The 72,089-nt window shown below is 46.2% G+C and overlaps 2 long non-coding RNA genes across 4 annotated transcripts in view; one reads left to right on the forward strand and one right to left on the reverse strand.

Moving 5' to 3' along the window:
* The first annotated feature begins 19,750 nt into the window (after positions 1-19,750).
* LOC132346301 (uncharacterized) lies at positions 19,751-41,715 on the forward strand. Its single transcript, XR_009496092.1, has 3 exons — positions 19,751-20,079; positions 40,341-40,469; positions 41,465-41,715. It is a non-coding gene; the product is annotated as an uncharacterized lncRNA (long non-coding RNA).
* A 27,749-nt stretch (positions 41,716-69,464) lies between these two features.
* LOC112448550 (uncharacterized) overlaps positions 69,465-72,089 on the reverse strand; it is an 11,232-nt gene continuing 8,607 nt past the window's right edge. Inside the window, exons 4-6 of one of the 3 annotated variants that reach the window (XR_009496134.1) lie at positions 71,977-72,089; positions 70,547-70,660; positions 69,465-70,373 (exon numbers count right to left, since the gene is read on the reverse strand). The exon at positions 71,977-72,089 is cut by the window's right edge and continues 80 nt beyond it. This is a non-coding gene — a long non-coding RNA (uncharacterized lncRNA). The remainder of the gene's footprint in view (positions 70,374-70,546; positions 70,661-71,976) is intronic. The other 2 variants (XR_009496135.1, XR_003036952.2) reach the window with 2 other exon arrangements.

Below are 72,089 nucleotides of genomic sequence, written 5' to 3' on the forward strand. Positions count from 1 at the left end.
CCAGACGGCGGCTAAAACATTCTCTCTAGGTGTGTCTGTGAGGGTGTTTCTGGAAGGAATTAACATTGGAATCAGTAGTCTGAGTAAAGGTCACTGTCACCAGTGTGGGTGGCTACCGTCCAATCCATGGAGGGTCTGAACAGAGCCAAATGGGGAGGACGAACAGATTCACTCTCTCTACTTGAGCTAGGACATACATCTCCTCCTGCCCTTGGACATCAGTGCTCCTGGTTCTCAGGCCTTTGGACATGCACTGGGACTCACACCCTTGACTCCCCTTGTCTCAAAGTTGCCAGGCCTTGAAGTTTGGACTGGAGCTTACCACTGGCTTTCCTGGACTTCCAGCTTGCAGATGGCAGATCGTGGGGCTTCTCAGCCTCCATAGTAATGTGATCCGATCTCTTACAGTAAATCTCTTTCTATATACATCCTAGGGCTTCCAAGGTGACTCAGTGGTAAAGAATCCACCTGCCAATGCAGAAGACACAGGTTCAGTCCCTGGGTCAGGAGGATCCCCTGGATGGGGCATGGCAGCCCACTCCAGTATTCTTGCCTGGAGAACCCTATGGACAGAGGAACCTGCTGGACTACAGTCTATAGGGTTGCAAAAGAGGTGGATGTGACTTAGCAACTAAACAACAACAAATACATATCCTATTGGATCAGCTTCTGGAGAACCCTAATATACCATTCATGCTTACACACCTATGCCATTTCTAAGTTACTCTATTAGAAAGTTAGTGATGAATTCTGTCCTTTGGTAATTTCTGTGCTCTACACCCTCCAGAAGTTTCATCAGTCTTCTTTGAAATTGACCCTCAGAAATGTGATCCCTGGATCTGCTCATCTTTTGACTAAGCATTCCCAGTTTACCCACCATACCCCAGCGGATATAGTTTCTAGGCCCCTACGGTACCTCCCTCATGATTCCCTTTGCAATGCACTCTCTAATTCAGTTGTTCCAAACTCTAGAGCCCAAGCTTCTGGGAGCCTGATTTCAAAGCTTCTATGAATCTTTTGGTTCGGCATTCCTTAGGTTTAGATTCAACTGCATACAATGGGAAACCAGCAGCAGCTTAAAACAAGATCAGCATTTTTTACTCTCTCGTATAAAAGAAGTCTGAGGGGAGACAGTCTGGAGCTGAAGCAGAATTTCTATGATTATATGAGGAGCTAAAACTCCTATCTTTCTTCTTTGCCATCTTCAGAATGGTTTCTATCTTTATGGTCCAAGATGGCTGCTGAACTCCCAGCCATCAGCCCTCTCTTCCAAGCAGAAGGAAAAGAGGAAAGAAAGGTATATATCCTTCTCTTTGGAGGTGATTTTTCAGAAGTGCCACACAAAGCTTTCATTGGCAGAATTTGATCACATGGTCCACACCCAAGCTGCAAGGGAGGCTGAGAAACAGTCTTTTATCATGGCTGGAACATGTTTAGCCAAAGCTAGGGATTCTGTTAACTAAGGAAGATGGGGAGAATGGACGTGTGGTAATCAATTAAAAAATCTCTGCCATAAACTCCAAGTGTTTATTAACTTGGGGTCTTTATCACAGGGAAGTGGGAGAGAGGGAGGCAGGAACATCTCTTTATGTCATAAAGAGGCCTTCCCCACAAGGTTGAGAACCATGATGTCATGTTAAAATATTTCTCTTAAAGGGCATCACCCAGGGACTACCCTCATGGTCCAGTGGCTAAGATTCCATGTTCCCAATGCAGGGGGCTCGGGTTCGATCGCTCGTCAGGGAACTAGATTCTGCATGCCGCAACTAAAAGATCATGCCACAGTGAAGACGGAAGACCTCCAGTGCTTCAATTAAGACCTGGTGCAGCCAAGTAAATAAGTTTAAAAAGTAGGGGAGCATCACCCAGAGAAGAAAGAATAAACCTGGGGAGGTCTGATATCCTGGGAAGTGGACACTCCCGTTACCTCTGTCCAGCATCTTCCCCTTCTTCTGAGAATGCACCTTCCGTTGGTCCATTCAAGAGTTGGTAGATGGAGGACTGTATCAGAGGTCCTGCCCACCAGCCACAGGTGATTGGGCCAGAGCTGGGTGCCTAGATCCTTCTGATCCAATCAGAGACCTGGCCCTTTCCTTTCCTCCCCTTTCTCCCAGAAGGAGACAGTAATCCTGGGGAAGTGTGTCCCTCTGCAGATCCAGAATGGGGCTGGGAGGGTCAGCACTGAAGCCACATCCTCCAGCCTAGCTTCCATCAGTAATAAGGCTGACTGCTTGGAAGAGAGAGGGGAGTTATTTCTAGGTCCCTTCAACCCCCGACACTGTCAAGTAGCAAAGGCAAGTTGCAGAGTACTAGGTATTATGGAACTTTTACAATGACATGAAAGGAAACAAGAACAGCACTGGCTGCCCTGCCTGTGGAGCACTGTGCTAAGGTCCACAGATTGGCTGGTGAACCAGCTGGGAATACACGTGGGGAAGATGGCACTATAACATCACTCACAGCACAGGGGCAGGTGTTAGAACCCGAGGCACAGAGGACCACGGGAGCCCAGAGCAGGAGGTCTAGCCCCACCCTGGGAGGCCTTGCTGACAACGGGGTCCATTTTACCTAGGTAAAGGGGAGTGTGGCTGGGATAGGGAGAAGGGGAGGAAGAATTCTGGCAGGAGCAAGGGTCTGTGCTAACACTCGGGGTGAGGGTGCAGTGGGTTCAGAGTCATAAGGGAGACTCCCTAGGGTGCACCTGTCAAATGCAGAGGTCAGAGGTTGCACTGGTGTCAAGGCGTCATCACTGCTGGCCTGGAAAGTGTTGCTAAAGAGGGTGGACTTCATTCTGGAGTGGGAATAAAGTGGGGGATGCCACTGAAATTCTCAGTGGGGAAGTGGGATGCTCAGATCCATAATTTAGAAGGATCATTCTTGTGCTGCTTCGGACACCATATCTGGGGGAGCCTGGGGATGGTGGGCAGTGGGAGTCTGAGAAATGACGGTGACTCAGACCTAGGTGGTGGCTGAGGAGCCCAAGGTGGGTGGACAGGAGAGTTATTTAGGACCTGGAGATAGCAGTCCATGGCGATGGGTTGGAGCTGGTCAGAGGGAGGCGTCCAGGTGACTCCCAGATTGGACACCTAAGTCAGGGAGGTGTCATTGCTACCCTTTATCAGGTTACTTCTCCCTGGACATTCATTTCTATAAAACAGAGGATTTGGGTTTTCCAGGTCCTTCACATTACTTCCTGATGCCCCAAAGCCCCTAAAGTTGTAAAGGAAGGGCTCAGGTGAGCTAGAGGAGTCACAGAGAACTTTGGGAACAGGTCAGATATGAGCAGCACCCTGGGAATAAGGATTCAGATGGACAGATGCGACCAGGGAGAGAAGAAGAGTCAGGACCATAACACACACCCAGGTAGGGTAATGGCAGGATTTAAGACCAACCAGAAGACTCATTGAGCTTCCTACATAGCTCAGTGGTAAATAATTCACCTGCCAATACAGGAGATCCAGGTTTGATCCCTGGGTTGGGACGATCCCTTGGAGTAGGAAGTGGCAACCCACTCCAGTATTCTTGCCTGAAAAATACCACGGACAGAGGAGCCTGGAAGGCTACAGTCCGTGGAGTCACAAAGAGCCAGACATGACTTAGAGACTAAACAACTACAAATGAGACTGTGCAGGACGTGAGGGTCATGCCGAGGGCCGGATGCTAATCTCTCTAGGTCATGGGAGGTAGTGAGAGCTGCTCAAGAATTATATCTGACATGTCAGTGTTTGGAATAGTGCCCATGACTAGCCATCTCCCACACCTCGCTATCTTCTCTGTGCCCAGAGTACCCCTAACAGACTTCCATTGACACCCATCAGATTGTGTTATGGTTGTTCAACTACATGCTTGTGTCCCTATGAAGAAAGTTAATTGTCTGAGGACAGGGATATGTCACAGTCAGTTCAGTCGCTCAGTCATGTCCAGCTCTTTGCGATCCCATGGACTGCAGCATGCCAGGCTTCCCTGTCCATCACCAAATCCCAGAGCTTATTCAAATTTATATCCATCGAGTCGGTGATGCCATACAACCATTTCATCCTCTGTCATCGCCTTCTCCTCCTGCCTTCAATCTTTCCCAGCATCAGGGTCTATTCCAGTGAGTCACTTCTTTGCATCAGGTGGCCAAAGTATTCAAGTTTCAGCTTCAGCATCAGTCCTTCCAATGAATATTCAGGACTGATTTCCTTTAGGATTGACTGGTTTGATCTCCTTGCAGTCCGAGGGACTCTCAAGAGTCTTCTCCGACACCACAGTTCAAAAGCATCAATTCTTTGGTGCGCAGCTTTCTTTATGGTCCAACTCTCACATCCATACATGATTACTGAAAAAACCATAGCTTTGACTAGACAGACCTTTGTGGGCAAAGTAATGTCTCTGCTTTTCAATATGCTGTCTAGGTTGGTCACAGTTTTTCTTCCAAGGAGCAAGTGTCTTTTAATTTCATAACTGCAGTCATCATCTGCTCTGATTTTGGAGCCTAAAAAAAAGTCTCTCATTGCTTCCATTGTTTCCGCATCTATTTGCCATGAAGTGATGGGACCAGATGCCATGATCCTAGTTTTCTGAATGTTGAGCTTTAAGCCAACTTTTTTCACTCTCCTGTCACTTTCATCAAGAAGCTCTTTAGTTCTTCGCTTTCTGCCATAAAAGTGGTTATCATCTGCGTATCTGAGGTTATTGATATTTCTCCCAGCAATCTTGATTCCAGCTTGCGCTTCATCCAGCCTGGCATTTCACATGATGTACTCTGCATATAAGTTAAATAAGCAGGGTGACAATATACAGCTTTGATGTACTCTTTTCCCAATTTGGAACCAGTCTGTTGCTTCACATCCAGTTCTAACTCTTGCTTCTTGATCTGCATACAGATTTCTCAGGAGACAGGTCAGGTGGTCTAGTGTTCCCACCTCTTGAAGAATTTTCCACAGTTTGTTGTGATCCACACAGTCAAAGGCTTTGACATAGTCAATGAAGCAGAAGGAGATATTTTTCTGGAACTCTCTTGCTTTTTTGATGATCCAACGGCTGTTGATAATTTGATCTCTGGTTTCTCTTCCTTTTCTAAATCCAGCTTGAACATTAGGAAGTTCATGGTTCATGTACTGTTGAAGCCTGGCTTGGAGAATTTTGAGCATTACTTTGCTAGTGTGTGAGATGAATACAATTGTGTGGTAGTTTGGACATTCTTTGGCATTGCCTTTCTTTGGGATTGGAATGAAAACTGACCTTTTCCAGTCCTGTGGCCACTGCTGAGTTTTCCAAATTTGCTGGCATCTTGAGTGCAGCACTTTCACAGCATCATCTTTTAGAACTTGAAATAGTTCCTACTGGAATTCCATGACCTCCACTAGCTTTGTTCATAGTGATGCTTCCTAAGGCCCACTTGACTTCAAATTCCAGGATGTCTGGCTCTAGGTGAGTGAGCACACCATTGTGGTTATCTGGGTCATGAAGATCTTTTTTGTATAGTTCTTCTACATATTCTTGCCACCTCTTCTTAATATCTTCTGCCTCTTTTAGGTCCACACCATTTCTGTCCTTTATCGAGCCCATCTTTGCATGAAATGTTCCCTTGGTATCTCTGATTTTCATGACGAGATCTCTAGTCTTTCTCATTCTATTGCTTTCCTCTATTTCTTTGCATCAATCACCGAGGAAGGCTTTCTTATCTCTCCTTGCTAATCTTTGTAACTGCATTCAAATGGGTATATCTTTCCTTTTCTCCTTTGCCTTTTGCTTCTCTTCTTTTCTCAGATATTTGTAAGGCCTCCTCAGACAACCATTTTGCCTTTTTGCATTTCTTGTTCTTGGGGATGGTCTTGATCCCTGTCTCCTGTACAAGGTCACGAATAATGACACAATAATGTATGTCACAATAATGTCAATTTTAATAATAACTTAGCTGCCACTTAACTGAACACTTTCTAAGTGCCAGACACAGTCCTATGTATTTAGCAGGCGTTTTGTCTTTATAGATGTCCTGGGAGGCAGGTACCACTATTATCCCCACTTTAGGGATGAGAAAATCAAGGGCCAGAGAAATTACATAACAATGTGCCCAAGGTGACATACTGAAGCATGAGAAAATCTGTTGATTGTGTTCATCTCTGTGTCTTCAATGCCCAGTGCACACTTGGAATACAACAAGTTGCCATGGTCCAGTGGGTGAAGAGACACATGGACAAACACAGCCTGGAGTTCCCAGGCAAATGTGTCGGGGCTAGCCTGTGGATCGCTGTAAACATTTGTATCTTGGCTCACCCTTTGCTCAGAAATAGCCTCCCTTCCTAGACCTGGCCCCAGACAAAATGCCGCAATGGGACTTTTTTTATTTTTTGTTAAACACACAAACAAACATCCCATGGCTGCTGAAACAATCCATCACCAGTTTAGTTGAAGGGAGGACAATGGATGATTTCAGAGATAAAATGGTGCACAAACCATTTTTAAAGGAATGATAAGCAGAAGTAGCCAATGATCTGGCCCAAGAAGACCCAGCCAACCAACCAACAAGCCAACCAGACACATGCTATCTATCACTTAGAATCCAGACTTTTCCAAAATTTATGTTGAAAATTCAAGCTTTGAAAGTTGGAATGAAGCTCACTCAAATCCAATGTGTATAAAACAAATGTTGGGATTCGAGCCTCTCTCAGCCGGTCTCCAGGCCAAGCTGATCTTCAGATCCACAGCAGATGACGGCCTAGAGCATACCTGTTGGCATGTTGAGCTTTCCAAATCCTACTTATACTGGCAGGTCACACATATGCGCCCAAAACTTCTTGCTCCGCAGTCTTCATCATCTCAAGAAATGTCTGATTTCTCGCTCTTCCCCCTCCTGCGTCCAGTGTACAGTAACTCATGTGAACCCTCCTTTCAAGGTTCATGCAGACCCCACCCTCTTGCTCCCATCTCCTTCCCCCACCACAGTTCAAGCCACCATTTACCACTCACGTGGTCTCTTACATCAGCCTCCTCTTTGACCTTCCTGCTTCTACCTCTGTTCCCGTATCCTCACAGCAGCTAGAGCTGCTCAGGTCACTTTGCTCCCCAATGATTTTCTATCCCAGAACGAAACCTGTACTCCCCATCTTTGTCCTTAAAGCCCTCCAGGTCTGCATCTCTGTCTGGTTCTGGCAACCTCCCCATTGCTCACGTGGGTACAGCCTCGATGGTCTTTGTTATGGGCCTCAAGAGCTGAAGCTCCTTCTGTTCTCAGAAACTTTGTCCTTGTTGATGCCTCAGCCAGGAAAGCCATCTCTCAGGTCTCCGCATGGCTTCCTCCTTTCTGCCACTAACAGAGGCCTTCTTGGCTCACAGTTTAAGGAAGCCCCCTCTTTCCCAGTTGCTAATGTTATCACCTATTTTCACCCTGGTGTTAGCTATTTTTCTGAAACCAGAGCCTGAGTAAATTACATTGACTATTCATTTCCTAATTAGTCAGGTCTCTTTCTATTACAGAATTATTGGTCTTAATTTAAAGGATGAGGTGAGGATGGGATTTATTGGATGATAAAATTGGGAGGTTCAAGAAGCAAGTTCACTTTATGCCTGCTAAGTCACTTCAGTTGTGCCTGACTCTGCGACCCTATGGACTGTAGCCCACCAAGCTCCTCTGTCCGTGGGATTCTCTAAGCAAGAATACCAGAGTGGGTAGCCATACCCTCCTCCAGGGGATCGTCCCGACCCAGGGATCGAACCCACCTCTCTTACTTCTCCTGCATTGGCAGGTGGGTTCTTTACCACTAGCTCCACCTGGGAAGCCCCCCAGTAAGAAAACAGTCCCAGATGGACTCACCTGTGTTGTTGCTTGAGCGTGCTCAGTCAGGTCCGACTCCGCGACTCCATGGACTGTAACCCGCCAGGCTCCCGTCCACAGGCAAGAATAATGGAGTGGGTTGCCATTTCTTACTCTAGGGGATCTTCCCAGCCCAGAGATGGGATCCAGGCCTCTTGCTCTGGCAGGCAGATTCTTTACCACTGTGCCATCTGGGAAGATACCAAGTTCACTTCCAATACTGCTAAATCGCAGGTTCCATCAAGACACCAGGAACCAGGCTCTTTCCCTTGTCTCCTGACTCTACTTTTCTCTGTTGGTTTTGTTCTCAAGAAGGCCCTCCACATACTGGAAAAATCAGTCACCAACAGCCTTGATCATCATCATCACTGGCTATTCCTGAGAACAGAGGAGCTGCTTTTCCCAGAATCCCAGAAAAATCCTGAGAGGGCTCTGATTGGCCCAGTTGCCTAACTCGTTACTGGATAGAGAACTCTCATTGGCCAGGGCTGGTCACATGCCCTCTCAGGTGTGTCAATTGCCTGCCTGAACTACAGACAGAAGGAGGAGCCTGGTTTCCCCAAAGAGAGGGTAGGCAGACAAAACACGTCCCTCCCCACTGCCTGTGTTTCTCCTTCCTCCTGCCTTCCTTCCTCCCAAACACACATCACCAGAGGGAAGTGAAATGTGGGTTATCTCCTCATATCTTTCTCTTCCGAGGCTGGCTCCTATTCCAGACATTTCTTTTTTTTACCATTCTTTAATCCATCTGTATTCTATACTGAGCACCTCCAAGGCATCAACCCTTTTGCAGAGAACTGCAGGAGGTGATTGGCTACTAAACTATGGGCCTTGCCAGGAAGAGAAGGTGACCTACAACAATCTGTCATGAAAATAATTAACCACTTGGTTGTATGGTCAGAGAAAGGGAAGTCAAGGAGTTGCAGAAAGCTCTAGTGAGGGGTCAGAAGTCAGATTGGACACTTGGGTGCATTTGAAGGGGCAGAGAGGTCTGCTTCATGCCGTCAAGCCTTCTCTTTATACCAGTTGTGTCTACATGGTGTGTGTGGTAGTGGTAGGGGTGGGGATTGTGTCTTCACAAATGCAAGCAACCTGGCTCCACTGTGATATTCAAAGGAGAACTGTTCATCCCTTCCAGTGTAAACAAAACCCCTCAAGGTGCACATGGTTCTTGGTCATTTGAGGCCAAGCCTACTTTTTGTGAGTCTTTCCTCATGCTGCTGTTGTTGTTTGGTTGCTCCGTTGTGTCCGACTCTTTGAGACCCCACGGACTGCAGCACTCCAGTCTTCCTGTCCCTCACCATCTCCTGGAGTTTGCCCAAGTTCATGTCCATTGCATTGGTGATGCCATCCAGCCATCTCATCCTCTGACACCCTCTTCTCCTTCTGCCCTCAGTCTTTCCCAGCATCAGGGACTTTTCCAGCAAGTCGTCTGTTCACACCATGCCATCAAGCCTTTTCTCTGCCAGTTGTGTGTCTATGTCGTGTGTGTGGTAGTGGTGGGGGTGAGGACCAAAATACTAGAGTTTCAGCTTCAGCATCAGTCCTTCCAGTGAATATTCAAGGTTGATCTCCCTTAAGATTGACTGGTTTCATCTTGCTGTCCAAGGAACTTTCAGGAGTCTTCTCCAGCACCACAGTTCAAAGGCAGCTATTCTTTGGCATTCTGTCTTCTCTACAGTCCAGCTCTCACAACCTTACATGACCACTGGAAAGACCATAGACTTGACTATACAGGCCTTTGTCAGCACAGTCATGTCTCTGCTTTTCAACACACTGTCTAGGTTTGCCATAGCTTTCCTGCCAAGAAGCAATTGTCTTCTGATTTCATGGCTGTAGTCATTATCCGCAGTGATTTTAGAGCCCAAGAAGAGGAAATCTGTCACTACCTCCACATTTTCTCCTTCTATTTTCCATGCAGTAATGGGGCCAGATGCCATGATCTTAGTTTTTATTAATATTTAGTCTTAAGCTGGCTCTTTCACTCTCCTCCTTCACCCTCATCAAGAGGCTCTTTAGTTCCTCTTCACTTCCTGCCATTAGAGTGGTATCATCTGCATATCTGAGGTTGTTGATGTTTCTCCCACCTATCTTGATTCCAGCTTGCAACTCATCCAGCCCAGCATTTCTCATGATGTGCTCAGGGTATAGGTTAAACAGACAGGGTGACAGCAGACAGCCCTGTCGTACTCCTTTCTCAATCTCGAACCAGTCAGTTGTTCCATACAGGGTTCTAACTGCTGCTTCTTGATTCTCACTGATGTATTGCTTCATTTATCTCCAGTCTGCCTCCGTCTCTCCAACTCTGTACAAGTTGGCATCGTAAAATGCTGCTCCTCTTCATCTCTTTCAAGAACATCCCTGTCCCCCAGTGTGGAGACCCAGTAGCCCTTATAGCCCTTACCAGAAATAGTTGGCCCCACAGCTCGGGAACACTGCTGCCCTTCCGTTTCTACCACTCACTACAATTAGTTCTGTTAGAGCTGCAAGGCCAAGTAATATCTCAGGGGCACCACCCTCTGAATTTCAATCATTCATTCATTCAAGGGTACATAGGATTGCAAAGGGCACATGTCCCCATTTGAAGAAAACCAAGTATTCTCTAATAATTTGGTCCAAACCAAGCACTTCTGACTCCTCTCCTGCTGTGCAAATGCACAAAAACAGATGTGGTCACCCCAGGGGATTCTTACCTGTTGACTGAGCTCGTCACCAATTCTGCTTCAGCTCGTACTTAGACCTTAACTTCAGGGGCTGGCATTTCTCTCTCTGCTTAGAATCAAAGCCTTCCATTACTTCACTAACAGACCTCTGCTGAGAGCCAGACCCTGGCTTAGTCAGGGAATGAGTGAGAGAGATGAATGGGTAAAAATAAGAGAACAAATCCATCTGAAACAATGAGAGATGCTTTGAAACAAAAGTGAACTCTGGGGAAGGTTTTGGAAGGCATGGGGTGTGAGCTGGCCTTTGAGGATTAGTAGCCTGGATTGATGGTTGTCAAAATATAAAACTAAAAGGTCACTGATGGGGTCTGGGCCTATGAGTAGAGTCCTCCTCCTGGTGTCCAGATAGGGCTCAAATTTAGTCAGTCAATCAGCCAACAGTTAACATGACTTACTTTGCAAAAAGCCCAGGGAAAGTAAAAATACCCACAATTTTTCTCTCCAATATTTTGTGGGTGATGGTTCCTGCCCTGGATAAACTGACAATCCAGAGAGACTGATAGTAAGTGCTTCCAGAGTGTGAAGCAGGAGACAGCCCTCGGTTCTGTGCAGGGAAGGAACACTTCTGGAGAGGGTCAGGCATGGGTCTGAAGGATGGGAAGCCCCACCATTAGCCTGTCTTTCTTACAAGGGCATTGAAAGAGCAAAAAAAGAGATCTTTCCTTAAAACAATTTGCAGTAGAAACCCCACATACCTACCTACCTTTCTTTCTTTCTAATTTTTAATACTTATTTATTTGGGTCTCAGTTGCAGCACCAGGACCTTTTAGCTGTGAACTCCTAGTTGTGGCGTGTGGGATCTAGTTCCCTGACCAGGGATGGAAACTGGGCCTCCTGCATAGCGAGCATGGAGTCCCAGGGACTGGATCACCAGGAAGTCCCTTCCTTTCTTATTTTTGCAGAGAAGAAAGTTACGTCTGAGACAGGTTAAGTGACTTGCCTAAGATCACACAGGTAATAAATCATGGAGTACGACTCAATCCAGGTCTTTCTGGATTTGATCAATTTAGGAAACTTTTACTTCTTTTCTGGAAGAGGGAGCATATATATTATTGCCAGCCTTTTAGTGAAGGCTTAGTTTAAATTCATTTGCCAGATCAATATCAAGGACATGGGACACAGATAAGTTTTGCTGGTATTCAGAGGTGAGGAAGAGTCAAGAATATGAGCGCCCTCAGAAACGGAGCTACATCAGGGGAAACGGGAAACTGGCATGTGGGGAGCACACAGTAGATGCTCAGTGTGTTAACCTGACCCACAAACCATTGCAAACAGGAGGACACACACGCAAGTGCTTGTCTCCCCTTGGGTGAGCCGGGAGGGCCCCCTGTGACCCCACTGCTGTATCCAGTGGGCCCACGGTGGCTGGGCTGGGCCCCCGTCTTGAGTCACATCTCTTCACACAGTCAGCAGAGAGGTGGGGAGGCGCTTTTCTCAGAGCAGATGGAGAAGCAGCAACTTGCCTCTGCCTGCGTCCTTTCACTTGGGTAGGAGGAGTATTGGGGCATGTGTTTGTCCTCCAGGGAGTTCCCAAGCACCTGACAGGTGACGGATGGCCCAAGCTTAGTGCTCGGGACTGGGGAGTCTGGCAATCCCAGGGTGCCATTTGGCCTCTTCACTCTTCAGCCTGGTGACTTTTGACCTTCAACCTTCTAGAAGTCACTCAGTCTCCATGAGTGGCAAGTTCTTCTTCTTTTTAAAAATACTTTCTTTTTTTTTACAGTCTCATGTTATCTATTTTTTACAGTCTCACGTTATCCAGTTATTTGCTTTTCTATTTATGGGTTACTTCACTCAGTATAATCATCTCTAGGTCTGTCCACGTCTCTGCATATGGCACAACTTCATTCTTTTTTATGGCTGAGTAATATTCCATTGTATATACATACCACAGCTTCTTTATCTATTCGTCTGTTGATGGACATTTTGCATCCATGTGCTATTACAAATAGTGCTGTAAGGAACACTGGGCTGGATATATCTTTCTGAATTATGGTTTTCACGTGGCAATTTCTTTATCTGTATCCCAAAGACAGCAACTCCTCACAGGCTGAAGAGAACAAACTAAGGCATATGAAGCTCTAAGTTGGGCTGTGTGCAAGTTGGCTTCTCAGAACAGCTTACCTAAAATCACAGCATTTATTATGCTGCAACCTTGTGTGTGAAACTCGTCCTAATCGGGTCTTCGCTTCCTCTCTGTAAGGTAGGGATTCCTACTCTTCCTACTTTGCGGAGCTGTTGTGAGGGTCAATAAGGTGATGCCTAGTAAACTAAGCTTCAAGAAACATCACCCACTATCCAAACACAAGGTGCTCTTTAGTTTTGATGAAAGATCTAAAAACTGCATTTTCCAGCCCACTAGCAACAAACCATTTATTCACAGACCTCTACTCCCTGTTCACAGTAGGAAGCATTCACAACCCCAGGAATATTTACACTATTACCCAGCAGAAGTCATAAAACTGGGGGTGATAAAGTTTAAATCCACTCTGCTTGATGAAATACTATAGCTCTAAGTAAACCACCACCACGGAGAGGCACATGGATTTCTTTAAAAAAAAAAAAAGACCAGGAGACAATAAAACTTCCCCTCTCAAATATTTAGAATCAATAAATATGTTATGGAAATAATACATTAGCCATGCAAGGACTGCTTATCTGCCAAGACTCTTGATAGCTCAAAATTTGATAGCTTAAGATAGCGCAGTCAGAGATATAAAATCCTGAAACCTGGTTTTTGTGTCAACACCATCTCAATGTGACTACTGAACCTCTCAACCCCAGCTCCCACCAGCCCCCAGGAACCGTGGGTTCTCATGAAACAAATGGAAGAAAAGCTACTGGTGGGAAGAGCCTCTTGAAGTGGGGCACCCATCCTGACTCTATCACCAGCAAGCGGAGGGAAACTTTCATGGCCTCAGTCTCTCCACCTGCGAAATGGGTTGAATGAGAGCAGGATTTATTTCTCCTTGGTGTTGATTCACTTTACATATGGTTAAAAGCAAACTGGTAAAACACCAATATTAAACAACACAGAAAAGAAAACCAGAATTGCTCTGACCACCATTAAACGGGAGCCATGACTACCTGCCCACCCTGCCTCTTCCCTGGAACCCCAGGGCTCCAAACGATATGGTTCCAAACCCACTCTTCTGGTGACCTTTGGAGACCCTTGAACATGTGACTTTCTGTGGTTTTACAGTTCTCTGGGCGATTTTTGACTCTTCGAGCCCTCTTTGGTCCTCTAAGACACGTGGCCTCGCTTCCTGAGGCTGTGTGTGCCCAACAAGTTCTGTCTAGTCTGGAAAGCACCTCTTATGACACAGAGTCACACAAGTGGACATGCCTGGCATGGGGCCTGGTGTCCAGCAGGGGCCCTGGAAGAGCCTCCTCTCTTTCTGGCCCCCAGCCTTGCCAGAGGTGCCAACTCAGGCGACTGGGCTCCAGCGAGAGTCCAGATCAGCCCTTTCTGCGAAGACTGTAATAGCTGTGTGCTCCCCCTGTGGGGTGCGTGCGTGTGTGTGTGGGTGCCCATCCTCACCGCCACACTGGGGCCAGTCCCTGTAGGGCTGTCTGCATGCCCCGGCCTCTCCCACTAGGGCCTGAAGGGGCGTGTGTGCACAGTGTTTTCAAATAACCTGAATGATTTTTTTTAATAAAACTGTTTTTTTATTGCTGTTCCCAACCCACCTAGCACCAGCTGTGATGAGAATCACTTGTATGGTAAAGTGCTATTGATAAAATTGCTCCCACCGGAACTTAGCTATGCGCTCATGCGGCTCTATTGGCTCCTTCCCCGCTCTGCTCCTGCAGCCTGCTCATCCCCATCCCTCCCTGCTCCTTCCCAGCCGGTCTCATCCCCTGGCTGGTCCCTCCTCCCGCCTCCACTCCTCCTCCCTCCTCTCCTTCTGGCCCCTTCTCTCTCCCAACCCTTGCCTCTTTCCCTCCACTCTCTCTCATGCTGCTTTTCCCTCTAGCATCCTTTGCATGTCTCCCTTCTGCTCCCCTTTCCGACCTCTGCCTCTCTCCCTTTTCTCTCCCTCCTGCTCCCACCACCCTCCCTCCTCACTGTCTCCCAGTGTCTGCACATTTAGGGCCAGTTCAGCTCAATGAGACCCACTAGAAGATCCCAGGCTTCTCTTCAGAGAGTGGCAGAACCAAACCCAGACCTAAAAAGCCAGCTCTAGTTTAGGCAACTGCCTGTGCTTTGTGGATCCCGCCATCCCCAGATATGCCTCTGAGACATAGAAGGGGCAAGCAAAGGCAGGCAGATATTAAAACGTATGGGAGGTTCAGGGAACTGTGTAATCTGAAGGAGCCACATGACAAGTAGCTGCTGAAGGAGGTGATGAACCCACCTATTTTTGAGGAGGTGTGTAGGGAACTAATTACACATTGTGGAAGGCTTAAAAACTTGGTGAAGAAGTTTTGCCTTGATCTACGTTCCTTCCAGTCACTAGAGTGCTCAGAAGTGCTATAACACAAACTTAACTTACTTTATACTGAAGCACACGCTGAGGAGTTTTATCAGGGCTCCAGGCTCGATCATTTCTGGTGATTTTCTCAAACAGACAACACATCTGTCTACATGTCTGCTTGCTTATCATGGGTACAACAGGTCTGCAAACAGCAGTTAGGGCAAAGGACCTTCTTGTTCATCTCCCATAAGAGTGAGAGAACACAGGTTCCCATGGTTCTCTCCTGAGAACAAGAGGGGGCTTCCTGAGAAATGTCTAGTCTCATGTCTCATTGGCCAGAATTGGATCACACGCCTCTTCCTGAATCAATCACTGGCAAAGATGAAAGGAATCCCTTTACACCAAACAGGTGCTCCCTCTGGGCTGAGGGCAAGCTTCTCAAACACAGGCTGCTACTCAAGGAAACAGAGTGGATGAGATGCTGAAGAGTCAACCACAACATCCTCTGTAGCTTAAGGTCCCCCCAAGGGAATATGTGGATTGGGCAGAGGGTACATGAAACCCTGGGCCAGCAAGGAGCATCTTCCCAGAGTAGCAAAACATGTTACCTTAAAATGAACACAGATTTAGTAGTGACTAGGATGCAAAATGTACCTGCAGCTTTAAATTAAAGCATGAGTCTTTGAAGACATTTTCTGCTTAATCAAGCTGCAAGGAGGTCAGCTTATACTGGTTTGGATTATTACTGCATTTCTAACACATGGAAAGTGCACCAAAAAAAAAAAAATACTTATTGGATGAGTACTTGAATGAACGAGTGATTGAGCCAGGAAATTTCAGGCTCCTGCCAGCCCTGGGGGGATGATCCCCTCTCCTTTTCTACTGGGGTGCTTTGGCACAAATGTTTGAGAAACATTGTGATAAATAGAGGGGATGCCAAGGGAGCTGTTTTTCTTTTCTTTTGAGATATGATTGAGATATAATTCATATCTCAGCCTTATTGAGATTAATTCATAGACTATAAAACCTGCCCCTTTAAAGGGGAGTAGAATTCAGTGGTGTTTAGTATACTTAGAGTGTTGTGTAACCATGACCCGCTCCTGGGGAGTTTTAGAGCCAGGTATGGGGAGATTCACACTCATAAAGAGTGAGGGCTCAGGGCTGTGAGGGGCTGGGGGCAGATGGGGGCCTAAGTGAAGGAAAGTGTATCTGGTGAAAGCAGAGAGAGCCACTAGAAAGCTATAGAGATAATAAAGTGGAAGGGATGGAAACCTCAGTTTTGGGGTGATAATAGCAAGATAGGAGAAGCGAGGGCCATGTCAGAGAGATTGCAAAGTTTGAAAATAGAAGTTTAGGGTCCACCGTGGTAGGCAGAGTGACTCCAGGACAAAGATGACCCTCGTTTTCCAGCCATTGGCTGTCTATAGCTCGAGCCAGGCTGCACAGTTGCACGCAGGCTGCAGCCCAGAGCAGTGGTGTCTGTCCCTTTTTCCCGCCTGGATCAGTGATGCTGGGGACATGGGTCCCCAGTGCAGGCCACATGGAGACGCAGGGCTGGCATGACCTGCCCACATTGCTGGGAGTACAGCACCCGGTGCCACCCTTCTTGCCACAAGCTCCTGAGCTCAGCCTCTCATAAGCAACGTTTCAAGGATAAAGCTGATCCAGTCAAGAGAAAGCAAAATTGAATTTATGTTTTACCCTAGGCGTGGGGGTCTCCTCAAGAGCTCTAGAAATTCCTGTATCTGTGCCTGGGGGTGCGGGAGCGGATATCCAGCCCCATCTAGCGAGGCAGGCAAGGAGTCCAAGAGAGTGGCTTTCTGGAACCTCTCAGCAAAGTGGTCCCTGGCAAGGCCTGACTAAGCAGCGTTTTCAGTGCAAAGCAGGAAAGTGGTGTAAACACCTGGGCAAGAGAGCAGAGACCCAGCCCAGGACCCATCTCTGGCTCTCGTGAGCTGCCTGGACCTTAGATTATTCAGCTCTAAAGTGAATGGGTGAGACTAATTCAGAATTGCCCCGAATGGCTTTCTCTGAACACAAGGTCCTCTGGGTATCCCAGCGGGAAAAGTTAGGGGCATGCCGAACGCTCTGTTACCCTCCTAGAGATAGAAAGGCCCCGAGTTTTACAGTCAGGAAAACTGTTGACCTTTTCTCAGTTTGGAATTTCCCCAAGTATCTGATGGATGGACTTAAAAGTAGGGAACTTAAAGTATCACTTTCTAACTCCACTTAAAAGAACTCCTTTCTTCCAGGTGAACCCTACCTTCACGGGTTTGTTATGTCATTTGGTCTCTCAGTCTCCCATTAAAATACAAGTACTTTTTTTAAATTAAACTTTTTATTTTGTATTGAGTATAGCCAGTTAACAATGTTGTGATCGTTTCAGGAGGACAACAAAGGGACCCGGCCATACATATACATGTATCCATTCTCCCCACAAATCCGCTCCCCCCCAGGCTGCCACATAACGCTGAGCAGAGTTCCCTGTGCCATACGGTAGGGCCTTTCAGCATATTAATATTGCAGTGTACTTGTCCATGCCAAACTCCCTATCTCTTTTTCCCATCCTTCCCCGCTGACAACCATAGGTTCTTCTCTAAGTCTGTGAGTCTGCTTCTAAAACATGAGTACTTTTAGATGGAGTAACATTAAGCCATTATGAATTGACATTTTGGCCGGGACTGAGCCAAGAGTGGGCAGAGCACAAGCTAGGCCTAGGGGTGAAGGGCCGGATAGGGTGCCAAGGGATAGGAGATGGGTTCAAAGGGGTAGAGGAAACAGCAAACACCTGTATTTCTCATTTAGCAACTCAGAGTGTTTCTGGGGAGGGAGATTTCACATTGTATCATTCACGCTGCAGCCAAACTCTCTTTTGGAAGAAGTTGAGACTTTTACCCCCAGGTAAGACGTTTCAGATGAGGAAAAATCCCCACGACGTCCAGATAATGGCATGACTTGCCCCAGATCACACGGAGAGTAGCCAGCAGGGAGGACAGGCCCCCAGGATCCCAGGTCAGTGTTCTCTGGGAAGGGCCAAGCTAACCAGTGTCCGTGGCTGCCCTCCCCATATACACAATCCATGTCGATTCTGTTCCCAAGAAGGCTTTCTCTTGACAGAAAATGGAGCTGAAAGGGCAAGGGAATAGTTCCAAATGGTTGATCTGACAGCTGCAAATTTCATTTTGTGTTACGCGCTGACCTCTAATTGTTTCCCAAGTAGCCTGGGACTGAGAGATCAATAAATCCCAGAGATAGTTAATATCCCCTCTGGCATCCTCAGCTTTAGTTAGAAAACAGTCAAATTCATGGCTTTCTGCAAATTTCAGCTTTCTGCAGGACCCGATGAACTATAATTCAGCCAAGGATCAGATTGGGGTCTGAGAAATTTGTGGTGACCCAGAGGGCCAGGACCGAGAGGGAACTCAGAGTTGCTGACCCAATCTCTCCTTGTCCAGGTGGAAGGATCCAGGACAAGAGAGGTTCACGGTGGCCACCAAGAGGGCGAGAACTCCAATCCAGCCTCCTGGGCTCTTTCTACTCCTCCAAGCTTCCTCCATTAGTTTATTAATAGAACAAGGGAGTTGGGGTCATTTGGTTAACCTGTCCCCAGAGATCTTCTTAAAAGAAGGCTTGGATGTAGTAGAGGAAATAACAGATTTGCAATGATAGAAGCTATTTCCCTTCTTCCCCTTCCTCTGCCTCTTAACAGCCAGTCGACCTTGGTCATGGCACTTTCCCTGCTGAGCCTCAGCTTTCTCAGATGCACAATGGGGATGGTAATTGTCCCTGCCTACAAAGATTATTGTGAGGATTAAATGAATGGGTGAGTGGAAGTCCTCACCCTGAGCCTGCACAAAATCAGTGAGAACCTCCCTGAGTGTGAACAAGGTTCAGGACTGGTCAACTGAGACCAGTTCTGCTCAGACCTGGTCTGCTGAGACTGAGTCAGGAACGACTGGCTTACAGGTCAGCTGAAATTGACCACCCACAAGGACCATGCCCTGGCCAGGGTGTCAGACATATGTTGATTCCCTCATTTGATTGCAGGGTGGGGTTGGGGGGGTGGTTGCTGGTGGCATGGATGGGACTATAAACTCCCTGGGGTCCCCCAAGGGTGCTGAGCTACAAGCGGGTACCCGTAAACCTTGGCTGAAAGCACATGCATGAGGCAGTCTGGTTAACATGGCAAAGACAGCATTTGGGTCCACAAGATGCTGTTAAAAGAACAGCTGGGTATAGAACAGCCCAGCATGCACACATACACACACACATACACACATGCACACACACACACACGCACACACGCACACAATTGGCCAAGAAGCCAAGGTCAGTATTGGCCTCACAGTCTTCGTCCCATGGCCAACCAAATCTGAGCACCAAAAATTCTCTGACCCTCTTACATGTATGCAGTGTCAGGTGGGAATCCACTGAGAGACCAGGTCTTTCTCCCAACCCTATCCTGCCTCTTTTGCAGAGAGCTTCAGCAGACAGAACCCCCACCTAGAATGCTGTTTGATCTTAGCATCACACCAACTAGCTGTGTGAGTCTGTGAAACTTACTGCGCCTCTCTGGGCTTCCATTTAACCACCTATGAAAGGGAGAGATGGTGCTACCCATGTTTGTCTATCCGACAGGATCTCCGTGAGACAAACCACAGCCCACGGGAGATGGGAAAGGCATGGCAGATCATTGAGTCTAATGCCTTCAAATATTTATTTTAGCAGATGAAGCTTTTAGTTTGTTTGTTTGTTTTTTTTTAAATTCAGAACCCCAGTTTATAAGACAGAACTGCTCGGGCTGTGTTGAAGAGCAGGGCTGGCCTTTAGGCTTCCTCCTTCCTGGTGAAACATTGTTTGAAGAACACCTGCCTCGTTTTAAAGGTGAGGAAACTGAAGCCCAGAGAAGGCCCTTGATAAAGGTCACAGAACCCCAAATCTTTGGAAGGCTCTTAGCTCCCTGGGCGGGAGAAGAATCTCCAGTTTCATGGTGCGGCCCGAAGGGCCCATCCACCACCTGAGGCCCCTGAGAGCCTCCACGGTTACCAGGCAACCAGCACCGTTGCCCAGCGCTCCCATCAGCACCTCACAGCTGTCCTCGCGGCCAAAACTGGTGCAGAAAAGGCTGCCCGGCTGGCAGGTAGGGACAAAGGGATTAGGCCTCGTTTGACAGACAGTATCCCTCCCATTTGCATGTCATTAAACAGCCGGCCAGTGAGCAGAGAGGGGCACATAGCTTCAGATTCCCTGCCAAGCAGGGGCACAGAGGCGCTGGGCTCCATTTTCATGTGGGACACCTGCCCTGAGCCACAGGAGTAGGTTTGAAAGAAAGAGTTTTCTTGAAAGAGATTGGGGGGCTGGGTTCGAGCACCCACTTCGATGGTGACCCCAACTTGTCCCAGTCTCCCTCCAAAAACTGTGACAGCTGGGACAGACCTTTTTGGAAGGGATAGAGCTTTATTGCTCTAAGAGTTCAAACTTGGCAACAAACAACAACTTGGGAGAAGACAAGTAAATTCTAACAACCCCGGCTTATCTGGGTTTTTCCCAGCCAGCATCCCCATGCCACATAAACACACACCAGACTAGCGGGGAAAGAAAAAAAAAAAAAAAAAAGAGGGAAGAAAGCAACACAGGCCACATTTTCTCTGCACTCCTCTTCTTTGGCCTCCTGGGGTACTCCTGATCGACAGGATGCTAAATGCAAGAGGTTTCCTGTGATAGAGAAAGAGATTTTCTTGAAGCATTCAACTCCTGACCTTTAAGAGCTTGGGGAGCAAAATGATTTTCAGTCACTTAGGTCTGAGTGAAAGGTATGCGAATTGATCGACTGCAGGGCTCAGGCCTCCCGAGGTCTCAGTGTTATGTCATTAAAATCTTACAATCGAGTTATCCTAATGTATTCCAGCAGCCACCTTCTCAGAGACGACTGGTAAACAGACTCAAAGTTCCAGCTACAAAATGCTTTCTCCAAGGGCTGCTCCAGACCTGGGAAGGCCAGGGGGCCTGGGGCCAATCTAGCTTCAGTCATTTGGGGTTTTATTTTTTGATCCTCTGTTAGATTATGGTAATCATTGTTGTTACTTCCTTCATGTTTTTCCTCTGTCTCCCTTGGTCTTGTAAAGATGCTCACACATCTGATCACAGGTGGCTATGTATGTAGGCCTAACTAATCACCTTACCTTGTGTATGTTAGTAGCTCAGCCGTGTCCTACTCTTTGTGACCCCAAGGACTGTAGCCTGCCAGGCTCCTCTGTCCACGGGATTCTCAGGGCAAGAATACTGGGGTGGGTTGCCATTCCCTTCTCCAGGGGATCTTCCCAACCCAGGGATCAAACCTGGGTCTCTTGCACTGCAGACAGATGCTTTATCATCTGAGCCACCAGGGAAGCCCACCTTACCTTGCTCCTTGGAAACTGCAATGGATCTGTGGGAACACTTGACTCAGGCTGAGCCAATCAGAATCTTCCCTGGGATTGCTGTCCTTTTACAGAGAAGCTTGGGCAGAGAGAGTGGGAATGTGTGTTGATGGGGGCCACTTTTCCTGCCGTACATGGTCTGTCTGCAGAAAGTAGTTAGCACAATAAGCAGAAATGAGAGATGGACAGAGTGAGAAGTCTGATGCCCAAATCTCCTTCTTCAATTCTTTTGAGTTACACTCATTAGCTTTCCTAGTTCCGTGAGCCTTAAAACACCTCTTCTGCTTAAAATATAAGTTCATTTCTGTTGCTTGCAAGCAAATTCCTGTCCAGTAGTGGGAGCTGATATTCCCATAGTACAACTGTCTGGGCCTTGGGAAGGATTAACTTGATAGGGAATGGAACTAACTGTGACAATGCAGCCCGTCAGGGTCAGCCCACTAAAATATGAGCTGCATGAAGAGGACTTTGGTCTCTTCTCCAGCTTCTAGAGAAATGCCTGGCACCTAGCTCCTCTTAATACCTCTCTTGTGGGCTGCATTGTCTTGCCTCTCACACACTACATTTGCTGTCTCCTGACTTCCATCCCCTTTTTGATTCTCTGCTCCCTCTTAACTTCAGTTTGTACGTAGTCTCCATGGCCCAACTCTCCTTCACAGCCTTTACTGTTAACTGATTCTTTCTCTCCATGTTCCTTGGTACCCAGTCCAAGTGCAATTCCAGGGTCAAAGAAAAACAGAATGCCATTGGCTCAGCCAGCTTTTTGTGCCAGGCCACCTCCTAGGTAAGTCTGATGTCTTTGAGTCGGGTGTCCATGCCTGAGCCAATCAGCTGAGGCAATGGGGCAGGTAGTCTCATGGTATAAAACATGGCCAACTGGGCAGCAGAGGTCACAGGTCAACCAGTCCTCCCTGTCAGGGAGGCAGTATTTCTAGCATAGAATTTCTTGTTCAAACTAGGCTGGCGGAGGCCAAGGTCTATCTACACCTCCCCCTTCCCTGTTCCAGAAACTTCGTCTGAGGCACAGGATTTTTTGTTGGCAGTGGAACCCTTCCCCCATTCCAGGGAGCTGGCTCCCAGGTGCCTCTCTGCTGTGTTTCTTGCTTGAATTGCAAATGGAATCGCTGCATAAACCCTACATAACTCAGAGCCCCATGTTGGCAGTATCTTATTTTTCAATTTCTTTTTTTTTTAATTGAATGAACATATTTTATGCAAGCCGTTCTACCTTGGTGAAGGCTGTTCCCCTGTGATTCATCAGAGTAATAACTAGAAACACCATTATTTGGCTCCATCCTCCTGCTGAGAACATCACATAACTGAGAAATGTTGATGCGTCTCCCAGACTTGTGGGGAGAGGGAAAGGGAGGCAGTGAGAGGAGAAGGAGGAGGAGAGGGAAGGAGGAACAAACAAATGGTTGTGTGCACACATGCAGATGGGCAGGCGTCCGGAGCTGTGGGGGAAACACAGACCCACACGAGGTGGTCGATCACACACACACCCCTTGGAGGCACAGAAAGAACCACACACACTTCTCTGCTCAGGTATCTCACCCTCGAGGAAAAGAAAAGAAAAATAAATAAACTCACAGTATTTCAAAATGAGAAGGATGTTGGTGAGCTGCTGCAACTGCCTTATTGAACCTGCAAGAAAAATAAAACTCAGAAAGATAACCGATACCCCTACACCTCCCATTTACAGACACCCATGTTCCTGAGGGTTTGCCTAGAAATATATAAATCAACTCATCTGAGATGCAAAGCATATCTTTTAAAAAATTTGCTTTTGGCTACGCTGGGTCTTCTTGTGATGCGCGGACTTCCACTGCAGTGGCTTCTCTTGTGCAGAACGGTCTCTAGGCTCATGGGCTTTAGTAGGAACAGCACTCGGGTTCAGGAGTTGTGGCTCTCGGGCTCTAGCGCTCAGGCTCAGTTGTTGCGGTGCTTGACCTTAATTGGTCCATGGCATGTGGTATCTTCCTGGATGAGGGACTGAATCTGCGTCCCCTAAACTGACAGACAGATTCGTATACCCTGGACCACCAGGGAAGTCTCAAAGCATATCTTTATGTATGATAATTGAGCCCTTGCTCCTGAGTTAATGATTTTCAGACATTATCACTTTGATCAGAGGTGTGGCTGAAATAGTGTTGCTCATGTTTTTTTGTTTTATTTTTTAATTACCTTTTATTAGTTTGGCTGAGTAGCTGAAAGTGTTTTCAAAAGGTTCTCTTTAGGACAGAGAAGCCCCACAATTAATGTCTTACAAACTCTAGTGTGCACTCAGGGGCTATGTGATTAGAGGCTTTAAAGCTTAGACAAGTGAGGCTTCCAACTCAGGTTTCTGGGAACCTTCCTGTGCCTTCTCTAGTTGCATTGTGTGTGTGTGTTAAGTCATTTCAGTCAATTGGCACTTCCTTAATCCAGCCCTCCAGGACAGCTCCTTGCCCACTGCCTATTTCCAAACTCTCCCCTCCTCAAACCTCTCTTCCTCTCACCACTAGGTTAATTTTTCTAAACTATGACTCTTACTTGTGCTTCTTAGAATAACCTCCATCCACCTCTGCACTGGTCAGACATCTTCTGGCTGCAAAAGTGAAAATATCCAACTCAAACAACTTTATAAACCTGCAGGGAGGATGGAATACTTACAGGTTCATGTAACTGGATATTCAACGCATAAAGCCTGGATTTTAAGTTTTAATTGATGCCATTAGCAATGTTTCTTTTCTCTATGTCTCAACTCTGTTTTCTTTTGTAGCAGCTTTTTCTACCTTTTTGCTTTCAACTTTTCAGTGTCCTTAAGATTTTTGCATGTTGTTTAAATAATATAGAGATGAATTTTTTAAAAAAAATCCAATCTGAAACTCTCTGTATTTCAATCAGAAATTTAAATCCATTGAAAAATATTGTGATTATCAATCTGTTTGGATTCATTTATAGCATTTTCATTTTTGCATTCCTTTTACTCTGCCTTGTCTATGCTTCTTTTTCCTCCTCCTCTTTGATTGACTGATCTTTTTTTCTCTATTTTATTCTTTTCCTTTTACTGGTTTGTGGCTAACACATCATTTTAGTGGCTTCCTTAATTTTTTAATGTGAATAATTGACTTAATAAAGTCTGAAGTTAATAAAAATCCAAGTCACCCGACAATATAAGACCATAGAATACTTTAATAACTCTCAGTCCCTTCCCATCTTACATGTTATTCTTAGCCAGTACTTTAGTTTCACAGTGTTTTTTATCTCATAATTGTTTTATAGTTTCTCTATATTTTAGAAAGGAAATACATTATTTGATTCATTCACATTTTAACCATTTTCTTTCCTTACTAGTTCTTTTTGCATCTCAGTCTTTGCTTCCAGAGAGAATTTTCTTATTCTTTAAATAATCTTGCTGTAGATCTTTTGAGGAGGATCTATCTATAGGAGGGCTTCCCTTGTGGCTCAGCTGGTAAAGAATCCGCCTGCAATGCGGGAGACCTGGGTTCAATCCCTGGGTTGGGAAGATCCCCTGGCGAAGAGAAAGGCTACCCACTCCAGTATTCTGGCCTAGACAATTCCACGGACTGTATAGTCCATGGGGTCACAAAGAGCTGGACACGACTGAGCGACTTTCACTTCACTTCACCTCTTAATAGGACACCCTGTTAGTCTTTGTCTGAACTGTCTTTACTTTTTATACTGGCTCTTAAGTAGAATTCTAATTTGGCTGGGTTTTTTCCTCAACTCTTTAAAGACATTTCATTTCCTCCTTATCTCTACTTGTATTGAAAGTTGCTTACTGTCATGCCTTTACAATAATCTATCTTTTCTCTATCTCTCTTAAGACCCTTTTTTGGGGAGAGGGGGTCTTTGGTGCTCTATAGCTTCAGTACAATGTGCAGTATTCAAGGAATGGGTTTATTTTTATTTATCTTGATTGGGATTGTCTGTGATTTCCAAGATTCCCATTAGATTGTCTAATATTGCCTCTCCCTCCTTCTCTGTAACTCTCATTTGATGTACATGGGGCCTTCTTATCCCATCCCCCATATCTCTTAGCCACTCTTTCATATTTCTATCTTTTTAACACTCCATATTTCTATCTTTTTAACACTCCACATCCATATTTTCCTCAAATATACTTTCAAATTCATTAATCCTCTCTCCAATTGTGTTTAATCTGCTTTTTAACTAATCTGCTTTTTAAAATCTCAATGGCTATATTTTTTTCATTTCTAATAATTCTATCAGTTTCTTTTTGCAGTGTAAAAGTTATTTTCTCATATTCTCATGGTTTTTTCTATGTTATTAACTCCTCTTTTTACATATTCATTCACTTTAAGCACACTCATTTTTTTACAGATGAGTAGTTCTGCTACCTGGAACTTCTGTGGGTGGAGGATATTAAGATCTAATACTGCTCTTTGTTTAGTCACCTGAGTCTCATTCAATGTGGATAGATTCTTTGTGTATTTTGTTATATAGGACTATAAGGGTACTTTCTTCATTTTTTTAAAGGATACTTCCAATGGAGATTTATCTTTGGAGAATACTTTGGGCTGATGGCACATTGCCAAGAAATCTGAGTTTGCTTCTGAGCAATCCCCCAGGGTCTTCTCTATCTATCCTAGCATAATTTTTATGTTAATTTATAGATTGGGGGATTCTCATACCATGCAGGTAGTACCATGATATACCTCAAACCCTCATAAAATGTAGACTTGCATTGTAAATTATCGGGGGAGACGTTCCCTCTCTAGAGCTCAGGCCAAGACACACATTCGATATAAATAAATAAATAAAGTAATTTTTTAATACACACACAGCTTTCCTGTTGTCTCCCTGTGTAAGATCTTTTTCCAGTTTACCCTCTTGCTCTGAGCACAATACTTAAAAAATCCCACTTTTATGCAGGCTTCTCATTTCAAACTCAGCACAGGCTCAAAGCCTTATTTCCTGCTCCATTCAAGAATCCAACCACAAGTCCGAGGGCAGCTACAACCTCAATTTTTGCTCTGATTTTTGTCTTATCTTCATTTGGGACTCTGTGTGATTCCCCATATATTTTGTGAGTTCAGTTAGATGTTTTATAGATATCTTATACATAATCTTTATAGCAAAAATAACAAGTGTCAACCACAGCCAATTTAAAATGCACAAAGTGTTATCCCATGTAATCCTTACCCTTTAAAGTAAGATCTATAATCATCTCTTCAGTTCACAAGGTTACTAAGGGGGAGAACTGGCACTGGATTGTGGGTCACCTACCTCCAATCTCAGACATTTATGATCAAGGCTGAACACCTGGCCTAGCAGATAAGGCCTCACATTCCTCAGCCCTGCTTTATCTGTCTGGCTTCACTTCTCTCTGGTTCTCTACTTGCTCACCAGTTTCACCTCTGCGTTTCATTCAGGCCATCATCACAGGTATACACCTGTGATGGCCCCACTTAGTCTTCCAACCAAGCCAGGAAGAGGGCAGGACCTGGAGCAGGAGTGGCCCTTAGGTTTTCCTCCGCAGGTCAACTCTGATCATGGGCTACACGAGGTTCTGTGATAAGCCCATATCCAGGCTCTGTGGGTATCTTAGGTCTGATTCCTAGAAGCAGAACCTGAGGCAGGTATTCCCATGTACTTCATTTGTGAAGAGAGTGATCTCCAGAAAATCCTATAAAAAAGTGAGGGATACAGGAGAAGCAACTTCATGAAGAGGTAGTTTCAGTTGAAGCCTGATCTACAGGAAATGAACGGGGCCACAGAGCTGTCCCTCAGGGAGGCAAAGCTCTCACACCCCTGTGTCAATCAGTCACTGGCTGTGGGCTGGCCCTGAGTGTAGGTGGGAGGAGACTTCGACCTCCCAGGCATCTCCTGGCGAGGGGTCTCCTGTCTGCTGAGCAAGATGCTCCAGAGAAGCGTGCAGCTGTGAGCTTTCATCAGTGAACTCTCACAACAGCCCAGGGTTGGGAGCATGAGGATCTGGGCAGGGCACCAAGGGCATCTAGAGCAGTAGGAAAGATTGTCGTCATTGATTAATGACAACAATGAGTTATGAAAGCTGTGTCCTAAATACTTCACATCTGTCCTCTCATTTAATCTTGACAATGAGCATTTAAGCTGTGTGTCTATGCTCAGTCCTGTCCAACTCTTTGTGACCCTCTGGACTATCACCTGCCGGGCTCCTCTATCCATGGGATTTTTCAGGCAAGAATGCTGGAGTGTGTTACCACTTTCCTACTCCATGGGATGTTCCCAACCCAAGGATCGAACCCCATCGTCTATGTCACTGCATTGGCAGGAGGATTCTTTACCCGTCGAGCTATCAGGGAAGCCCGAACAGATAGCTAAGTACTATTATTTTCCAAGATTGTAGTTAAGGAAGCTGAGGGAGGAACAGAAAATCTGATTCCTTAAGGGCATATGGTAGACAGGGTTCACACTGCACCCCAGAACCTGAACATATCACTCTAATGAGTCCTAGTGTCAGTGTGAGAGGCAGGAATGTTCCACTTTGAAGATGTGAGACTGCTTTGTGCGGTAGTCTTCTCCCTTCAGATGCCTCTGGGCACTGTCCAGGCCACATGTAGAGGATGGTGTCTCCTTCCAGAAGCTTCCATTTGGTAACTGACCACCTAGAGTTCATTTGGTCTGGAACATCCGGTCAGGGTGGTAAGAGATTGGGGAAGCAGGATGTACTGAGAATGAGCTGGGGATGCTGAACCTAGAAGGACATCCTGAGAGGAGCTGCAGGGCCTTAGAGCAGGATAGGCTGCTGCGTTCACAAATTCAGATGGTTGAGGGTAGGCACCCTAGAGGCAACATGACTTGTCCCAGTTCAACTATCTGGTGGCTTTAACCCAAGGCCTCTGATTGAGTGGCATGCCAGTAAATGTTTAACAATCAGCTCTCTGGGAATACAGAGCCCTGATCTATAGTGTTTGCCGGTTTCTGTGGCATAACGCTCCCACTGTGGCCAATTTCAAGCTCCCTGTATGCCATCACCGAATGCAGGGCTGGGAGAGATGTGCACATTCAGCCAGTGTGAGTCGGTAGAAGCCAGATCCTGCATACCAGCAACTCCCAACACAGAGCTCGTTCTGCAGGTCCAGTAATTCTCCAACACTAATCCCTAAGACACCCACTAAAGGAGCATGCTAGGGTTACACAACTTCGAAAAACACAGCATTAGCTAAATCCTATTCTCAGAGCACGATTTGGTGCATTAGTTTATTAAAGTCCCCCAAAGTCCCATAGTAAAGAAACCTGGGCAAGTTCAATTAGCTCAGCATTCTCCAAACCTGTTTGACCACCCAACCATTTCATCACATACCTCTTAGCAGCATCCCTTGGAACCAGCGCTCGATGGGACACACTTTGGACAATGCCAAACAAAACACTGTCTTCATGCAAACAAAGGGCCATCGTCGAAGAGGAGGGTCAACTTGTTATTTGGTTTCAGGGAGTGGAAATTGGACCAAAGAGTAAAAATCAGCGAGGACAGAATTCAAATTAGTAAGAAGAGATCTTTTCTAATAATGAAGTAACCCACCAGTAGCATGAGGCTAGAGTTTGAAGGGAGAAGGTCACGCTTGGCCTAGAGAGTGGATAATTACAGGTCAAAGCATGCTGGAAAGTGGCTTCCTGCATCAGGAAGGCAGTTAGAGAAGATTCTCTCCAAGGACTATCATGTGAAGTCCCAGGATTCTATTAGTTTGACGTGCATAGACAATCCCCCTGCCCCGGGGCCTCAGAGTAAGGCCCATCAGATTGGGGAGCTTTCGGGGTGGTGGGGGACGTGCAAAGAGAGAATCCAACTCTTATTTGGATGTGTGATACAATTTTACAAGGACTAGAATGTCATTGGGCTTCCTAGATGGTGCAGTTGGTAAAGATTCCATCTGCCAATGCAGGAGACGATAGAAACGTGGGCTCAATCCTTGGGTGTGGAAGATCCCCTGAAGGAGGAAATGGCAGCCCACTCCAGTATCCTTGCCTAGAAAATTCCATAAACAGAGGAGCCTGGTGGGCTACAATCCATGGGGTCCCGAAGAGTTGGACACAACTGGGCGCACACTCACATGTGCACACACACACATGCACACACAGAATGTCATCACTTACCCAAAGACACTTCTTTAATGTCTAGTTTCTGTGTAATTCACTTTAGAGATTTATTTCTTTAGTTTAATGCTTTATTCTACGTCTACACACACATTGCCCTGGGAAAGGACTACCTTGATATAAGCTACTGTGGGCCGATTATATCCTTGCAGTTAGGTTCTCATTTCCTTCCCAGAGAGTGGGTATTGTTTGGAGAGGGAGGGTGGAGGAATGGGAGGAGGGGACAAGGGTCCTGGGTGTCTGGGCTGGAGGCTAGAGACACCACAGGACAGGAGGGAATCTGAGCGTCAAAGGCAGTCTTGACTGCCTGCATAAATGTGTTTTGGGCTGGGCCTGTCCTAGAGATATCCCAAAACTATTTCAGGAGGCAGCAAATTTAGCTGGTGATTGGTTTGCAAATCATCCAGATATGTTAGTATTTCTGTTGAGACAATCTGTCTCAGAGTAAGACATTTAAAGCCTTTACAACCAAAAGGGATTTGCCTTTTGGAACACTGTCATCCAAAAAGCACAACCACCTCAGCCTATTTCGCTGGCCGAATCCAGTGGTGGTTAAAATGTTTAGTGGCCTGTTTGGATGAGGCAATGGCACCCCACTCCAGTACTCCTGCCTGGAAAATCCCATGGGTGGAGGAGCCTGGTCGGCTGCAGTCCATGCGGTAGCACAGAGTCGGACACGACTGAAGCGACAGCAGCAGCAGCAGCATGTTAGCTTCACTTGTACAGAGTTTTTCAGGTGAAAACTTGCTTCCATATTTATTGTCTGGAGGAATTCTCAACACAGTCTGAGAAAGCAAGTGGTCTGGTTTTTATTTTATAAATGGGGAAACCAAGGCACTTACCCATGGTTCCCCAGGGAGTAGATGGCAGAGCTGAGACTTCAGCCTAAGTGTTTCAGATTTCAAATCTCATCAGGATTAAGTTTTTAAGTTGATTTGCATTTTAACAAGGTAATACATAAGTATTAATTTAAGTTATCAAATGATTCCATGAGGCTTTTATTGAAAAGCAGCAGTCCTCTGCCCAAAACTCTACCAACCCTGATTTCCCAAAACTTAGTAGCAAGCACTTGCTATTTTTTGGCTATTTCTTATATTTATAGTCATATTTCTAAGTAAAATGTTTAAACTTCCAGTTCTTGATTTTAAAACATTTAGATATATAGTAAGCCCTCTGTATCTATGGGTATGCATCTGTGGATTCAACCAACTGTGATAAAAAATATTCCAGAAAAAAAAATATTCCAGAAAGTTCCAAAAAGTAAAATCTAAATTTGTCACAGTGGCAACTATTTACATAGCATTTACATTGTATTTACAACTATTTACATAGCATTTACATTGTATTAGGTATCACAGTAATCTTGAGATGATTTAAAGTATATGGGAGGATGTACATAGATCATATGCAAATACCATGCTGTTATGTATAAGGGATTTACACATCCTTGGATTTTGCTATCCATGGGGGTTGAGGGGAGGGGCACTGCCCTGAAACCAATCTTCTGTGGATATTAAGAGATAACTGTAATCTAAAATTTTCCTTCTATGAAAGATGAGGGTTTGTTTTTTTTATGCCCCATTCATGTACACTCATACATACCCCTACACACACTTTACTTCCTCTGCACAGCACAATATCTTAACGTCACAGTTTTTATTTCTGCTATGATACATTTAATTTCCAAAGTCTTCTGACTGCTCCTTTTGAATAGCATCTTGGTTTTGTTGCATAGACAATATGTCTTTTCTTAGATCCCTGAGATTTTACTTTTTCATCTGAAGCTTTCATTTTCTCCCCACGATGTTTCTATTTCTCCGGAGTTCCTTTTTTGTTGGTTCCATGTTGACATCTGTCTTTCAAGTTAGAGATCATCTTCAAACATCTAATAATCCTTGTTTTTTTACATACACATTTATGCATAAGATGCTAAAAGGCATCAGACGCTCTCCGTGCCTGGGTGGGTGGTTTCACTGTAGGCTGATGAGTAGCAACCAGCCACTTCCTCGTGGTCCTCCCGTCTGCCAGTATCTGTCAGAATTATCTCTTGGACCTGCTGGTTTCCCCAGAAAACTCATCCAATCTGCTGTCACTGGGGAAGGAACAGGGAGAAGGAGACTCTAAGCTTGGCCTCCAGCACTCTGGAAGCCAAGTAGTAGAAAGTATCTCCACTTCACTTTCGAGACAGACACCCAACCTCATTTTCAGTGGCGCCTGCTTCCCTAGGCTGGGGCTCTCCTGTTTAGCCTCTCCAAGAGTGAAGCTTTTTTCTGCTGGCGGGGAGAGAAATAGTAGCCTGGTGGCACTGAGAGGGGAGGAAATCATGGTCAAATTTTCCTGTTCCTGGAAAACAGACTCTGAGTTTTGCCTGCAGGAAGTGTACTGGGGCCTGCCTCCAGGATGAGTGATGATGGGGGGTGTGAGAGGTCAGACAGAGGGAGCAGAAACGCTCAGCCAATGCCAGGGAGCCCACAGCTGAAGTGGTTCAGCAGGGCTGGCTTGCCCTGAGGCGAGAGGGCAGGGCCTTTCTACTCCCTCACTGACCAGTCATTGGAATTGGGCTCCTCCAGAGAGGGGGGCAAGAGGATTTTTTTTAACTAGGAGCGATTTGCTGGAGAGAGACAGGAACTGAGGGTCACTAATACCCCCAGCACACTGGAGAAATGAGTGCCTGAGGCCCAAGGGACCCTGGGCAGCACATCACCACAGGCACAGCAGCGACCTGCCTCCTCAGTGTGTTTGTCACTCAGCCGTGTCCGAGTCTGCAACTCCATGGACTGTAGCCTGCCAGGTTCCTCCATCCATGGAGTTTTCCAGGCCGGAATACTGGCGTGGGTTGCCATTCCCTTCTCCAGGGGATTTTCCCAACCCAGGGATCAAACCCAGGTCTCCTGCATTGCAGGCAGATTCTCTACCGTCTGAGCCACCAGGGAATAACATCTAGAATTCCAGTTGGTCCTTTTCCCTGGGGAGATACAGAGGAGAAAGGGATTCTCCCACCCCAACACCAACAACCACTGGAGCTGTATCAGGCTGCAATGATACCCCTCATCTTTTTTTTTTTTTTCCACTCCCCATTCCAGATATATCTTACCTCACTGGGTGTTTCTGCTGGACCAAATGGGTAACTTAGGGAAGTGACCCAGATCATTATCCCTGAAGGCCAGAGTCCTCATCCTCAAGCCCTTCTCAAGCTGTGGACATTGCTCTTGTCTGTTATCTGCAGACATTGAGCAACAGAGGGCCAAGAGACTCCCCAGAGTACTGCCTGAGTGCCACCCACAGACCCCACCCCAGCCCTGTTTTAGAAGAGGAGCCCCACCTTGTCTTGATAGTCAGAGTCAGCTCCTCCTGCCAGGATAGGGTCCCCTTTCTCTGCCTGCTGGTCTCTTGGCACAAAGAACTCAAAGTAATCGGTCATCAGTAATTGATGAAAGTTTAATGGAATTCTCACTATGTATCTAGAAGAAATAGGCTCCCTCAGGAAGCCAGGATTTTGAGACCCACTAAGCCTAAAGTTGTAGGTAAACAAGCACAAACTCCCCATGGGAGTCACGAAGCATCACACCCTGCAGGTCCCCTGCTCCCACCATTTCTGGGTCCTCAGAAGCATCAATTCCACCTGCCAGGCACATTGCCACTCCTCCTTTGCTGTTGTTCAGTCACTAGGTCATGTCCAACTCTTTGTGACCCTGTGGACTGCAGCACACCAGCCCTCCCTGTCCCTCACTATCTCCCAGAGTTTGCCCACGTTCATTTCCACTGCATTGGTGATGCTATACAACCATCTCATCCTCTGCTGCCCTCTTCTCCTTTTGCCTTCAGTCCTTCCCAGCATCAAGATCTTTTCCAATGAGTCACCTGTTACAGTATAAAAAGGATGAGTCCTTACCTTTTTTTGCTTCAGGTCCCTTCTCTCTCCACACAAAGTGGATGGCCAACTGCACAGCTTGAAACTCTGCTCAGGGGAGGACTGATACTCACGGCCAAAGGGCAGTGGGGCTGCAATTCCACTGTCCATTTCCAGCCTGCATCCCTTTTCCAAGTCAATCCAGCCATGAACCAAACTGGGGCTTAGGCCTTCTCCATCAGCTAATCCTAAGTGCTGGTCACAGTGCCAGCACAGTAAAAGGGGCCAGTGCTACAGTGAGGCAGAACGCAGGGTCCGAACCACTTGCTCAAACATCTTCTTGCTTCCTCTGACCTGTCCCTACCTGATCCCAGAAGTACCATTTCCCTCTTATGGGGGATTGTTGCTGGACCCACCTGACACTGTGAGGCACGTGTCTGGCAAAACTCAGCTCTCAAAGGCCAGTGCTGGTTACATGGATGCTCACTGTCTTATGGGTTAGGTGCTTTCTCTCTTTCAGGGCCTGGAGCACACCAGGAGCTGAGGTTTTCTCCACTGCAGTCAGGATGGCTTTGTTCTAGAACCCTAGATGTGTGCTATGTGATTCCCTTCTTGATGCCTTCCATAAATTCCACCTGACATCTTGCCCCAGCACCCACACCTCTAGTATCATAGGGACTTCTGGATGGTGTGGCCCAGATCGCAGGGCCACTGACACCATAGCCTGCTGGCTGCAGAACCCTCTCCTGGACTCCACTTAAAGACACCAGCCTCTCACGTCATACGGCAGATGGGTTCGAGCAGTATTTTCAAGTGTATAATATGCTGACTCCAGAACCCAACCAGGCCTCACAGGTGTCATACTTCTTTCTTAGTGATGAGAGACACACGATGACTAACATCTGGAGAGCACCTCCTGGAATGTTCCAGACCACTGAACACTAGACATTGCCATGGCAAGGCCCTGAAGCTTTGTAAGTTTTATCTCCCAACCTCGGAAGCACATATGCAACCCAAGCCTCCAAAATTCTTGCTCAGTCAGTCTCATTGGCACCATATCACCTGTAGGATGAGCCAAGGTGATATTCAGAAGAATGTCCAGATGGTTCGGGTCCCTCTGGACTAAATTATGACAGAGGGTGGAAAGTTATCACAGCTCTGGGATAAAACCATAAATGTACACTATTATCCAGGCTTCCCTGGTGACTCAGTAAACAATCTGTCTACAATGCAGAAGACCACCTGCAATGCAAGAGACCCAGGTTCGATCCCTGGGTCAGGAAGATTCCCTGCAGAAGGAAATGGCAACCCACTCCAGGATTCTTGCCTGGGAAATACAGAGGACAGAGGAGCCTGGAGGGCTACAGTCTGTGAGTCCCAAGAGTCGGACACAACTCAGTGGCTAAACCACCAGCACCACACTATTACCCATTCCAAGTGAATGCAAACTGTTTCTGATCCTCATTCCTGATACAGCTGGAAAAGAAGGCATTCACCAAATCAGTGGCTGTATACTATGTACCTGAGGCTGTGTGAACCTACTCTAACAAAGTCACATTTGGCACTGCAGCTGCAGTTAGGGTCACTACCTGTTGGAGTCTTCATAGAGCCCACTGTCATCAGGGTCAGACTACTGAATATAAAGGGAAATGATGCAGACCACTGCCCACCTTCCCTACCCCCAAATCCTCCAGGTCTGAAGACCTAGATGAATCTCTTCCATTCCTCCTGGGATGGATCAGTTCAGTCGCTCAGTCATGTCTGACTCTTTGTGACCCCATGGACTGCAGCACGCCAGGCTTCCCTGCCCATCATCAATTCCTGGAGCTTGCTCAAACTCATGTCCATTGAATCAGTGATGCCATCCAACCATCTCATCCTCTGTCGTCCCCTTCTCCTCCTGCCTTCAATCTTTCCCAGCATCAGGGTCTTTTCCAGTGAGTCAGTTCTTCTCATCAGGTGGCCAAAGTATTGGAGTTTCAGCTTCAGCATCAGTCCTTCCAATGAATATTCAGGATTGATTTCCTTTAGGATTGACTGGTTGGATCTCCTTGTAGTCCAAGGGACTCTAAGAGTCTTCTCCTACACCACAGTTCAAAAGCATCAATTCTTCAGCACTCAACTTTCTTTATAGTCTAACTCTCACATCTGTACATGACTACTGGAAAAACCATAGCTTTGACTAGATGGACCTTCATTGGCAAAGTAATGTCTCTGCTTTTTAATATGCTGTCTAGGTTGGTCATGCTTTTCTACCAATGAGCAAGACTCTTTTAATTTCATGGCTGCAGTCACCATCTGCAGTGATTTTGGAGCCCCCAAAAATAAAGTTTCTCACTGTTTCCATTGTTTTCCCATCTATTTGCCATTGTTTCTCCATCTATTTTTTGGAGCCCCCAAAATAAAGTTTCTCATTGTTTCCATTGTTTCCCCATCTATTTACCCAATGCCATGATCTTAGTTTTCTGAATGTTGAGTTTTAAGCCAGGCTTTTCACTCTCTTCTTTCACTTTCATCAAGAGGTCCTTTAGTTCCTCTTCACTTTCTGCCATAAAGGTAGTATCATCTGTGTATCTGAGGTTATTCATATTTCTCCCAGCAATCTTGATTCCAGCTTGTGCTTCATCCAGCCCAACATTTTGCATGATGTACTCTGCATATAAGTTAAATAAGAAGGGTGGCAATATACAGCCTTGATGTACTCCTTTACCAACTTGGAACCAGTCTGTTGTTCCATGTCTGGTTCTAACTGTTGCTTCTTGACCTGCATACAGATTTCTCGGGAGGCAGGTAAGGTGGTCTGGTATTCCCATCTCCTTTAAGAATTTTTCACTGTTTGTCACAACAAACTTGGAACAAATTTGGAACTTGGAACAAATCTACACAGTCAAAGGCTTTGGCACAATCAATAAAGCAGAAATAGATGTTTTTCTGGAATTCTCTTGCTTTTTCTATGATCCAGTGAATGTCGGCAATTTGATCTCTGGTTCCTCTGCCTTTTCTAAATCCAGCTTGAACATCGGGAAGTTCACCGTTTATGTACTGGTGAAGCCTGGCTTGGAGAATTTTGAACATTACTTTGCTAGCTTGTGAAATGAGTGCAGTTGTGTGGTAGTTTGAACATTCTTTGGGATTGGAATGAAAATTGACCTTTTCCAGTCCTGTGGCCACTGCTGAGTTTTCCAAATTTGCTGGCATCTTGAGTGCAGCACTTTCACAGCATCATCTTTTAGATTTGATATAGTTCTCCTGGAATTCCATCACCTCCACTAGCTTTGTTCATAGTGATGCTTCCTAAGGCCCACTTGACTTCAAATTCCAGGATGTCTGGCTTTAGGTGAGTGATCACACCATTGTGATTACCTGAGTCATGAAAATCTGTTTTGAATAGTTCTTCTGTGTATTCTTGCCACCTCTTCTTAATATCTTCTGCTTCTGTTAGGTCCATAGCATTTCTATCTTTTATTGTGCCAAACTTTGCATGAAAGGTTCCTTTGGTATCTCTAATTTTCTTGAAGAGATCTCTAGTCTTTCCCATTCTGTTGTTTCCCTCTATTTCTTTGTATTGGTCACTGAGGAAGGCCTTCTTATCTCTCCTTGGAACTTCTCTTTCTTTGGAACTCTGCATTCAAATGGGTATATCGTCCCTTTTCTCCTTTGCCTTTTGGTTCTCTTCTTTTCTCAGCTATTTGTAAGGTCTTTTCAGATACGCATTTTGCCTTTTTGTATTTCTTTTTCTTGGCGATGGGCTTGATCACTGCCTCCTGTACAAAATCAGGAACCTCCGTACATAGTTCTTCAGGCATTCTGTCCATCAGATCTAATCTCTTGAATCTATTTGTCACTTCCACTGTATAATCATAAGGGAGTTGATTTAGGTCATGCCTGAATAGTCTAGTGGTTTTCCTTACTTTCTTCAATTTAAGTCTGAATTTGGCAATAAGGAGTTCATGATCTGAGCCACAGTCAGCTCCTGGTCTTGTTTTTGCTGACTGTACAGAGCTTCTCCATCTTTGGCTGCAAAGAATATAATCAACCTGATTTCAGTATTGCCCATCTGGTGATGTCCATGTGTAGAGTTTTCTCTTATATTGTTGGAAGAGAGTGTTTTCTATGACCAGTGCATTCTCTTGGCAAAACTGGGATATGATACTGCTTTTTACTTCCTGCTTTGGCTCTGGGTGGGGAGACAGTTTCAGAGGCTTTCACTGGGCCCTCTCTACAATAAGTCTCACCCTACATGTCTAGTAGTTCTGCCAACTACTGAGTATGTCCATTACAAGTATTCATTTGAAGTCTAGATAATGGATGGGTAGGTCTGTGGACCTAGCTGATCCATTATGACCTGGGTCAAGTTGACCTGGGTCGAGACTCCATTTTATTAGCCACTCCAATATGCCCTCACTGTAACAGATGTGTCATGATTGATCAGGTGATCAGGAAGGGAGATGGAATTCAATCCTGAGAAAGGCATGCATTGCCTCACAGGGGAGAGGCCTTTGTACTACTTTCAAGAAAGAGAGAATTACTATATTTTAACAGAAAAAAAAAAAAAAAAAAAGAGGGTACTACAAAGTTTAGAAGGATCTGGAGATTCAAGATGTTTGAGTGCATCAACCTAAATGGCCCCACCCAGTCCTCAGCATCCCACTCCTTCCCAATCATGGCCCTGATCTTGGCATGACCAACTTCCTGAGGTGGGGAAGCCAATCTCTTCTTGAGTTCTGCTACCCCTATAATTAAGTCCGGCATCTGATCCTCAGCTTTTCCTGCCCTCCAGTTGCAAGAGTTAAAGTTCCTTTTATAAGCTGCCAACTGGGCTCACTGGCTTTCAGACTTGGTCTTTAGTTGGGGAATAATCACCCTTGGGCTTTGACTTCTTTCTCCAAAGCATTGATTGTCCTTTGTTGCTGTTGCTAAGTCACTTCAGTCGTGTCCGACTCCATGCGACCCCATAGACAGCAGCCCACCAGGCTCCCCCATCCCTGGGATTCTCCAGGCAAGAACACTGGAGTAGGTTGCCATTGCCTTCTCCAATGCATGAAAGTGAAAAGGGAAAGTGGTCGCTCAGTTGTGTCCGACTCTGTGCGACCCCATGGACTGCAGCCTACCAGGCTCCTCCATCCACGGGATTTTCCAGGCAACAGTCCTGGAGTGGGTTGACATTGCCTCCCCAGATTTCTCAACTGCCTTGAATACTGCCCCCACCAGGGTTCTGCCTTCCACTGGTATGCCCTTTCAGTGCACTATTTTTGTGAAAGTGGTAACAATCGCACCACAACAGCCCACCAGGAGGTACCTATACTCCACCAGTGATGGAAGTATCATCACTAGCCAACCTGTGAAAGGCAACTCAGCTCCACAATCCCAGTTTAGAGTCTACTATCTTGGGCTTCCCAGGTGGCCCAGTGGTAAGGAATCTGCCTGCCGATGCAGGAGACACAGGTTCAACCCTGAGTTGGGAAGATCCTCTGGAAGAGGAAATGACAGCCCACTCCAGTGTTCTTTATGGGAAATCCCACGAACAAAGGGGCCTGGAAGGCTACAGTTCATGGGGTCACCAAGAGTTGGCCATGACTGAGCACGCACACAAGGTGTTTCCCTATGGAGGGTGACTCTTGGTGAGGACCTTCTGCCAGAGCTGTCAAGCAACAGCATTCCTGGAAGCGGGGGACATGAGTTCTGAGGGAGGCTCTGGATGACACAGCACAGCACGAGCCACATATCCCTGCTGTCGTCAGTCCCAGCCCACACCTCAGCCTCAGAGGTCCCGAGTGCCTGCCACTCCTGAGTCTTTCTGGGGGGCTACACTGGGAAACAATTTGCTTCACATCATCTCCACAGCTCCCCACCACTCACCCGCCTTTATATGGGCCCTGGCTTCTCTCATCTGATGAGTTATCTACTGCTGGTTCTTTTACTCCCCAGCTTCAGCAGTCTCACTGGATCCTCTTGCCTGGTGTCATCCCGTCTGACTCTTTCCCCAGTGTGGATTTCTGCCTCTTTCTCATTCCTTTGTTGTGATGTTAGTAGGGATTGGAGAGAGAGTGAAAGGAAACATGCGTCCACTCTGCCATCATTGCGATGTCCATCGCTGCAGTTTTATTAATCAGTAAGTGGTCTGAGTCCTGCCTTCTTCCCATCACCCTTCCTCCTTGGACTTCCAGGAGCTCCCATCCTATGGTCTGTGAATCTTACGCCGACATCATCTGTGGCAGAGCCGTCTCCTGTGGTTAGACTTGGCCTGTCACCTCCCCCTGGAGAGGAGTTGTTCTCAGGCCCACATTACCTGACCTATCCAGAAGGGTGGAGTGTGTGAAGCCCCTCCATGAAATGACTCCTCAGGAGCTCCAAATTTCCACACTGGGGGTAGGGTCTGATCCCCTCCTCCCAGCCTCTCATAGCTCTTCTTCCTCATCTGAAAGGTCCCCTTCTCTCCCTATAGCCTCTAGTCTGGGGCACCCACCTCCTGGCACCAAACCATGATGCAGCCTGGTCAGACCCTCAAATCATTATTTCTCAAAGAGAAGCACAGTATATCTTGGGGTACATGCCATTGTTTCAGGGGGGAACAAGGCCACGGGATAAATATGGGGCATTATCTGGAGTCTGCCTTGTTGAGTGGGAAAAACTTACCTACGTACATTCTCCTTACTCAACAAATAGGTATTGTATTCCAACAATGCAATGGGAGATAGATTCTAACTTTCACAGATGAAACTCTGAATAACTCTTCCCTTGAAGTGGTTAGATACACTGGGCAGGGTCCAACCAACAGCGATCCCCTGCCCTGTGTGTGTACCGAGCACTATGACAAGCAGGAGATAAACAGGAAACAAGACTGACGAGGCCCCTGCCCTCGTGGGGCTTCCATTCTACTGGACAGAAGCAGCCGCTACTCTGAAGAGACAAACACCCACCTGGCTACAAAAACACTCCTTTGAATGAGTAAAAAGAAAAACTGATTTAACAACCAAGAAATTTCAAAAAAACTCTCCTTATTAATAGTCACGTCTTTTTGTTGTGAAGGGAAAGAAAAGCTGAGGCAGAAAATTCTGAAAGCCCATTAAGGGACTGAAACCAAGAAACACAGCCTCATCGACTAGAGATTCAGGACGGGCTTAAGAAACACAACATCAGGACTCTCCAGGGAAATGGGTAAGTTGGAGCCAAAGGCATTAGCACTAAATTAAGAGGAGCTTGAGCTAATGAGAAGGGAGCAGGATGTGGAGGAGCCTGGGGAGGGAAGGTGACTAGGGATCAAGTGCTGGACTGAAAGGAGGGAGGCAGGAGGCCAGGTCCCCTCAGCCACCGTCAGTGGCACGCTAAGCATGGCCTCCTTCTCTAGTGGGAGGAGCAGGAGCAGCTGCCAGGGGAGCCTCGAGTGGGAAGTGCGGACCTGCGAACAGCCCCTGGGGTCACTCTGGGGACTTCTGAGCTCTGGCCAGGACCCAAGCAGCCCGTGGCCAGGGACAGAGCCAGCCAGACACTAGGGTTCTACAGGTTTCTATGGCCAGGCGGTAGTTTGCTTCATTTGCTTCTCCATTCCTGTTGGTCCAGGTGTGAGCTGCTGTGTTTCCTCCTTGCGGGGAGGGGACAGCTGCAGCTGGTCTCTGAGTGCAGGGAGCAAGTCCTCGTTCTCTGTTAACTGAGTTGCAGGAGGACCCTGCACCCAGGGACAGGACAAGGGTGGGGGGCATCTTGTCAGGATCCCCAGACTTGCCCCGCAGGAACTGCCACCTGTTGCAGCCCAGAGTATGTCACACTTTAGTATAGCATGCCTCTTTAGTGAACGAGTAGTGGTCGCCACAACTAGTTACTCCCCAGCTGGGCTACAGCACAGCTCAGCCACAACTTAGGAAGGGACCCATCCTTCCAGCCAACTTGTCCTGCAGGCCGGCTCAGCTCCAGGCCCAGAGATGTGCAGGGCAATTCCAGGCTCTCACAAACTTAGCCAGGGCCACAGACAATCACCCTGTTCTGTAACACATGATCCCATTCCCCCAACTCCTCACTGTGGCTTTTGATGCCCACAGATGAAGGCCCTCTGGGGGAGAGTTGGAGGGTCTCATAAACACACACACAGAGGGCCTGGGGCGCTGAGCTGAGTATCCAGCCCCTGCCCGCACCACCCAGGCCCTCACCCCAAGCAGGTGCTCCCTGAAACTGACAAGGACAGCGACCATTTGGGTAGGAGCAAGTGAGTTATGGAGCTGATGCCTCGTAAACAAGTCTGGTGCCCGCCTGTCTTCATGAATCACCGCTGAGCCTAATCCTTCATTAGAACATTCAGCAGTAATTGCTGGCGAAATGCCACTTGCCTTTTTCTCATTTTAACAAAACATTTATGCATGAAAGATTTAATGCCAGGTATCAAGCATATCATTGTAAATTTACCACTAATTAAGCCTAATTAAAATAATTAAATGGCTGTGGAGTCACCATGTGAATTGAAATCGCTTCTCCTCCACCAGCCTGTTTCTCACTAGCCAGGCCCCGGTTTCGTTGACAAATATATCTCTTTCTCTTGATTTTTTTTTTCCAACGCCCTGCTCAGCTTCACGCGGGGTATTTGCACGGCCAAGGAGATTTGATAATTAAGATAATGCTGTGATTTGACGGTGCGGTTTTTCAATTTCGGGACCCCAGGAGATTTTCCTTTATCTCGGTGAAGTATAGACAATTTGACAAATCTGTTGCTCGGAGCAGTCGCTGGCGTTTGCATATTCATTACTCACTGGATTTTTAATCAAAGTAGCTGATGGACCCCTTGCACCACAAATAACTCGGTCATGAATAATTTATCCGTGCTCACTTGGCGGGGCCGTGCGCACCCCCCAGAGCCCGGGGGCCCCTGATTGGCTCACCAGGGCTGGCCTGCCCAGAGCAGCACATGGCCGCTCCAGATGTTTGGGTATCCATATGTGCACAGCTCATCAAAAACGGCAACGGCCCGCACCCAGGGGCCTCGGCTGTCCCCAGATAGGCCATCTGGAGTTGGAGGGGAAGACAAACCACGGTGAATTGTGGGATGCGTGTTTATCTTCAGTGGTGCCGGCTGTGGCTGCAGAGCAGCGCGCACGAGGCCCCTGAATGCGGAGGATGCGAAGATTAAGGGCGGTCAGAAGCATCGGTGCTGGGGAAGCTGGGAAGCTATAGGCAGGAGCCTTCCGGATCTTCCCCACTTCTTGGGCCCCTGTCTGCGCAACCACGCCCCACAACCCCCCACACACACCGGACAAACAGACAAGTGTTCCCCCAGGGCCTACGGACCCGACAGGGCGAGCTACTCCCCACCGGCCGCGGTGGCCACGTTGCACCTTTATCTGCAGTCTTCAGCCCCCTCCGTGCTACTCCCAGCAGAACTGGCTTAGAATTTCCCTCCGCCTCAGGCGCTCTTGCAGCACTCACCCCTAATCATATCAAGCCCATTTAATTTACCCACATGCCACATTAACTGTATGTTATATTTAAGCGTGGAAGAGGTGAGTGGAGATGCAGTCGACTGAGTGACATCATAGCGCGTTTTGTAGACATTTAATGGGCCATTTACTCCTTCTGATTTTGCATTTTTCTTTTCCTTTGGAGCCCATGGTGATTGGCTCCCTGTGTCTCTGCTTCTGCAGGCTTCTGACAAGCAGGAAAAGGTGGCATTGGGTCTCCAGTGCCCAGTGGTTTCAAAGGCCCTGGTCTACACCTTAGCTTTCACCACACACAAGATGCACTGAATGGAACCTTCCATGACCCCCACCACCGAGGCTGAAATGATGTCCCTTCCCAGTTTCTGAAGTACCCCAATTCCTTCCTGGGCCCACCACACATGTGGCATTTGCTAGTTGGCACGGCCCACTTTTCCATGATACAGTGAGCTTGGGCAGACAGTATAGTGCCTGTCCATCTGTTCCCCACACCTAAGCTCAGGTTTGAGAGATGAATGACATTGACTTCTTGTTTCCAGGAAGAGGATCAATGACTTGGAAGGGAAAGGAAGCTGGAATCGCAGTCTGAAATTGTGTATGGAAAGCAGACAGGGACAGCCCTTCTCATGCAGCTGGGAATGACCCCAATCACAGATCTCTGTACAGAGAGGGCGAAGGAGGGCACTTCCTCCCCTGCCTCCAGCTGCTTCCTGGCCACTTCTCAGCCAACAGCCTTATCCGTGATGGCAGGGTGCAGGTACCCTGGGCCTCTATCTGCTGTACCACACAGGGGTCTCCTCCACCCCGAGATCAAAGGAACAGCCCCTGCCCAGGAGACAAATCAAACCTAGGTCAACCTCAGTTACAGACCCCCTTCTCAAAATGGGGGCACAGGTAATCACACGCCCCCTGTGAGGCGGCAGGTGAGACAGCATCATTGTAATTGCTTCCCCCTCCCCAACCCGCCCAGCTCCACGCGCCCCAGGTGCTGGTGAAGAGCTGGAAGAAGACTGCAGCCTAATTATCAAGCAGACAGGAGAACCAGCAGGCCATGCTATCCCTGTGACAATTAAAGTGGAAATATTTCTGGATATTTTCGTCTTTTTCTTAAGATGAAAGGGAAGGTGTGATTATACAATGTGAGTATATTTTATGGAGAAGGAGGGAGTGAAGAAACAGGCTGAGCCCTAAGCAGGCTCTTTCCCAGAGCCTTTCACAGATGGTGATGACCCCCTGTTGCCCCGAGTGGCTCTATCAGGGCCCACCTGACATACTCATGCCTTCCCGTGTGAGGCTGGAAACTCCCCCACCGAAGCCCACTTACACCCCATGTCATTGGAAAGAGCTGAGGTGCCCTAGTCCTCAGGCCACTACCCAGCCCCCAGCTCCACCCTTAGAAACACCAGTCAAAATTTCAGATGGAGACACGCAGGCAGGGTTCCAGAAGCAGAGTCACCAACCGACTCCTCTCTAGAGAACAGTGAAGACTGTTTGCCTGGGAGGGCCAACGGACAGCAGGGAGCTGAAGAAAGACCAACACCATGCTCACACCAGAACCTTCCTCCTCCACTCATGGCCTTCCCATCCTTTATCCCCTCTCCTTGGGGAACCACCCACCAGCAATGCTTATTAATTAGACCAGACATGTCAACTCCAGACTGCCCCACACCTCAGGCACTATGCCCCACCTGTCACCCACCTGAGGGAAGCAGAGACCAGGCTGTGGCTTAAGCAAAGGCCTGTCCCTGACTGAACCTTGGTGGGGACTGGAGGAGGGGGCTGGAGGGCTCCTGACCAAGGAGCAGCCAATGCACAGACCCAGGATAAAATCAGGACAGTTCGGGGGTGGTGTCACTCAGACTTTCCCCTCTGGAATTTGAATGGGGACACAATGGAGAGAATGCCAGGTGAGGCTGGAAGAAAGTTATGAAGACCCAGGGAAAGGAGCACTTATATTAATGGTAGAGCTTGGAGTGAAACTTTACCACTCTGCTTCTGAGGGAGGAGAGACATTAGTTGTCCCTTGAGATGACTGGGCTGTGGGTGTGGGAGATGGTAATTCCTGGGAGCCGAGATCCTTGTCGCTCTCGCCACCAGAGTGTATAAGGTCACAGAAGTCCTTAAGGTCACTCCACAGTTGGGGTTTATACCTTTTGACCGAGCGACTTCACTTTCTGGAAGTGCCAAGCCATCACTGCTCATCCCCACCCCCACCCCCACTCCCACCCCTACCCCCGGGGGTTCCCACCTTGCAGATCTCCTTCCCCCTGACAGCCAGGAGCACGCACTGGAGTACAGTGGTGCAGCAGCCGTCCAAGCAGATGCAACAGTACTGCAATTATGCACCTCGCTCAGAATTCCCCAGTCAGCCATCTGCAGCCATAACCATTCTTGGGATACATTTTAGATCCTGGAATTATGAGTCTTGTTTGTTTGTGTTGTAGTCAGAATAATAATGTGTATTCCCAATTCCTTGACAACAAACTTTGTTTTTATTGTCTTTGTGTTCTATTGTTGAATTTGCAAAAATATAGCACTGTTATCATTTGCAACTCCAAGGAATATTTTTGCTTGTGTTTCCAGCTCAGCAAACATCTTTGGAAGAGCTGCTGGGTGAAAGGCCCGATGGTGATGGTTGTAGTGGCTTAGTCCTTAAGTCATGTCCAACTCTTCCAACCCCATGGACTGTAGCCCACCAGGCTCCTCTGTCCATGGGATTTCCCAAGCAAGAATACTGGAGCAGGTTGCCATTTCCTTCTTCAGGGGATCTTCCTAACCCTGGGATCGAACCCAGTGATTGAACACGGCACTCCTGAAGTGCTGCAGTCTATGGAATCACAGAGTCAAACACGACTTGGTGACTGAACAGCAACAACTCCTGCATTGGAGGAGGTGGTCTCCTGCATTACTGTTGCTGCCGCTGCTAAGTCGCTTCAGTCGTGTCCGACTCTATGCTACCCCATAGACGGCAGCCCAGCAGGCTCCGCAGTCCCTGGGATTCTCCAGGCAAGAACACTGGAGCGTGTTGCCATTTCCTTCTCCTGCATTACAGGCAGATTTTTTACCTACTGAGCCACAAGAGAAGACCTGAAAGGCTAGATACTAGGACACAAAGATGATAAAAATAATAAGAACAGTGGCTTGTATTAAGCATTTACTCATTTAATTCTCCTAATGACCCTATATATTAATACTGTTATAATTCCAATTTTTACCAGTTTACCAATAAAGAAACTGAGGCCACACAATTATTAAGTGGGAGAGCTATTAAGTGATAGGGTTTGAATCTCAGAAATCTGATTCTAAGATACATACTCATAATCACTGCTAGAAAAAGAAAATAAAAACCTGTGGAAAGCTTACTATCTAATAGCAGAAGAAGACCCATAAAGAGACCATTTGAATTCTTACGTTAAGCGCTAAGAGGAAGTGTACATTGGGTGCCTACAAGCTATAGCTTCATATGCCATGTATTTCCATTAATTCCAACTCTAATTTTTCATAACTTAAACTGATTGTAGGTGACAACTGTAATCACAAAGGCTACCAGGCATAGAAATGCCTCTCTCTTGAACACTGGCTTTCTTTCATGATGGGACCTGGCTTCTGTGCTAGGGAAATTGCGAGGAAGTAAATCAGGAAAGCTGAGCACTGCTGGTGTCTGCCATCATATTGATGACACATGGGTCAGAGCAATCTAATTGATCTTCTGTTGTGTTGTTTCATAGCCCCAGGAAAGCCCCCTGAGGACAGTATCTGTGAATTTCCATTCATTAATTCCTTCCTCCATTAAAGAAAAAAAAAAAAAAAAGACACTATTCTGAGCACCCACGAGGTGCCAGGCATAAGCTAGAAGTCAGGGATAGAGAAAGAGGGCTTTACATTCTGAAGGAGAAAGATGGCCAAAGTGTTAATGAGTGACACATTGCAGCCAGGGCTGGATCAGAGGTAGGAAAAGGTGCCGAGAACCTAGAGGAGGAAGCAAGCAGCTCTGCCCACTTGGAGGCTATGCCAGTCCACACGGACGGAGGGTTCCTGTTGCTGTAAGGTTTAAAGGAGAGTAACAGTGAAAAGTAGCTAGTCCTAAAGGAATTCTATTATCACAACTATGATTAATGAACATACTTCAGTACGGTAAGTCCCCTACATGCAGACGAGTTCTGTTCCAAGAGTGCATTGGTAAGTCTAATTTGTTCCTAAGTCCAACAAAGTTAGCCTGGGTACCCAACTAACACAATAGGCTGTGTGGTACTGTGCTGTAACGGACTTATAATACCTATCCCTGCTGCCTTTACTCTTGCTTCTGGACATCTTGGGTTTGAAAGAAGGACACTGCACTACTGTACTCTATACAGAGCTGTAAAGTACACAAAAGCACAACCACTCAGGGAGGAGGCACACGTGTGACAGTGTACACCAGACACCTGAACTAACTTACAAGACTGAACACGCGAACACACGTTGCGTCTTTGAAAGTTCACAACTTGAAGGTTCGTATGTTGGGCACTGAGTGTGCGTGCAAGGTCTTGCACACACAGTCTGCATCTCCTCTCTGATTCAAGCTTTTTACCCCACTCTTCCTCCTTTATTCTCTCTCCTTCTCAGTGGCTCTTTCTCTGCTTAACTTTCCCTCCCTTCTTTATCCTACCATCCCTTTCCTCTAGTTATCCTCTTAGCATCTGCCTCTTTTTCCTTCCTTTCTTAACTGTGGTTAACTGGACAGGATAGGAAACTCAGATTCTGGAAAGCATGGTATTAATACTAGCCTGGTTCTACTTGGGTTACATCCTTCTCTCTCCCAGATTCCACAACCTCCTCCTGGAAGTTTTTCTCACTAATCAAGAAGGTGCTTGAGTGTTTTACATGTGAATGAGTTATCACCTTCAAAATCACCCTTAGATTTCACCCTCATTCATAGGGCAAAACCTCATGAGTGGTGCTAACACATGTATCCACTCATGTGTTCATTCATCCATCTATCTATTCACTCAGTCCACGGAACATTCTGAATCCCTGTGGTAATCACCAGGGAGGTTGAAATGAACACAGCCCACTAGCAGAGCCAAACACATAAAAGCCTAAATGATAATAGACTGTAATATAAATCAGAGTTGAAGGCGCTGGCCTGTGGAAATGGAGCCTGAAAAGGGGATTGAAGAATGGTCAGAGAGGTAGAAGGAGGATCAGTAGAGAATGGTGTCGTAAAAACCAACAGAAGAAGGTTTTAGAGCAGGGGAGATGCCAATAGGTCAAAGGCAGTTGAGTGGTCCAGAGAACAAGAACAGATAGAAGAATAGATAGAAGCGCTCCCCACAGATCTGACCACAGGAAGTTGCTGGTGACCGTGGTGGGGCAGTTTCAGCAGGCAGGGATGGAAGCCAGGGGCTGGTGGGTCAGGGAGGAAGCGGGTGCTACAGAAATGGAGAACTTCAGTGCACAGAACTCCGCAGAGGTTTGACTGGATGGATGGAAGAGAGAAATAGGGCAGTAGATGGAAAGAGACAAGCAGATAGAGAGTGTGGGGATTTTTTTTTAGGATGAAAGAAGTTTGAGCAATATGACAGATACCACTGCCTCCACCTGGGACAGGGAAAACACCATTTATTTTCCCTCTTTCCTTCCTTTTAGAGGGTCCCAGTTCCCTCATCAATGCCTGTCATGTGGAGGGTGGGCAAGCAGCCTCTGCTAGTCCTGATTCTGCTAGGGGATCTGGAGCTAGCAGACCACCCAACCCAAAATTGGCTTTTTAAGTTCCAGCTGCTGGATCCAGTAAATGTGTGTCATGGTTGGTTGCAGAGGGCACCCAGGCCCCAGAAACATGTTGGCTAGGAAGCCTGGTAGTCCTTTTTCATGCAGAGTGACTCTCCAACACACCTTGGCTATTCGGGCGAGCCCTTCAGAAGGAGTGATATTTGCAGGATGCTTCTTCTCCAGGCCCCACAAACTTGACTGCTTGGTTCATTTCATGCACAGACCTGAGTATCACCACATGGGAACTTCTCTCCTGGGTCACTGTCTCCACGTAGCTTCCTGAACATTTGACAAATGCACAAAGACTGGCTGGAGCCAGCAGAGTCCTGCCCCTTTAAGTCACAGACCCTGTAAATATTTGGCTGAGTCAATGAAAGTGAAGAGTTGGGGGGAGGGGCACAGGACAGGGACCTGGGGACAGAGCCCAGCGTGGACCTGTGAGTGCACTCATGGAAGTGTGCTGTGTAACAGGGAATCCCCAAATCCTAGAATTGAAGTCCACAGCGTCGTCAGCTCTGAGGATCCTCTTTCTACAGGTGAAGAAACTGGAAGGCCCAGAGAGAGGAGGAGACTTGCCTGAGATTATACAGAGAGGTTTTATAGCAGAGCTGGGTCTAGCTTGGGCCCTTGACTGTTGGCTTCTAGCGCCCTCCACTCCAGTCGCCAGAGGGGTGACCACACTCAGCTTTGGACAGTGTTACAGGGCTGGCTGGGAAAGCACACTTGAATTCAGGATGTTTCTGGAAAAGCAGTGTGACTCAAGGAGTGACATGTAACTGTAACCTTCCAGCCTACTATGAAAGATAGAGAAGACACCATCATCAGGACCTCGGGGAAGCACACCCTGGGCCCCAGCATAGGTTCCTGGGGTGCATCCCGAACACCCTGCCTACCCGGGTAAGAGGCATGGCCCTCAGCAGTTCTTGTCCCATAACCACCACACACCTGGACCACACTCTGTGGGAACCTGGATCTGTTGGTCTTCTTCACTGCTTTGCCCCAACACTCAGCCAATGACTGGCCCAGCATGCAGTTCAATTAGTATCTGTTGAAATAATTAGTTAGTTAATTAATTATACTCTGTAGAACCAGCTCTCCAGGTGGAAAGGTGTTCGGAATTCTGACCTCGAACCCGAGGGGACTGTCTTATCTCCGAGGCAGCTACAGAAGCACCTCTCCTGCTGTTGCCCCTGAAGCAGGCCTGGGCCGGGCTCCTCCTCCAGATGTCGGCTGAATAGCAAGCACTAGGTACGCCTCCCTCCACCCACATTTGGATGCTGTGCTTCTCTTAAAGCTGCCCAACTGGGCCCTCTCTGTTGATAGCCAGCTAACAGTGGACTAACTGCCACCCCAGCCCCACTTCTCACCACCCTTGCTGCCTATTTTGAACATGTACCCCAGGATTTGTGCTGTTGGCTATGAGTCCCCAAATGTAGGGCTTGGTGTCTGTCCTTATTAAATGTCTTAATGGATTTGCCCCTTCAATCTAGACTATCAGGATGCGCGTGCCTGCTACGCTTCCTCCAACACACTTAACTCTTCTTCCCAAATTCAGGGCAAGCAGTTGTTCTGTCTTGATCAACTTAATTGGTTAGACTGATCAGCATTTAAGACAGAGTCCTATGGCATATCACTAGAGACTCTACCCATTAGGTTGATGACTCTGTCGTTCACTGCTGCTTATTGAACATTCTCCCTTACCAGTGAGTATAACCCCAGAGCAGTGAGAATGAGGGCAGAAGAAAAATAAAGAAGGAAACTGTTGAATAGTGTCCCCCAAACTCATGTCTATACAGAAACTCTGAAGGCGATATCATTTGTAAATAGAATCTTAATTAGTTAAGATGAGGTCACACTGGACCACTTGTAAGGGTGGTCCTTACATCCAATGGCTGGTATTCTTATAAGAGAGGTACAGAGACACACAGGGGAGAAGACAGATGAAAAGGGAGGCAGAAGCTGGACTGATGGGTCTACAAGCCATGTTGTTGCTGTTCAGTTGCCAAGTCGTGTCCGACTCTTTGCGACACCATGGACTGCAGCACGCCAGGCTTCCCTGTCCCTCACCATCTCCTGGAGTTTACCCAAGTTCATGTCCATTGAACTGGTGATGCCATCCAACCATCTTATCCTCTGTCACCCTCTTCTCCTTCTGCCTTCAATCTTTGCCAGCATCAGGGGTCTTTCCAGTGAGTTGGCCGTATGCATCAGGTAGCCCAAGTATTGGAGCTTCAGCTTCAGCAAGCCATGGAAAGCCAAATGTTGCCAGCAAATACCTGTACACAAAAAGAGGTTGGGGAGTTTTCCTGGTGGCCCAATGGTTAAGAATCTTCCTGTTGGTGCAGGGGATCTGGGTTCAATCCCTGATCTGATAACCAAGATCCCACGTGCCATGGGGCAACTAAATCGGTGTGCCACAACTACTGAACCCTATAGCCCTGTGCTCCACACAAGAGGAGCCACCACAGTGAGAAGTCTGCACACCACAACTAGAGAAAGTCCACGTGCAGCAATGAAGAAGGCCCATCACAGCCATAAATAAGTAAATAAAACTTTCTTTAAAAAAAAGTTGGATGATCAATTTTATGTTATGTGTACTTTACCACAATTTTTAAAATTAAGAAAGAAAAGGAGACTGGCTACATGTGGAGAGGCTATTTGGCACCAGTACTCCTTGGAAAGCAACGGCAATCCACTCCAGCACTCTTGCCTGGAAAATCCCATGGATGGAAGAGCCTGATAGGCTACAAGGCTACAGTCCATGGGGTCCCAAAGAGTCAGACACGACTGAGCGGCTTCACTTTCACTTTCTTTCACTTTCACTCCTCGGAATGGTCTGTCAGCAGGAGAGAAATAAAAGGAATTGATTTGCTGTTTCCTTCCCAGCTACTCTTTCTCATTGGTCAGAATTTTCCACCCACAGTGCTAATTTCCTGTGAACCTCCAGACTGTGTCATTGACGAGCAGTTGCTGGGGGAATGAAACCTATGTCTGTGTCTGGGCTCTTCCATTGAGCCTAGAAACGGTGCTAAGAATCAGAGCCTCTGCTCTGGGCAGATCAGGCTCCAAGGCTGGTGACAAGGGGTGTGCAGATCCTGGTCCTCCAACCCCAGGAAGCTGAGACTAGGGAGGTGTGGAGAGTGTCGTGAGCAGCAGCTTAGGTACCAGAGGGAGGTGAGGCAGGCAGACCTAGAGAGGCTCAGGCAGTGACTTCACAGTAAGAGGAAAAACCACTGAAGAAATGGCAATACTTTTTAAGTATTAAAAGAACTCAAAAACCATGAAGGAAAAAAATTGATAAATTTGATTATAGGAAAAAATATCTTAATGGCAAAAGCCATTAAATTAAAGACAAAAATAAGTGAGTATCTGGTAAAACACATGTACACACACTTCTATCTCACATAAAAGACAAAGGACAAATAACCTAATACACAAAGAGCTCCTTTAGAAAAAAGACAACACAAGAGAGAAGTTGGCAAAGAATATGAATAGAAATCCACAGAAAGACGTTTATCCTTACTCATAATATGAAAACTTCAAACTAAAACTCTGATGAGATACCAGTTTTCATCTGTCAGATTGGCAAGATTGAACATTTTGCTATTTCACTCTGCTGATGAAGGTGTGAGAGAACAGGTTCTCTCAGAGACTGGCCATGAGAGTATAACCCAGTCCAGGCCATGGTGACAGACAATTTAATAACACCTTCAAAGTTATAAACACTTATACCCTTGACCCAGGAACTCCACTTCTAAAAATTTATCCTACAAATACATTCAAATGCTTGCAAAACAGGCCATACAAGTTGTTGCACCATTGTTTGTAGAAGAGAAAAAACTGGAAACAACCCAAATGTCCATCAGTGGAAGTCTGATTAAAAAAATGAAGATCTCTCCATAATGGTACAGGCTTCCCAGGTGGCTCAGTGGTAAAGAATCTGCCTGCAATGCTGGAGACACAGGAGTCATGGGTTTGATCCCTGGGTCGGGAAGATCCCCTGGAGGAGACTGTGGCAACCCACTCCAGTATTCTTGCCTGGAAAATCCCATGGGCAGAGGAGCTTGACCGACTATGGTCCATGGAGTCACAAAGACTCGGACACAACTGAAGCAATCAAGCATGCATACATGTCATTCAGTGCCGTGTGGGCACCTAACAGACCATGTAGCCTGAAAACGATGTGGAAGCCCTGTGTCAACATGGAGAGGTTGCCAGAACATATAATTGTATTACTCAAAATAATGAACACAACGAACACACAAGAGTTAGGTCTGGCTTGAGAGCTGCCAGTTTCCAATCCATATAGAAACGGTATTTGATTGTATGATCAACGTGACAAATTCTATCAGTGAGACAAGTGTAGACTATTGAATAAATGGCGTTGGGAAAACAGAGTAACCACTGGGGCAAAAAAGTAAAGTTAGGCTTCTTATTTCACACCAAGCTCCACAAAGAAATCCCCATGGGTTGAAGAACTAAACATAATAAATGAAACAATAAGAGTATTAGAAGAAAAATATCATCTTGGGGAAAGAATATATCTTTGAAAGATTCAAGACTCAATGGCAACTGATAAATTTCACCACATAAAAGTGTCATAAAAATGATGGAGGAGAACATAAAGCCAAAAGACAAGAGACAGACTAGGAGAAAATATTTGCCACATGAATAAAAGACAAAGAAATAATAACCCTTATATATAAATCGTGTGTATAGATCAATAAGCAGATAGGCAAACAATCTAGTAGAAAAATGAGCAAAGAATGTGAAAGGGATTTTCACAGAAAAAGAAATGTCAATAAATCATGAGAAGATGTTCATGCTTGCAAGTAGTCAGAAAAATGCAAATTAAAGCAGTAATGGGATATTGCTTCTCACCTATCAGATCAACAAAAACTGGGGAAAGGGAAGAGGAACATATTCTGGTTGGAGGTGGACTGAAGAAATGGTCTCATGTGTTGCTGGCAGGTATGTAATTGGAATATCATTTTGGAGACAACTAGGCATAACTTCGGAGAAGGCAATTGCACCCCACTCCAGTACTCTTGCCTGGAAAATCCCATGGACGGAGGAGCCTGGTAGGCTGCTGTCTACGGGGTCGCATAGAGTCAAACACAACTTCACTTTCACTTTCACTTTTCACTTTTCATGCATTGGAGAAGGAAATGGCAACCCACTCCAGTGTTCTTGCCTGGAGAATCCCAGGGACGGGGGAGCCTGGTGGGCTGCTGTCTCTGGGGTCGCACAGAGTTGGACACGACTGAAGCACCTTAGCAGCAGCAGGCATAATCTATCATATTTTTAAATATGTAGATTTTGACCCTTTGACCGAGAAATTTTGAGTAGCCTTCCTAGAGAAATACCTGCACATATACACAAAGCAATATGTCTAAGATAGTCATTACTGTATCGCCATAGGAAGGAAAAAAAGAACCAAACTAAATGTTTATCCACAGAGGGAGGTCAAACTGACACATATGTATTATACAACACTTCACAAAAGATCTGGTTTTTAACAGAATAGATCTGTAACTGAACAGGACCTAATGGGGCCTTCCCAGGACAGGATACTCCACCACTTCTTTCTCCCGCCTCTAACTGTAGAAAAACTTTAACTTCCTAGGCTTTCCCTGAGATCTAAAGAATAAATTCAATTCGCGAAATGAGAATATGCAGAAATAAAGGAAAATAGTCAAGTAAGACAAAATAGTAATAGCCTAGCCATTAAACAAAGTCAAGGACTTTTAGTTCCTTCTCGAGGGCTACAGATAATATTCTAAGCCATGTCCTTTAAGCTCAGATATTGAACAAGTGGAAGAAGTTAACTGTAGGCTACCCATAAGCATATAGACCCCAGACGGGTTGGAACCAGAAGGTTGATGATATTGACTCCCAGTTACCTCACCACCAACCAATCAGAAGAACATCCAGGAGCTTATCATGTACCCTGAAACTCTCTCATCAGCACATAGCCCTTCTCTTTTCCTTATGTAATTCTTGAGTAAAACCTGGAAAATGAGGAGTTGATTCTCTGGGACATGAGTTCACCTTCTCCTCAGGATTGTCAGCTTCCTCAGTAAAGCTATCTTTCCTTTTACCCAACACTTGTCTCTCAGTATTGGATTCTTGAGCGATGAGTAGCTGAACCTGAGTTCAATAACAAATCTATGTAGAAAAAAAAAGGTATCTACAAAGATATATTATTAAGCAACAAAAAATAGCAGATCATAGAAGAATACATATACTATTTTGCAAACAGAACAAACCATGTTATTTCTATATTAGCACATGTTTGGCATTATCTTGTTTAATTCTCATGACAATGTTATGCCATAAGCCCTGTTATATTCCCATTTACAGATGAGAAAGCTGAGGCCACTGCTGCTGCTGCTAAGTCGCTTCAGTTGTGTCCAACTCTGTGCAACCCCATAGATGGCAGCCCACCAGGCTGCACCAGGTTAAATCAATGGGCTGAAGTCATGCAGATAGAAAAAGGCAGAGCTGGGATTCAAATGCAAAGGTGTTTGACTTCAGAGGCCGTATTCTCAGTCTTGCTCTTTTAAGAATATATTTAGGTAATGACACCTGGAGTCCAGTTTCTTCCAGCTCCGTGGCTCTGCAAGGTCCTTGGGTCAGCTGGACATGCCAGGAGAGGGAGCCAGAAGTGCCGGAGGGGCTGGCTCTCTGCAGCTGGCCAGTTCCTGGAGGGGCAACTCCAGCCCGTTAGGCTAGGGACCCGGTACTACCCATCTTTCAGTTGATGCTGAGGGCCTGGGCTCACAGATGGACAGCTTTAGAGCAGAGCCCTCAGGGCCCTCACTGCAGGGCTGCCTTCTCCTAATATAGATGGAGAAACCGAGGCTCAGAGCAGGAAGGGGCTCCACTTCACGTGGAGGCAGGCCCAGAATTGGGACGGGATCCCAGCTGGTCTCACTCTCTCCTCCAATGGCTGCCAAACCCTGTTGCAATATCTTTCCCCATTAAGTAGAGGTGGAGCGGTTCCACAGTGGGGGATGGTAAGGGCCAAAAATGACAGGGCACAACCTCTTCTAACTTCTTAAATCAGCCATGTCTGAGGGTGGCTCTTGTACTCCAAACCTACCTTGGAATAAACAGGCTCATCCATTCCTGAAGAAATATCCACAAGTACTCTGGTGTTGACAAGTAGCAAGAGATGGGCAAGGACTGAGCTGGCCCTCTGAGGGCCATAGGGTCTGGGTTGCACACGAGATGCCACATTTGGGCATCTCATCTCTCTAGCTACCTATCTCTTTTTCTCTCTGTGTCTCTCAAATTCTCTCTTCCCCCCTCTCTCTCACTTTTCTGTCACCACTCCCCAACCCCATCTCTGGTTTTATTAATAAATCACCTAACTGCTCCTGGGTTGGACAAAACAATTACAGCCAATTGACCTGTGATCTTTTAGGCTGCAGGGAGAGACCTCCTGGGTTCATCAAAAAGGCCCCCAGTGTCCCTGGTGGGAGCATCTGACTCATCTCTGGGGACTAAGGTGATGGCACCAGGCTCACTGGATCTGGAGACTTTGTTCTCAGGTGGGATTAAAGGACTGTCTCCTAAAATCCAACCACCCTGCCCTGCCAAGCTGCCTCCTATCTCCCTCCTTTTGGGCCTCTTTGCCTGTTTCTCTCTGTCCCCCATTTCTTCCTTTGCCTCTATGTCTGTTTCACTTGGATCTCTCCTCTCTCTCTCTCTCTCTGTCTCCCTCTTTCCCTTTCTTTCTCCCATCACGTCTCCACGTCATTGTCTGGACCTCTCTGTGTCGCTATAATAATTTATCTGTCTCTGATTGACTCCCCCTTCCAACTCCCCGCTTAGTCATAGAGGACTCTACTTGCTGATTGCCAATTACCTCCCCCACTATTTCCCTCTCATCTTCCTCATCTTTTCCCTCTTTTTCCCTTCTCCTTTCCTCTCTGGCCTCCCCCAGCCCACTGGGAGCTACAGGAGCTGGGCATCCTGGGACCTGCGGATGAGGGCCATCTGGCTCTGGGGGTGGGCATGTGGTTTGTGACCTGGTCACAAGGCATCATGGCCTCCACGTGTGATCCCTGGGCCCGCGGGGCCGTGAGCTCTGTCACCCTTGCCCTGGCTGCTGTCAGTCAGCGCCATGACAGGCTGTGGTGCAGTTTGTCACACACCACTTTCAGATGTGTTGCCAGAGCCTATTTTAAATGTTTGAGTCCAGTGCTAGGATGATGGGGTTGATGGTGCAGAGGAGCACAGCATAGGACTGAAGATAACAGAGAGCAGTACTTCCTGCAGCCGGGTCTCACGGTGTGCCTTGTGGGGCTCAGGGGGACTAGGCACCCTGGCACTCTCCAGCGTGAGGCCACTTCGGCTCTTGGGCATTGAGGAGGAGCCTGAGGCCTGGCTGGCTGCCAAAGGAATGTCTGCTCTGGACACAAGCTGGGATCTGGGACCCACACTAAGCTAAGAGCAGTTACCCTGGCCATGGTATCTGCCCCAACCAAAGCCCAGGCCTGGCTATCATGAGACTGGCCAGCAAGCTGCAACCGGGGCCGAGCTGGGGTAACTGTCTGCTCGGTCAGTCTGCAGGGGCATAGGTGCCCCGGCTCACTACCTGCAGGCCACCCCTCTCCCCCACCCCCCGCCACCCCTTACCACCTAAAGACTTCTTTCCAAGAGAACCATGGGGAGGCTGCCCTGGACACCAAGGGCTTGGTCAGGAAACAGTGCTTGAGAGAAACACAGCACCAGGGGCAGGAGACCTGAGGCCGCCCAGCTCACTGGCACACAGCAGACCACAACTTCATCTGAGCCTCAGTGTCTCATTTATAAATCTAGACGTCCACTCACAGGACAGTGGCTGAGGAAGTACATTTACAGCCACACAGCAGAAGGGACTGTCACTGTGGTCATCCTGGCCAGAGGTCCATCCCCCTTTCTTTTGGTCTTAGCCTGGCTCAGGAACATGCACCTGGAAACTACATTTCCCAGCCTCCCTTGCAAAAGGGCAAAAACTTAGGACAGAAGAGACATCGGAGTTGTAAGCAGAGTGACGGGTGCATTTTCTGGACTGCACACTTAAATGGGAGCTGTTTGCCCTTCGTTTCCTCTTTCCTCTTCCCGAGGTCTGGGTCTCCCTTTTCTGAGGATGATGAGCTAGCTTCTGTGATGCAAATAGGGACTACATATAAGGGCCACCTGTAATGCAGGAGACCTGGGTTTGATCCCTGGGTTGGGAAGATCCCCTGGAGGAAGGCATGGCGACCCACTCCAGTATTCTTGCCTGGAGAATCTCACCGACAGTGGAGCCTGCCAGGCTACAGTCCATGGGGTCACAAAGAGTCAGACACAACTGAGCGACCTAGCACAGCACCGCACAGCATAGGGGCCATAGGGGCCACAAGACAAGAGCAGCCTGGGCCCCTGGAGGAGATGGTGGGGCCGAGCTGCCCACCCCTGGATCACCACCGCTCTCACATGAAAACCATACCTCCTGCCTTGTTTAAGCCTCTGCTATCTGGTCTTGTTGAAATAGTCAAACCAATAGCCACACTAGTGGCCAGGGAAGAGTATGGGGACATGAAGAAGGAAAATGTAGCTCTATAAATACCTCTATGAAATGATCTCTAAGACATACTATTGAATGAAAAATAAAAGTTGCAAAAAAACACATAGATGCGTGATTCCATTTAGGTTGCATCATGTGTGAACCTCATGTACATGGAGAAACATGTAGATCTCTATATGTCCACATTCATACATGGAAAAGCACAGAAAAAGGATAGAAAGGATACATGCTAACTGATAGCAGAGCCGTTTCTGCCGAGGGCTCTAGAATTGGGTCCTAGAGGGTCAAGTGAAAATTGTGATTGTTTCTTCAAACCACTCATAATGAGATGGCAGGCACTTATTTTTCAGCCCCCTTTCAGCCATGGTATCTTATGCTCTTAGTTGCATAGAATTTGAACTTGACACGTCCACCACCTCTCATTCTGAGGACACCCTGGTTATCAAATGGATTTCTGCCCCATCCCACCCAGAACTCCCTCTCTGACAGCCAATGCTCCAGGTCTTTCTTCCTCCGCTCCCTTTATTAAATTTCACCTCTCCTTATTCATTTTCCTCTCTGTTGATCATGAGCTTGGGAAATATGTGAGAGGCTAAGCCCTGTTATAAGCTTAGTGCCTGATATCTCAGCTGACGGCGTTTACCTGCCCTTTTGTCAAATCTCCTCAGTGTCCCCAGGCCCAGGTGTGGAAGTGCCATAGAGCAGGTGTACGATAAATATTCAAGGAAACGGCGACAAGGCTTGAACACATTAGGAGAAGTGAAGTAGACCAAACAAAAGGACATCTACTGCATGAGTCCACTCACGTGAGGTACCCGGAGTAGCCTAAGATAGAGAGAGAGAACAAGGGTGACCAGAGCCTGGGGGAATAGGGAGGGGCAGTCAGAGTTTAATGGGTACAGATTCAGTTTGGGAAGACAGAAGTGTTCTGGAGATGGACGGTGGCGATGGGTATGCAACAATGTGAGTGTACTTAATGCCACTCAAATGTACACTTAAAAATGGTTTAAAGCAGTAGTTCTTCTGTGTCAGTCAGTTCAGTTCAGTCGCTCAGTTGTGTCCGACTCTGGGTATTTCACCTCAATTTAAAAAATCAGGCCAAAAAAAAAAAAAAGAAGAATAGAAAGCAGAAGGGAAGGAAGAAGCAGAAGCCTGTGATGGATGACGTTCTGAGGATGGAGGGGGCTTCCCCGTAGTACCCTTTGGAAAACACCCAAAGCACTTTACCATTGGCCTTAAAATCCTTAGTCCTATAAAATTCCTTTCAACCCACACTGAGCTAAAAATAAGTGATAAACTGTGGGGCTTTAAAATTTTACATTAAGTGAAAGTGTTGCCTTCCAAAGCCGAATTATTGCTGGGATGGAAGAAAGGAGGAAAAGAAGATGGTCATGGAACTCTCAGGACAGAGGGCACTTTAAAAGGCATTTTAAGGAGGCTGGATGTCAAGTATTTACATGAAGATTGAGAAGTGGCAATGAATTTAGTGATTAGGAGGCCAGAAGTGTCCTTTCCTGTATAGGCACGTGGTGCAGCAGGAGCAGAAACCTGATTTCAGTGGATTATAATAGTCAGTGATCTCTCACATCACTGAGATCACTGTGTGATCAATCTTTTATCACTCCAAAGATTGTGGTGTGATACTTAAGGCACTTTGTTAATTAAAAAAGCTGTTACAGAACTATATCTATATATCTATATCTTTATATATATATATACACACACACATATATGTACTATAATATATATACATTATATTATATAATATATATATTTAGTACTATACATAGAGTATGATTTTATTAGGTTAAAATCAAAACAGTAGCCAAGACTAGAGGAAACATATCAAAATAGGAACCATTGTGTTTTTAGTATACTTTATCTTCTTTCTCTATTTATAAATTTAATCTGATGAACATGTATTACTTTTATAACAACAGATAAAAATCCATGCCTTGGTGGAGCTACATTATAATGGTGGGGATTGGGCCATGAATAAATAAACAATGTGTCAGGTGGTGATAACACAGAAGAAAAATAAAGCACTGGGAGGGGTTAGGGAGTGACAGGCAGAGGGGTTGTTTAGTAGAGGGTGTTCAGGGAAGTGGCAGGCAGCAGAGACCAGAAAAAGTGGAGGGGGCAAGTCTCGTGGATATATGGGAGAAAGATAAGACGTAATCGACGATGTGAATAGTTTATGTCCAAGGATATTCTCTGCAGCATTAGTTATGATCGTGAGATGTTAGAAACAACCTCAAGGATGGGTAAAAGGGGCATAGTTAAATGAAACATGGCACGTCCATATCACGGATTATCCTACAAAATAAAACCACAGAAAGTCACAGCCGCCTTTCACATTCATAGGACTGATCTGATGATAGATCAGAGACAGCCACAGTCACCTGGGAGAGGAGTGCTCAGAATCACTGCTGGGCAAAGCGTGTCTTGCTTAGGACTTGGTGCTTTCATTGCCGAGGGCATGGGTTCAATTCCTCTTTGGGGGACGAAGATCCTGCAAGCTGAATAGTGAGGGCAAATAATAATAATAAATTTTAAAAAAATGTTTTTTAATGGACAAAGCAAACCACACTCACTTATGATGCTGAAAAGCTGAAAGTGGTCTAAATGTTCAACAGATAGGTATTTAAATATAAATCCATGTGATTTATATTAATTACATTCAGTTCAGTTCAGTTCAGTTCAGTCGCTCAGTCGTGTCCGACTCTTTGCAACCCCATGAATTGCAGCACACCAGGCCTCCCTGTCCATCACCAACTCCCGAAGTTCACTCAGACTCATGTCCATTGAGTCAGTGATGCCATCCAGCCTCTGTCGTCCCCTTCTCCTCTTGCCCCCAATCCCTCCCAATATCAGAGTCTTTTCCAATGAGTCAACTCTTCGCATGAGGTGGCCAAAGTACTGGAGTTTCAGCTTTAGCATCATCCCTTCCAAAGAAATCCCAGGGCTCATCTCCTTCAGAATGGACTGGTTGGATCTCCTTGCAGTCCAAGGGACTCTCAAGAGTCTTCTCCAACATCACAGTTCAAAAGCATCAATTCTTTGGCGCTCAGCTTTCTTCACAGTCCAACTCTCACATCCATACATGACCACAGGAAAAACCATAGCCTTGACTAGACGAACCTTTGTTGGCAAAGTAATGTCTCTGCTTTTGCATAGCTGTCTAGGTTAGTCATAACTTTCCTTCCAAGGAGTAAGCGTCTTTTAATTTCATGGCTGCAGTCACCATCTGGAGTGATTTTGGAGCCCCCAAAATAAAGTCTGACACTGTTTCCACTGTTTCCCCATCTATTTCCCATGCAGTGATGGGACCAGATTCCATGATCTTCATTTTCTGAGTGTTGAGCTTTAAGCCAACTTTTTCACTCTCCACTTTCACTTTCATCAAGAGGCTTTTTAGTTCCTCTTCACTTTCTGCCATAAGGGTGGTGTCATCTGCATATCTGAGGTTATTGATATTTCTCCCGGCAATCTTGATTCCAGCTTGTGCTTCTTCCAGCCCAGCGTTTCTCATGATGTACTCTGCATATAAGTTAAATCACATTAAATCCATGGGATGAGATGGGCTTCCCTGATGGCTCAGCAGGTAAAGAATACACCTGCGATGCAGGAGATGCTGGAGACTTGGGTTTGATCCCTGGATCAGGAAGATCCTCTGGAGTAGAACATGGCAACCCACTCCAGTATTCTTGCCTAGAAAATTTCATGGCCAGAGGAGCCTGGTCAGCCACAGTCCCTGGGGTTGCAAAGAATCGGACATGACTGAGGACTGAGCACATATGATGAAATACTTTAAAAGTATGTTTTTGAAGTTCTTCTTAATTATATAGGAAATTGATCATGATATAATGTTAAGCACAAAAAGAGATCAACAGTCAAAATTGTATACAGTTTTGTACAGTATCATGAAGAAAAGAACAAGTACTCTTAGGGAAATGTGAAATAAATGTGTTCAAACTGTTATTCATAGCTGCCTCTGGCTAAGAATAAGGGTAGTGTTGTTATTAGGTTTTCTTTAGACTTCTTTACTCTTTCTTGAACTTTAGCAGTTTTAAAACATATTACAAATGTGCATATTATAGAGCACATATTAGTTCGATAACTATAAAAATAATACAATTAAAAAACTACTCTCTGGGGAGAAAACAGAATGAACACCTATATAAAAGTAAAGGTAATATGTGTAGAATATTCTTTTTTAAGATTTTTTTTTAATGTGGACCATTTTTAAATTCTTTATTTAATTTGTTACAATATTGCTTCTGTTTTATGTTTTGTTTTTTTGGCCACGAGCCATGTAGGACCTCAGCTCCCCAGCCAGGGGTTGAACCCACACCCTCTACATTGAAGGCAAAGTCTTCTGACCTGCCAGGGAAGTCCCTAGAATATTCTTTTGATAAAACTGGTTCTCAAATTATTTTGTAACCAGATGGCATAACAGGGGCCCAGAACTCAGGGTAAAATTATGATTCATTCTTAGCTATTGTTTTTTGTTTGTGTTCTAAGTGATGGGAGAGATTTGAACATCGCCTGGTTCATTGCCTTTGAATAAAGCACCAGGAGAGAGAAAGTAGTTGAAAATACAGGACAGAAGAGCTTTGAGTGAAGGTAGGCCTTTTTCAACTCACAATGAAAATGTCTCTACTGATAAAGAAACGTCACCCTGGACCCTAAGAGAAGAACTGGGCACACCCCCGATTGTGAGCAGTGAGTCTTGGCAGTGCTGAGAAAAACAAATGAGGCTGCCCCCACGCTACTGTTGGAACAGCATCTGACACAGTGGTAAGGAATCCGCCTGCCAATGCGGAAGACACGCAAGAGACGTGGATTCAATCCCTGGGTCGGGAAGATCCCCTGGAATAGGAAATGGCAACCCACTCCAGTCCTCTTGCCTGGAAAATTCCATGGATAGAAGAGCCTGACGGGCTACAGCCCACGGAGTCGCAAAGAAGTGGGCACAACTGAGCACGTGTGCACATGTAGCATGATGATTATGAGAATCCATACTTGTGCTCAAATTCATAGCACAAGTGGGAAACAAGCACACCAGTGGAAGAAAAGGCAATTTTAGTGCATGGCCACTTTAAAAATAAAATGAATAATTAAAGAAATAAATAACCTGGAAGAGAGAGAACATATCAGTGGCGGCCAGGAGTTGATGGTGGGATGACTATAAAGGACCTGCAAGAGGGAATTTGGTTGGGGGGAGGGCAGGTGACAGAAACATTTTGTGTCTTGACTATGGTGGTGGTTACATGTCAGAGCATTTGTCAGAACTCATCAACCTATACACCAAAGAGTAAATTTTCTTGTATGTACATTAAAAAGCAAGTAAGTAAAATTTTAAAGCTTTAATAAAGTTTTTTTTAACTGAGTCAGGGGCACATAAGTGTTCCCAGATCTAGATTTTACCAGTTCCTTGAAGAAAAAAACTAAGCCAGTGGAGTGAAGACTAATCAAAATTCAAAAATCAAAATTCAAAACTAATCAAATTCAAAAGAGAAGAAGCCTTTTGTTTTCCATTGTGTTATAGCAATACCCAACAAACACAGACTTTTTATCTTAGGGATAGTTTTTGAAATTTAAAAAACTAAAATATGCCTTAGGAGCATTCAAGATGAAAAAACCAGTTGAACCTCAAGTTTCTCAAAAGAACCATACATCAGAAAAAAAAAAATAGAGCTTTTTTTTTTTCTCAAAGAATCTTGATGGGAAGGGAAAAGTGAAGCCCAAGAATTTGCTACCTACCCAATTTGTTTTTTCACTGGAAGGGCAACACAAAGACAGTTGCAGATTTGTAAGCCTAAGAAAATATATCACCCACATGTTCCTGCTAGAAAAAATGATATTTCAAGACATGTGTTAGTCCTCTGAGAGATGAATCAAAATGGAGAATTCAAGAAAGGAAATGAAATAATACAAAAGAATTAGGGACAAACTTTAAAATCAATTAAAACCTCAAATACAATTAACAAATTAATGCAAAAAGAAGCAACGGTTCTTCAAAGGGGCATTTTTTTCAAATAACTGAGAAAATTAAACTAGATTGCTAAGCTCTGATTAAATTAGCACATCTAAAAAGTGAATATAGATGTAAAAATTCAAAGTACAATACAAGCCACTACATTCAACAGTCTACCAAGAGAACAATTCTCTGTAATTTACTAGGCTTAACATCATTTAATGTGAGGAGGTCTGATGATATAATCCAGCACTTCAATGTCAAATTCTTAAAAGATCTACTTAATGTTTGCTAACAATTTCTCAAGGAAAGCTATGACAAACACAGACAGCTTATTAAAAAGCAGAGACATCCCTTTGAGCTCCTACTATGTACCTGTCTGTGCTGGATTGGGCCAGCATTCCAGGCTGTGCTGTGTGCTCAGTCATGTCCCGACTCTTTGTGACCCCATGGACTGCAGCCCACCAGGCTCCTCTGTCCATGGAATTCTCCAGGCAAGAATACTGGAGTGGGTTACCACTTCCTTCTCCAGGGGATCTTCCTGACCCAGGGATCAAACCTGTGTCTCTTGTGTCTCCTCTTCAGCAGAGAGCAACTACAAAGAAGGCAGAGCCCTTTGATGGAGAGCTGGGACCACCCTGGAAGAGCTCTGTCCTAGACATTGTGGGGAGCCCATGAGGGTTTATGAGGTGGGGGTGGGGTAAGAGATGTATGCTAAATATTAGAGGCTGGAGGAAGAGGGAACAGCACTGACAACATTTCAAACTCTCTAGTTCAATGGCAGAGAGTTGGGGGTGGGGTGAGAGGCTTCATAGGAACAAGGACGTTGGCAAAGGTGGCAGAATCGGGAGGGCTCACGGAGTCATAGGATCTGGGCTCCACCTGGAAGGGTGAGCTCCACAAGGCTGGCAGACATCTCCAGGGGGAGGATCCTGCATCACAGCAGCTCTCTAGGGCTTGTGAGGGTGAAGGGTGAAAGTTACCAACCAGCCATCTGTAAAGACTATATACACCAGGGAACCGCCTTCATATACAACACTCTGCAGAGGTTTGAAAGGACTCAGCAACAAACTTAGAACAGGATCTTAAATTGAACCATATGAAATTGCTGTTTTGTACTTTTATAAAACAGTCACACATCAGCAAATTCATACGGCTCACTCTGATATATAGTGTGGCCTCTCCTTGTTTAAAAGGAAAGGAAAAAGCAAGTGAGCATGTTCAAGTACACGAGGATAACAGGAAACACTGGAGCACGGATAGAACTGAGTGTGTTGGGGAGGTGGGAGCTTTTATTTTCACTTTCACAGCATACTTCTATAGGGCTTAATTTCATCACAATTCGTATGGCGATTTTTTTTAAATGAAGGAAAATTAATTAAATGTGAAGGTTGAATTAAGTTGTTTAACCCTCAAGGCTGACCTGGTTCTGATATTGGTTTTATATCCAATGTATGACCTCAGTCACTTATTTCCTCTTTTGTGAAATGAGGGGGTTGATTAGGTCAGTGAGTCCCAAACATAGACAGACACAAATGAAAATCTCTTAGAGACATTTGCAAAAAATAGAAAGAAGAAGAAAGAAGGCAGAAGTCCTAAAAAGACATTTCTACAAAGAAGACATACAGATAGCCAAAAGGCACGTGGAAAGACGTTCAGCATCGCTAACTGCTGAAGAAATGCAAATCAATACTACAATGAAGTATCACCTCACGCTGGTCAGAATGGCATCATCCAAAATCTACAGATACTAAATGCTGGAAAGGGTCTCGAGAAAAGGGAACCCTCTGATACTGTTGGTGGCAATGTTAAGTTGGTACCCCCATTATAGGGAACAGAATGAAGGTTTCTTAAAAAGCTAAAAACAGAGCTATCACATGATCCAGCAATCCCACTCTTGGTACATATATCCCACTCTTGAGCGTATATCCAGAGAAAAACACAGTTCAAAAAGATACACGCACCTCAGTGTTCATTGCAATGCTGTTTACAGTAGCCAAGACATGGGAGCAACCTAGACGTCCACTGGAGGATGAACGGATAAAGAAGAGGTTGTAGACATATACAACAGAATATTACTCCATCATAAAAAAGAATGAAATAATGCTATCTGCAGCAGTATGAATGAACCTAGAGATTAGCATACCAAGTGAAGTAAGCCAGAGAAAGACAAATACCATATGATATCTCTTACATGTGGAATCTTAAAAAAAGGGATACAAATGAACTTATTTACAAAACAGAAGTAGATTCACAGACACAGAAAGCAAACTAATGGTTACCAAAGGGGAGAAGGGGAGAGGGATAATTAGGAGTTTGGGATTAAAATATACATACTACTATATAAAATAGATAACTAACAAGGACCTACTGTACAGCATAGGGAACTATACTCAGTATCTTGTAAAAACCTCTAATGGAAGAGAATGTTAAAAAAAAAATGTATATATACATAGATATGATATTCCGGGTAGGTCAGCAGTAAAGAAACTGCCTGCAATATAGGATATGGGGGTTCATCCCTGGGTTGGGAGGATCCCCTAGAGAAGGGCATGAAAACCCATTCCAACATTCTTTCCTGGAGAATCCCCATAGACTGAGGAGCCTGGCGGGCTAGAGTTCATAAGGTCGCAAAGAGCTGGACACGACTGAAGCAACTTAGCACGCACACGCACACACATATATACATAACTGAATTACTTTACTGTACATCTGAAACTAACACAGCATTCTAAATCAACTGTATTTCAATTAAAAAAAAAAAAGCTTTTAAATGCCAAAAAAAAAAAAAAATTTCAGCAGGCCTGGAAACCTGCATTCTGACCAGGCCTTCCTCAGGTGACTGATAATCGACCAGGAAGCCCCTGGCCAGAAGACTCCATGATTTTCCTTCCAGCCTTAACATTACCGTATTCCATCTCAGTTGTTCCGTTGAGTTTAGTGCCAACCCAATGAGACATTCAACTCCGTATCACAGAAGTGTCTTAAAAAAAACCCTTCTAGCACCCAGTCCCTTCAGCAAAGAAGAACTGGAGCCAGAAAGGGGGGAACATGTTTTTAATGCTGCTCAAATGCTTGAAATGGATTAAGCATTTGGTTTTACTTGGATTATTATTTTTTTCCATGAATATAAACCATTTTGCATTTTGGAATCCTTTTGCAAACAGAGCAGTTTGTCTTTGTGTTTGCTCATTTAAAAACAAATATTTGCCTGCCAAGCAAATACTGTCTCTTAGGATGTGCTATTAATAGGATAATTAGGCAGCCGGTAATGAAAAGGATTGCTGGTAATTATGGCAAGATTTGTTTTGGCATTTGAAGGCAGCAATGGAGGCTGGAGTGCTAAAATCTACCTTAGAGTTAATTAGTACAATTAGAACACACCTGAAAAAATAGCCCAGCTAATGAACACTTCACTCTACTTTTAAAGTGACAGCACTCAGCGTTCCCTAGACTGCCTGGGCAATCTCAGCCTTGATGTTTCCAACATGACAGGGGACTGTGGACATGACAGAGAGCTTGAAGTTGCCCAGCCTCAGTTTTCAAAAGACCTCACTGTTCATGAGCTCTTTCCTCTCACCTCTACTCATCACATGTTCTGTTTGAACGCAAGTTTCCTTGTATTTTATTATTTGGGTTTCATCATAACCCTTTGAATATATAAATGAGGTTAGGGTTTTTTAAGGGAGGGTGTTTCCTGCCATTTGGGGGATAAGGAAGTTGAAGACCAGAGATGCCCAGGCTTTGCACAAGGTCAGAGGAATTGATGAGGTCAGAAGTCACAGAATAGGTCTAAGTAAAATTAGAGAATGACTCAGAAGAAAGCAGTTTTCTAATTCCTGTTGGGCTTCCCACATCTGCACAAAATGCCAGACTTGCTGGGTCCTCTTCAAAGCAGGCACCATCCAACTTGCCACCCTGGTTGACTTCCCTATAACAGGTTAAGGTTCCAAAATAATTAAAATCACTCTGCTCAGAAAAGATTCTCACATGTACCCTTCTCCCGCTCCCCTGCTGGCCTTCTCTCTCCCGTGGCTCATTCGCAGGGAGGTTTGTCTCCATGAGCAGGCGCACGAGTGGCTGCGCTGGGCCTGGAGGGCACGCTGGCTGGCGGGTGTGTGCCTGCATGAGCGCTGGGGGCTGGCCATGGGAGCACACACACATTCTCAGGGGAAGAGCATTCGTGCAGTGAAGAGAAGACAGAAACTGTCGGCTTATCTAAGGAAAGCTCTGCAAAATGTGGTGAGTTATTCCACCTCTTTACAATCTTAGCTACTTCATCCCCCAAATGGGAAGAGAGTTGGCATCCACTGTGTAGGTTTGTCATTAAGGATACAGGGAGAAAAGTATGAAGCATGCCCAGTCCACTGTCACCACCCTAGTCATCGCCACGATGGAGGCTGCTGTAGAACCTCCTTTCTGCTCACCCTACGTAGGGTGGGTCACACACTGGCGTTGTCTCATTCAGACCTCTGGCGCAGTTTGGTGAGACAGTGAGGAAAGGAGTGCTGGAAAATCTAGGGAGATCACGCCCTTAGATTCACGAAGCCTTTTCTCTATGCAGGGCAAATCCAAAAACAGAATCCTGCCAGAACAAATGCAGAGGCTCAGGCCTGAGATTTTAGGTCATCTCCTGCATTGTATCCTCTAGAATCTTTCTCCTCCCTTGCAAATGACAACAGCCCCTAACAGTTCACAGGGACTGTGTACCTCAGGCACAGCATTTGTTGTTCTCGGCATCTCCGTGAAGCAAGTCTCAGCATCTTTTTAAGAATGAGGAATCCGAGGCTCAGAGAGGTTAGGTAACAGGTCCTACACCACACAGTCTGTCAAGGATCAGGCCAGGATTGAACCTGAGCCAAGTGGCCCCAAGCCCAGCCTCTTTCCACCCCATACAAAGTTGTGTATTGTCCATGATCCAAACTCTCCTGCTGAGAATCTGAGGATTTAGGGGTCACTATGAGGACTTTCCTGGGAATTGTCAGACCTCTGGACCACCCCATGGCTATGTACAATAGAAATCACGGGGACAGGACTTGTATTTTGTAAACTAAACTCAAAGAAGACTACCACTCACGTAAAAGCTGAAATTTATGTCCCCTGCAATAGCTAGATTTGCACTGATTAATTAGAAAATTGCATTTATATAACCCTTTAATCTGTACTTATGTGTCACTAAGGGTGCAGCGAGCTGGGCAGGGAATTACATCCAGATTAGCTCTGATCCATAAGCAGCCTGGATTGGAGCTGCTTTCTGTGCTGAAAGGGAAGAATCAAAGGGATTTGGGGCAGGGATCCCTAGTGAGAACTCTACCCCCTCTCCTGTCTTGGACCCAACGAGTTCAGGGCCTTCGAGAGTTCCCCACCAACACCCACATGGCCTCCTTGATCAGAACAGGGGGTGAGATTACCCAAAGAGCTAATTTCCAGCTGAGTTTGGCCCTTGGTTTCCTAAACAAAATTGGTATTATTCTTCTCAACATGTGTTTGGCAAGATTAAAGATCCGTCAACCTGCACAGCTTAATTTAAGCTGTCCTGGGAGCAGACCATGTCCTCCCAGAGTGGGGGAAGGGAAGAGGGAGGGCCCAGGACATGAAGTCGTGTTTATTGAATTGGAAAGACCCTTAATGGATAAGGGGTACTGATGTAGGAATCTTCACACTTTATGATGTTTTGAGGAAGTTACTTGATCTCAAAAATCATTTGAAAGCATCTCAGGTGTGATTTTCATTTTCTTTTTCTTCTTTTTAAAGTTGGATCAACAGATGGGCGTGGATGGGGAAGATGCAGCTGAGAGGGTCAGTTCTCTTCTTCAGCGTGGGAGGCAGTCTGACTCTGGGGCTGTTTGGTGTGGGAGTCAGTGAACATCATCGTAGGTTACAGATGGGGTAGGGGAGGGTCTAGAGAGGCTCAGAGATACTGTGCGGAGGAAGGCAGCATGGCTGGAGTTTGACCCCAGGGCAAGGAGCCTCCCACTCTTGCAGCTGTTGCCAGGAAGCTCAATTCCTTTTGTCTGGTGGGGCCAAAAGTTGTTGACCTTCACCAGACAGTTATCCTCGCTGGGCCTGTCCTTCATCAGTTATGATGAAGGGAGTGGACTGAATGACTCATGAGGCTTATCCCAGCTCTAATATTCTGATCTTATAAGCATCTCCGTGGATTTCATAGCCAATCAGAACAGCAGTTTCCCGAGCTCCCCAGTGCTCCATAGCGGGAGTAGAACGCTGTGGTTTAAAAGTGTGTGTTCTGTAGTCAACCTGCAGGGGAGAAATCCAGCCTGGCTCACTCTCTTAAGCTCCTTAACCTTTGCTCTGTTTTCCTCCTCCGTAATTTGCACTGGAAGTAGCAGCACCTGCATCACAGAGATGAAGTGAGAAGTAGATGAGTAAACAGGTGCAAAGCTGCTGCAACAGTACCTGGGGCCCAGCAGGTACTTGATAATGGGAGCTGTGATCATCGCCCTCTTGACACAGACCACAGCCCCCTCCCACCAGGTGCCACTCACTGGGGCCTGAACGCACACACCTTGGAGAGCTCCCAGGTCGCTCTGCAACTTGACACGGGCTGCCTGGGCCAGGTTTCCTGGAGGACACGCCAGGCTCTCACCAAGGAGGTGTTGAATGGACAGTTGTGTGCAATCTATGGCCCAGAAGCATGAGCGGCATGTCAGTTTCTACCCTGAGGCCATTTTACTCCGCTTTCTTTTGTCTGGTCCTTCAGGGAAGATGAAAACCAAAGATTCTCCCCACACCCAACATTCCCGATCTCACTCACACTCCCTCTTATCTTGTGTATTTTACCCAGAAAGTGCACATTCTATGCTTTCCAAGGGGCCCAGTGGCACTTCCAAATTAAACAAGCTGGCGTCTTGTAGCAGCAGAGAGTTTCCTGCGGTAGGATGTGAGCAGGGTGGTGCTGTGGGAAGAGCCCCAGGGCAGGAGACAGAGGACAGGGGGTGGGGCTTCTGCTCCACCTACTCGCTCGGTCTGGGGCCTCCCTGTCCCTGTCTGTGCAGTTAGCTATACTGGATTACATTTCCTAAGGTGTGTTCAGCAGGACACCAGTCCCAAAACTGTTCTGTCAGGGGGAGAAAAACAAGTCTGCCCTATATATATGTGTGTGTGTGTGTGTGTATGTGTGTGTGTGTGTGTGTGTGTATATGTGTATATATATATATATATATATATATATATATCTGTATATTTATATGTGGGCTTCCCAAATGGCTCAGTGGTAAAGAATCTGCCTGCCAATGCAGAAGTCGCAGGAGATCCTTGGGTCAGGAAGATCCCCTGGAGGAGGAAATGCAACCCACTCCAGTATTCTTGCCTGGGAAATCCCATGGACAGAGGAGCCTGGCAGGCTACAGTCCGTGGAGGGTCACAGAAGAGTCAAACACGACTTAGCTACTAAACAATAACAACAACAATGTATGTGTATATGTATTGGGTTGGCAAAAATGTTCATAAGATGATGGAAAAACCCAAACCAACATTTTGGCCAACCCAGTGTGTGTGTGTGTGTGTGTGTGTGTGTGTGCGTGTGTGTGTATGTGTGTGCATGCTCAGTCACTAAGTTGTGTCCTGCGTTTTGCAACCCTGTGGACTTGAAATTGGGGTTAACCCAAGTCTCCTCACTGGCTGCTGCTGCTGCTGCTGCTAAGTCGCTTCAGTCGTGTCCGACTCTGTGCGACCCCACAGATGGCAGCCCACCAGGCTCCTCCATCCATGGGGTTTTCCAGGCAAGAGTACTGGAGTGGGGTGCCATTGCCTTCTCCATCCTCACTGGCAGGTGGATTCTTTACCACTGAGCCACCTGGGGAGCCCACATATGTGTAGATATTGGGAAATGTGGCTGTTATATCCCCTCCTTGATGCTGAGCAAAGCTCATTAGTATATTAAAGGCCCCGAGAAGTTCTACATGATAAAAACAAAATTGTTTAGTTTCACTTTACCTCGGGGTTTACTAGAGCTTCTGCCAAGAGTTCTCTTTTCATGTGACTCCTCCCCGCTCATTGGCCTCCTATGGAATTAGACGGAGCTCTCTGATCCTTCATGGCTCCAACAG

Source organism: Bos taurus, chromosome 10 (genome assembly GCF_002263795.3).
Source record: "Bos taurus isolate L1 Dominette 01449 registration number 42190680 breed Hereford chromosome 10, ARS-UCD2.0, whole genome shotgun sequence".
NCBI classification, from domain to species: domain Eukaryota; kingdom Metazoa; phylum Chordata; class Mammalia; order Artiodactyla; family Bovidae; genus Bos; species Bos taurus.